Source organism: Thermobia domestica, chromosome 15 (genome assembly GCF_964235325.1).
Source record: "Thermobia domestica chromosome 15, izTheDome1.hap1.1, whole genome shotgun sequence".
Lineage (NCBI taxonomy): Eukaryota > Metazoa > Arthropoda > Insecta > Zygentoma > Lepismatidae > Thermobia > Thermobia domestica.
The window spans coordinates 15,705,737-15,773,438 of record NC_137468.1 but is presented as its reverse complement, the minus strand read 5'-3'; the positions used below and the strand labels follow the sequence as shown (position 1 = coordinate 15,773,438).

General features: G+C 35.3%; 1 protein-coding gene across 1 annotated transcript; it reads right to left on the bottom strand.

Moving 5' to 3' along the window:
• Positions 1–18,016: 18,016 nt before the first annotated feature.
• Positions 18,017–62,160, bottom strand: LOC145672085 (facilitated trehalose transporter Tret1-like). Its single transcript, XM_081741335.1, has 4 exons — positions 61,934–62,160; positions 27,665–27,755; positions 22,571–22,706; positions 18,017–20,600 (listed from the first exon to the last, which is right to left on the bottom strand). Exons 1-4 carry the CDS (start codon positions 61,963–61,965, stop codon positions 19,324–19,326), a joined length of 1,536 nt encoding a protein of 511 aa, XP_081597461.1. The 5' UTR covers positions 61,966–62,160; the 3' UTR covers positions 18,017–19,323.
• Between the last annotated feature and the right edge of the window lie 5,542 nt (positions 62,161–67,702).

Sequence of the window (67,702 nt, the reverse complement as noted above, 5' to 3'; positions counted from 1 at the left end):
TTGAAGTTATAGGTGCTCAAACTAGAGTAGGGGAGAGTTGTATAAAACGGGGACATGCTGTTTCTACATGATTGGGGCTGCTTACTACGGCAAGGCTATGTATTATTGTTCAAGTCCACAATTAAACCATTTTGAGCAGGAATATAAACATCACTGTACATTTAGTGTGGACGTGTATTGTTTTGAATTTTTTGCGAAATGTTTTTCGATGTGTCGCCAGCCTACTATTTGACTTACAGCCTGATTACAAGTAGAAATAAATTTGCTAAGTACACTAATGTATTCATTAGATTCATGCCATTGTTTCATGTTTCACATATTGGATTACCCAGGCACGTAGTCAAGGGGTGGGTCCGGGGGGTCCGGACGCCCCCCCCCCTTCGAGACCATAAATTTTAAAAAATTAAGGAAGGATGAAACAAAAGGAAACGAGAAAAACAAGAATCAGAGGAAGCTACAGCAAGCGTTTGGTTACTGTTTCTTATGGGGAGTTTTGTGTGCAGGAAACGAGGGGAGGGGGTCAAGGTAAAAATGGATGTAATTGTAACGAAGCATTCCGAATTCCATCAAGCTCCATGCTAATTTTATGGACTATCGAAAGAAATCTCGTTGCTATGCTTAACGACATTAAACGAAGATAAAAAGAAGACAGAAGACAAGAAGAAGCGAGCTCAAATGACTTCGGAAGATCTTTTTCAATACTGTTTTATATTCTTTTACTCAAGATTTCTTCATAGTTTGTTATTAAAATACTTACTAGCATATCCTCATATTTTTTTTTTTTGTCCTAACATACAATTATGGGTATGTTGCCAATAAAATAGCATATATTGATTGAGTCCCTGGTGTGAACAACAGATTTCATGTCACGACCCCCCCCCCCTCATTAGGAAATCCTGACTAAACGTACCAATATATGTTGCCGGTAAAATAGTTTAGAATAATCGAGCCCCCTGATGTGATAACCACAGTATTTCGTTACGGACCCCCCCCTATTACGAAATCCTGGCTACGTGCCTGGATTACCTAACCCATGAGCATAGGGAAGCCATGTTCTTCCATGTATGTCACATTCTGCTAAAACGGGGACTTAGAAGGTAGTACAAATTGGGGACGTCCCCATTTTAGACGACATGTAGCATCATTATAATTTATTTATAGTTCGCGTTTTACAGTCCACTCGAGGCTAAGATCGCAGCACATTATAGGCCAGAGTTGAGGCAATGCTAAGGAAACAATCTGGTTAAAATTGACAACGTATAACAGTGGAACATAAATCCATAAAACGTCTTTCTTAATTAATGTCTTGTTGTTAGATGTACCTGATTCTATAGTTTTAGCTGATGACAACAATCCTACCCAAGCCTAAAGCTATTGCTTTCTTATATTCATACATTTTAACACACATATTTCTTTGGTTACCACATGGTATATTCGTATATACCGTAAAAATCAGATATAGTATATACTATAAATCATATAGTAAGGGCTGTTCTACGGTATATGCCTTTAAAACGGATCTACAAAAATTAAATATAAAATGGAGACAAGTACTTCTGTTTTAAAATTGATCTGTATTTGTACATAAATGTGTATGATCAATGGCTGATGTCAGCGTTTGTTTCTTGTCTCGTCGTTGTAGATTCCAAGATGGGGCGGTATCAGAGGAAATCGGACAAATACAATTGCTCTGAAGCAAACATGGCTGGAACAGTCCAAGCTGTTCTGTAAGGTGAAATGGGTTACCAAGGAGCTTCTGCAACATTCAACGTCCCTCAGACGGGGTAGAAAGAAAAAGATAGAAGGCACGAGAGAAAGCCCTTCAAAGAGTTTTTTGATCTATTGGAATATCTTGATGAACAACATAATTTCTCTCCAAATGATGTTTATAATGACGAAACAGGCATAATGATAGTATCCAATAAGCCACCTAAATGCTTGCTCTTCGTGGGAAGAAACAAGTAGGTGCTTTAACGTCATCTGAAAGAGGGGTTTTAGTGACTGCAAAAATGTGTATGAATGCGGCTGGTAATTTTATATCCGCCATGCTTGTTTTCCCCAGGAAAAGGGAAAATCCTATGTTGATGGACGATGTTCCTGGGTTCATTTCCTGTGTATCACGAGAGTGGCTGGATAAATAAGAAAAGTTTTTTGGTGTGGTTTAACTTTTTTTTAGAATCCGCAAATCCTGCTTCCGAGAAACCTGTCCTACTTCTATTAGATGGTCACAATTCACATGTCAAGAACTTAGAACTGATCAATCTAGCAAAGAAAAGGAAAGGAATTTTGCTTTGCTTTCCACCACACACAACCCACAGGTTTCAACCTCTGGATATAAGTTTCATGGCACCTCTAAGTATTCTGAAAAGGTAAGGAAATGGTTGATTAACCATCCTGGCCGGATAGTAACAATTTATTAAGTAGGAAAACTCTTCAATGCAGCTTCAGTGCAAAAGGCAGTAAATGGCTTTAGGAAAACTGAAATATGCACCTTAAACAGAGATGTATTCACTGATCACTTATTCGCTCCATCTGAGACTATCAAAAGATTATCCGGATCGACAACTACTGTTTAGTTTGCCCACTTGTATCCATAAACATCTGTACCAACTTGGGTCCTGCCACCAACTGCTGAATCATCTCAACACTCCACATCTGGGCTGCCACTTCTCCGATATAAAATGTTGAATCCCCTCAACCTTCAACATCTGAGATTTATTGAAGGGTTGGATGCCAGAATCAGGTAAGTCTACTCTTAGAATTTTTTCCGCAGCTACCTGTTTCTTGCTCTAACTTCAATATGAACTCTGTATGTAGATACCTCCTTTGCATTATAACACTGAATATAATCATCGGATCCACATGATTTTTGCACACAATGCAGAGTGATTTTTTCCTATAGGGACATGTGAAACTTTTCGCTACAAAATATGATTCTGGTTGTTGCATCCAACCCTTCAATTGGGACCCGGCGGAAAATTTTTGAGGTTTTCGCATTTCGACAAGGTTACTCATGCCTCTACCTAAAGAGCAGGATTAAGAAAAATAAAAATGATAAAAGAAAAGGTAAGGCTGTTGTTTTTAGTTCCTCACCATACGAAGCTAAATTAGAAGGAGAAAAAACGAGAGGAATAAAATAAGAAAACATCTACAAAAAGGTTGTTTAATAAGAGTACTCTTGAGGAGAGAAATATTGAAAGATCTACTAGTAAAGAACGAAACGTGAGCAAACGCATTCGAATGAAAAAAAAAAAGATATCTTGTCTGATAAAAGTTGTACTCTTAGAGATCCAAAGTAAAAAAAAAATCAAAATGGAAACAATACCATCTTCATCGTCGGAAGAGGAAGAGAATTCTTATCTTGGTTGTATTGTTTGCAACGAAATCTATAGTCATTCGAAAGAAAAAGGAGGATGGATTAGATGTTCTGGTTGCAATGGATGGGCACACGATGCCTGCTCTAATGCGGACAAAGAAGATGATACCTTTAGTTGTGACTTTTGCAGCATCTAATGTTTAAAATGTTGTTTATTACACAAAAGTGTTTTATTTCTAATTAGTTTTGATTATTTAGTACGAAAAACTCATTTTTATTTCTTTTTTGAATAATTGTAAACAAGATATTTGTAAACAAAATATGTGTATAAGATATAAAGAAGTTGCAAACAAGATTTCAAATATTTTAAGCAAGATATTTGTATGTTTTGAAAGTATTTTGGTAAGTTTTTTAAAGAAAATCCCGTTTTACCCCACTAGTAGTATAATACGGGGACTTTTGCTCTTTTTTTAGTTTCCCTTATTTTTTGTTAAAATAAAATTTCCTCTGATACAAAAGAGCTTGTTTTATGGTAACCAACATTCCACTGAAGGTTTTGATTTATTCTATATCTAACGATTTTATCATTCATAGTTTTAGTTTTATGCACCAAAATATATAAGGGTCCCCATTTTGTACAACTTTCTCCTGCACTTGGTTCAAATGACAATAAAATGTATAGGTGATTTCTCACAAATAGAAATAAGAAAGCGTAATGTTGTTATAGATAAGATTGAACTACCAGGAAGAACTTCAACAATATTTGCAAACACCAACTTGTTCCCCCAGCAAACATAATCGTCGCAATCTCCTCCCATCCCTACCAACACTAGTCAATTCTCGGCAAATAATTCCACTAATATCAGTAAGATTACCAATAAAATGGGAGAACTCTCTTTAGTAGTAGCACAGAATGCCATGAGGGGCTTTCAATTTAGAAGAAACAGGGACGGCCGGAATAATGAACAAAGAAGTGGGAATAGGGGGAAATTATTTAAAAAGGGGGACAAGTAATGATGATAATAATACTTCCAATTGAAATAACAATAGGAAAAGTTTAAAGGCGAAACGGTTATTGTGTGCCACGTGTTATCAGGAAGGACACAGAGCCAGCCAATGTTATCAAAATACTAAATCAGGAAACGAATAATCGGGTCCCAGAACAACACACCAATTCTGTGGGACATTAAACAAGAAGCAGAACAACAACCTAGTGGACAAGTTAACGCAAATTCCTAGGCAGACAACCAAGCAATCAATACATCATCATCTGTTAAAGAAAAGGATGCTCTTTAAACTCAATTTATTCACTAGCGACATGTACCAAATAACCAGCAGGATTGCTCTAATTTAAACACTAAAGAAAGTATACTACTTTTTAGTGTCCGAGTGGACACAGACATCTTGTCAGTAATACTGGATAACCGATCTTCACTCTCCTTATGGCCAAAGAAAAACCTGGCCAAATTTTAAGCTCATACTATTCTCAACTAACATTAGAAAGATTTCAAATACAGTCGTTAAGCTAAGATATACAGCACTAATTAAATTCAATATTGGAAAAGCTATTTCTCCCCATTACTTCAGAATTTTTTCCAACAGAGGGCGGCAAGACAAAACAAAATCGTTGTCGCGGTTGAAATTCTCACCAAGTTTAATAATACCAGAATCACTAATAACATAGCCGTAGAAGCTATTGAGGAACTCCTTATAGAAGAAACTATATTACACTTTGGCAAATTATCTTATTTACATCTCTACAGAACGGAAAGATATATCCTATTCACAACGGAAAGAGACTCCAAAATTTAGCAAAGTTCAATAACTATGAATTCAAGTTGTGTCCAGATTATAATCAGAATAACATCGGAATTATGGAAGTTTTTAATAAAACTGTACAAAAGTCACTTAAATTCTTCGTTTAAGAAAAAGTCAATATAACCAAATCTTATACCGTACATAATCTTTGCTATAACTAGCACTATTCAGACAGGAACTAACGAATTTAGTTTTTCCTCACGTACGATTTTCGAACCTCAAATCCAAGCAGACTGAATTGAAGTCAACATCGCATCTCCAAATAGAAAGAGTTCTTTTAATTAAAATAAAAGAAAAAGTCAAGAAAAATATTTTTAAACTTGTGAATACCAGGAAGAAACTGGTAAATTACACTTACAAACTGACTACAATGCAAATGACAAAAGTTCTGATTTATTACCATTTCCGCAAGAGAGAACAGGCTCAATGCTGGACAAACAGCTACGAGGGTCCAGCTACCATTTGTAAGAAGTTAAACCCAAATTTTCATAGAGTTCGACTACCTGACTTTTTCAAAGAAACAACTCAAAACATGGGTAGGGAAGTGGCAGACGACGTTTTGAATAATCAGTTCTGCGGTGCATGTGATAGTGTCAGACCCGCAACTAAAGGGGGCTAGGGGGCCGAGCCCCCTAGACTTTTCGTGGCCCCTCCAGTCCTTAACACAAAATGCTATTATTAATACATAAAATCACAATTTAGTTATTTCTAAAAGAATCTTTAATGACTTGGCCCATCTAACATATTCATGGCCCCCCAAACTTCTGTGGCTGGTTGCGGTCCTGGATAGTGTGTTCTGAAAGTAAGATGTAGAAGAGGAAGTGGTGAAAGTGAACTTTTTTCATCGTTCACTTATTTTACGCATCTACATATACTAATGAAAACACTTACATCCATCTACAATTATTTTACACGCCTTTATTTAATTTCTTTTTCACTTTTACTAATTTTTACACCCTGACTAACTGGGTAACTGGTCCTCTTCTTCCCGTTGAAACTCCTTCACGATCTTAACTACAATTATACCTTATTTAGACTATTATTACACCCTATTGTGAGTATACATTTATTTCACTGACTTTGACAAACTGTTTTTTATGAACTTGAATTTGCCCAATGACAATTTTTATTCTAATACATTTTCTTAACTGTATATATCAGACAATTCGACTGGAAAGTCGGCCAACAAATGCAAATGGCGGGTTCCGCCATTTGTAAATTTCTTAACAATTTCAATACCAATAATACAATTTCTGAACAAGTAATTCAAAATATAAACATTTTTTTTTTTTTTAAAGCATGATTGGCTTATATAGCTGAAGCTCCATTAATGGTGAAGAAGACAAGAGAACTCAAAACATTTCAGTCGTGTACCCTTTTACGAACGTAGACGATTATAACAATAAAACAAACGGAAAAACGTAAACACATAACGTAAATAAAAGAAACACTCTCTCTAAAGATTGCACATTCAACTTTGAAACAACACGCGCCACATAGTCTTATCCTATAAATAGATAGCGACAGATCTTACTTCAATTATTAGCATGAACAAAGTCCATAACTCATAAGAAAAAAAATGAAAAAATATGAAGAAACGCATTTTTTTTCTCAAGGACCATATGTCGAAAAGAAAATAAATATTAACGTATATATAACATATCATTTAAAAAACTAAAATGGGTACTCCGCTTTTTCACGCTCATCATTACCGGTATCTGTTCTTCAAATTGGTTGCATAATTACAATTTCTTCAAGTAAACACTTGCAATCTCAGTAGTTTCCTTTATTTCCGCATTCAGTCAACCATCTACCAAGAAAGCAAAAAAACTTCTTCACTCCTTTGCAAGAACTTACTTGTTGTTAATGACATCATACTCTACAATTTATATATAAAATGTCCAGAAAATCAGGCCCATTAGCGTCCATATCATTAGCCAAACTTTCTTGCTTCCAGTGTGAACAGTCTAATAATATCAGTGACATTAACAATCTTCACAATAATTGTATTTTAAATTTTTCTGTACGTGCTGTATCGTCGACTATATTCGCGACGTCTAGTCTCAAAAATTGACATTTCCCAGCCAATTCCGTTAGATATTTTTCATATCAGTGTCACCACTGATGAACAAATACCACCAATAATACTTAGAAAGTCATTGTCAGTGGATTAGTGTATATGTATATAAATTATATTGTGCCAAAGCTTAAACAGCCTTTCCCTCAAGGGAAATCAAGTGTGCCACAGATCCTACCATGGCAAAAGGACTAACTATTTAATGTTTTCTCTCTTATAACTATTATTATAATAGTGTTAGTGTTCACCAGTGCTAATGTTTTAGTGTTTAGTGTGTCTTTAGTGCTTTCCGGAACTGATTGCACCTTACCAGTGCAATTCTACAAAAAATAACCTCCTGGACTACTTTCTTAAAACTGGCCTGGACTGTTATATTCTACACATGCTCCAGATTTGTAAATAAAACACGTTCTTCTTTACAACAACTACTACGAGCAGACGACAGAGATTATCATTATCATAACACGTTACCAAAGAGGAACACTAGTGTTGCCACTGTCCATGATGAGGATATAAAACAAACTGCAGGATCTCCATCGGCATCAGTTCCGGTTGATCAAATCCCCTCTCTTAACTTGCACGCAGTTCTGAGGGATCTAACCTAACCCAAGCCTCTTAGCTAACTTGGAGCTCTGAGGTTTTTTGTCCATCTAGCTTGCCAGGAGCTCTGTCGGACCTTAACCACTCACTTTACTTGCCTGGACCACTGGGAGATCCTAATCGCAGTCACTTAACTTGCCGGAGCTCACTGGTATTCTTTCCTTTGCTACCTGAGCCTAAGAACACCCATTCACCCAACAAAAATCTACATAGAGACAAGGGCGCCCATGTTGTGGTTTCCAAGGGGGGGGCAAATATATCGGTAAGCGAGGTTTCAAATATAGTTTCAAATTTTAATATAACTAATGTAAAAATTCTATTGGGCTTTTCGATATTCTCAAGTACGATTTTCTCTAAGCGGGGAGAGCGCCCCACCTTGCCTCCCTGATGGGCGCCCTTGCATAGAGAGTATTTTACTTGTTTTCGGACCTGTATTATAGTGAATTGTGTTATATTTGTATATAACAGAACTTTTATAACGAAGAGTTGTGGGAGAGCCAATTGCTCCACCTATTGCCTTAACAAAGTAATTTTAAAATATTATACATAACTAGTTGAGATGTAGAAATCGGTGTAAACTTCTCTTTAAACAATTATCTCTCCCTGTAGAGGCTAAAATGAATTAAATCATATAAATTAAGTAGTTAATCAATTACTTATTTTAAGTTTAAAATTTGTCCTTTTTTAGAAAAAAATGAAGGGTGAAAAGAATGAAGATTTTAATGTAGCTTATTTTTTTAATGTAGGCTAATTTCGTGGAACTAATTTGTTGAAAGATTGTCTTGCTAATAAATTCAAGTTTCATAGTTTATTGAGAAGCGTATCAGAGATTGTGTTATTGTGTGCTAGACAGGGCCTAAAATTCAACGAAATCACAGCTCCACACTGGTAAAAATTTTATATAGTATAGAAAAACTAGTTTAGTCAGCATTTGTTTAGACATATAATCAATGTTCTGTCCAGTACATCATGTTTACCTGCGACCAATAATAATAATAATAATAATAATTATTATTATTATTATTATTATTATTATTATTATTATTATTATTATTATTATTATTATTATTATTATTATTATTATTATTATTATTAAGGAAAATTTTGGCATCCAGAGCAAACAAAATTAAAAGCACATTAGGATACATATTTAATTGTACTGTATTAAACCATAAAATACAAGAAACAAACCGGTAAGAAAAAGTCACACTGGAAGAAAACTAACAAAGTTAATTATGGAATCCAGGACTTCGTAGCGTACTACAGTAAAATCTCTTTTCTCACTGACATATTTGTTATGGGATTTATTGCGACGTGTGTTACGATGAAGTTGAATACCATGTAATGAGTACTATATTTCTCCGTTGACGTTCTCTTGCACACGTTCGTTTAAAAACTTTTTTTCCCACTCGCCTAACAGAGGTCTCTCTTTCATACTCTCCAATTGTGCTATAGTTCTATTTTTATTTGTTTTCTGTTCAAAAGAAACATTTCATCACTCTCGAACTTCAGCTGGCAGTTCTTGAAAACATATAGAGCGTCTGTCACAAGACACAGAAGATAAAGGCGATCTACTTTTATCCATTTACGCAGATGACCATTGGCTTCATTACATACATGGCTTTCCGTTTTCAAGTAAAGGCAGCTTGGATACCAATTTTTTAGGAGAGTAGTGAGCATACTGAATAAAAATTTTGTCCACCTGACGTCAAAATATTCTGGGTAGTGCAAAACTTCTAAGTTATTTTCTGAAGCTACCATCGTTAAACTTTTCGTTCGCTGCTCTGAAAAGTGATAGAAAGCACACAGTCCAGATGCTGCTCATATGAGAGATGAAACTTCTTGGACATTCTTGGTGACATCTTTCCATGCTAAATTAATGTGATGGGCAGCACACCAAATTTTCAACAGAAGTAACGTTTCACCTGAAGCAACTCTTTCATCAGTTAACAATTTCCACATTCCTTTGTGTTCTCCTGTATTCATGTTTTCACTATCAGTAACTATCGAAGTCACTCTGGGAAACATTACTCTTTCTACTGATTTTCGTAACGCTGTGCTTCGGCTAAATTTTTGGCGGTTATTGGTGTATGTTATCTCTGATAGTACATATTTCTATAACAGGTTCAAAGAATCGTGTAATTTTTATCTACAAAACAACACATTTCATTATATCGGAAAAGTGTAATGTCCTATTGAAACAACAGATAAACGTGCAGTTAGTTGCATATTTTAAAACTATATGAATGCAACCGAAAACGTTTGAAAACTAAATATAATTAAAAAGTTCCTTCACCTCAAAATTGGCAATGGTTTTCTCTGCCATCTAGGAGACACCTATACGAATTAACTCTGGCTTATTGTCATATACTGGCAGTTATATGGAATTAAGTAACCCATTGCATAATGAATGTATTGAATCAGTAACACATAGTTTGACACACTAAACGCGTTTAAATGCATAATCCGAGAAAAGTAAGGTACTCACATTAACACCACTCCACACTTTAAGAATTACAGTTCCACACTCCCTTCCTACAGTTCCACAAAGTGTGGAGTACTCCACTCCATTTTAGGCCCTGTATGGAACCCGGAGGTTCAACGCCGCGTTCAGAAAAGCTGTCCACTGACTTCTATCCTTAGCTAACTGCATCCAGTTTCTACTTTGTATTCCTATCCCTGCGAGATCCCTCTTCTTCGTAAAAAAAGAAGATCCTATATGCAAACACCATAAAATATCCCATAAACCCCATATTATTTGCATTAATGTTTTTTTAATCTCATGTTTCCTACACCGAAACCATACCAAATTTTTAAAAAATCAGTCTGATCGGAAAAAATTGTGCGTTAAAGGGTCAAATTTAACCCAGCGCAGCGGGTAATTGATGCTAGTACAAAATAAAAGTTACGATCCACCGCTCTAAACTTGCTCGTTCCAATTTCTTCAACTCAATCATGATATGCTTCAATTATTAATAAAACATTTTCTCCCTTATCTTTCTATTCAAGCAGGAAGTGGTTGAAATAAACTATTTTTTTTATTTTCAATCTTTATCGCCATACATCAAAAAAGGTAAAGGGATACTAGATAATGGCTTAGTGGTGTGAATTTAGCATCTCAGGAACAGGTTCTATCTTTGATCTTATTATTCTATTGCATCCAGTACTTATAAATAGACTATTTCAAGTCTAAGTGCTGAATTCACATAGATTCCAAGTATTAGTTTCAAACTATCAAACGACATTCACTTGTTTATATCAGTGGCGTAGAGAAGGGGGGGCTGCCCCCCTCCAAAGGGTTCCTACAATGTACTTTGGTGTTTAATTTTTTCTCAGTACAAACAGCAATTAGACTGTCAACTATTCTATTTCAAAATTAAATGTGTCACTAAACAGTTTGTAGACAAGCTAAGTTTACCAACGTCGTGTCGTCTTTATTTTTTAGAAATGTTTGCATTTTGTGGTGTGTGGAAACCGAGTTCTCTAGGAATTCCTGCTGTTCATAGGTAAGAAAGGAAAGAGTGTGGTCCTATATGCATAAGTGACCTTGAAGTTGTTCTACTGTTTGGCATAGCAATGACCACATTTTCATGTATCTTCTTTGACCCAAAGCCTTTGGAGCCTGAGCCAGGCAATACTGAAAAGATTGGTTCCTTTCTGGTCATAACAGGTTTCGAAAAAAAATTACTTTACCTTAGTTGAAGGATTAAAGTTGAAGGGGAAGTCGAAGAGGGAATGGACATATCTGGCCTCAAGAAACATTGACCTCGACAAAAATAACAAAACACGTGACTTGTCATCGCTTATTTTCACTCATCGCCGTTCCTAATAGGATTAACTACAACAGGAAACCTCCCGCACTTGGCATCAAAGATAGTGGCAATCAATGGATTTCGATAAATTCTCAGAGCAGCTACTTTCCTTAGATCGTATTTCCATTTTACATGAATCTTGTAGCTGTCATAAAAAGATCTTGCAACCCGATCTTTCTATTTACTGTTTACACATTACAAGTTCCTGAAAGCAAGAAAGCTACCTCCACCCATGCAACACTGCACTCTAGTGGACAAATAGTGAACCTCCTCATTAAAAACTTGTATTTTGGCGCGCTTCCCCTCCCTATCCAAAAGATTCTGTTGTTTCGGAAGAGGCGAAACTTTTTTTATGTCAGCGGGAGGGCGATAGGAGGTAGCAAGCAAGACGACCCAGAAAGTTGCATATGGTTCAACTCCTTATGGAAAAAATGTCGTACGTCCCTTTCAATCGACTGTGTTTACATGGAAAAATATTATAGGGTTTCAAGTTTTTTATGACAGCTACAAGATTCGTGTAAAATGGAAACGCGGTCTTACCTACAAGGAAGAAACGAAAGAAAGAAAGCAAGAGTGAAAATAAATATTTTTCCTTTGTTGTTTTGGTTTTATTCAGATGAAAAATATTTGAGGAAGAGTTATTAACAGGAGAGGGTGGAAAACAATAGTAAAGACTTGTGACTATCTCTCAGCAATCTCCGATGTTTGATCAATTAGAGCAGTTCAGAAGATTTGCCTGAGTTAGACGTATTTGGGGTGTCGAAATAAGAATTTACTTTGCAATTGCAAAATGTCGCAAAACGTTTTACGAAAATGGTTAACCCTTTTAGGATTTCCACTTTTTGAGGTAAATTTTAGACTTTCACTCAAACAGCTACTGCTTCCTTACTACTTGTTGTAGGTTCATGGTTCATACCTCTATTTTTTTTCAGAATAGAACATACTTTCCGACAGTATCACTCGCTTGTCCGTATTGTACACCAGAAATGGGAAAATCGGGGGGAAACCAGGACATTTTTCGAAAAAAAAAAAAAGTTTTTCGAAATTTTTGCGCTCCTTCCGACCACGTAGAGACCTGAGTTTTTTAATTTTTTTTTTCAAGCTACGTTGTTTTGTACATAATACGTATGCAAAATCAATCTTGTATCTTGAAAACTGAGATTGTGGGAAAGTTTTGAAAGTCTGAAGGTGATCCATTTTTTCATGTATATATATATATATATATATATATATATATATATATATATATATATATATATATATATATATATATATATACTGTGTCATTACTAAACCAAGAGTCATGATTCAAACGTCATTTTCTTTAGTATAACGAGCCCTTTCTAACGGTACACTTATGTCCGTATCATACACCTGAACCAGAAAATTCGAGAAAAGGAATTATAAAATGAATTTCTAAAGACCTCTCTTCTTTGAAAACCTGTTGAATACTATATTATGCCAACGTAAGTAGTCATCTGGAATACTGTATTAGTGTTTGGAATAAAAGTGCCCAGTATTTTCAAGAAGACATTGAAGTAGTTCAGAACTTGTTTATCTCATGGTTACAATGGAAATTTAAATTCCTACTCAATGAAATTAGGCACCTTATTGGTTTACTTAAATTATCTGAACGAAGAACTAATATTAAACTAGTTCGTAATATTTTGATGGGCCAATTACCATCAAGAGAGGCTGTTAATCCTTGTGTTCCTAACATGACATTAAAAAAAAAAAATCAAAAATTTTCAAATATAACCCTATTCTTAGAGACGTTCCAATGTACAAATATTTGTCAAATGCCAACAATTATATACATATTATTGACATTTTTACTCCTGCTTTTCCTTCTGTTCGGAGGAAGTTTATACAACTTATTTATCATGAATTTTATTCTTCTTTGCATGTTTTGGTTTGTATTAGTTCCTATGTATCTTATTTTACTGTTGTCCGTGCATACTTATTATTATGGCTGTATTTTTTATAATCTGATTAATTTTATGATTTTATTTATGTTCTGTATGGTTTTATTTAATGTATGTTTTTATGTTACTTTATGCAAGTTGTTTTTTTGTATTGTTTATCCTTATACTATTCTCTGGAAATTGTAATTGGACTGTGTCTTAATTTCCTGATATCATTTAAAAAATTATTAGAGATTTGCATATTCTTTTCTCTTATTAAGTTTTCTACAACGTGCGTTCCTAAGGAAGGTTGCGCTCCTACGTTCGGGGCTAATGAGCTCAGCGGTAAATCCAACCCTACTTACGAGGGCCGTGGTGGCTCAGTGGTAGAGCGTTCACTTCTAGTGCATGGAGTCCGTGATTCGATCCCAGCTCGCGCCAAGTGAACTTTGTGGTGGACAAATACAATGTCCATGGATTTTCCCGGGGTTCTTCCGTTTCCTCCCACACTTTCATTCCACGCTTTCATTCATTCTAATTATCATCTCCTTTAGATTAGCCGGTACAACCGTGGGACAAAGATTTCATTTCATTTCCGACCTTACTTACGATCAAATTATAAGCAATTTTGAGTCAGGTAGACATGTTGAAATAATGAATACTGATCTTCATTCTGTAACTCCATCATGGTCAAACTGTTCCTAAATAGTGTATGCGAAACAGAAAATAAATACTCACAAAAGAAACAGCGATTTAAACACTCACAAAAGAAACAGCGATTTAAACATACACGTTTTATTTCTAAGTTATAGCAATGAATATCACACTTTTTAAAATATTTTTGTGCATGAACTGTCTACTACATAAATACAATCATACAAAAATAAGTCTTCTTTGATAAAAGAAAAAAACTATAAAAACTAGCTAATCCTAAGATATTTAGACAAATAATCTAGTAACATCACACAAACAAATTTTTTGTAATTAATAAAAAATGACATTTTTAGTGTATTTGGAAAACAATATTATTAGATTTACTTGTAATAAATTGCACACATATTTATAAACTTGTCTACGAGACACTTTTTTCTTTGTCAAATATATGATTTTTGAACATTCAACTTAGTAAGATAAATAATACGAATTACAATTCCTGATAACTATGCGGAATAAAAAGATTACAGAACAGGAATTTGTGTTTCTAGATTGCTACATATAGAATTAAACCACACTACAGTATTCCCTCAAATTAGCAAGTATGTTTTCCCCTCAAATTAGCAAGCATGTTTCATTATTCTAAGACAGTATATCGGTGTATTGCCACCTCAATCAAAGCTCAAAGGCACATAAATGACTGTTGTAGCTTACTACGTTTAACGCTAGGTGTTGATATCATGTATGAACAGAAACGTGGAAACACTCTTGCAATAAATATATCTTTTGACTTCAATCGTTATCAAATACATCAATATCAAACCATTTTAAAAAAAAGCATGGCTTTATGTAAAGTGGATTACAGGTAAATTTGATAATATTTTTTTCTGTTCACGAAAGAACATTATTTGGTCATTTCTTTCTGGGATGTAAAGTCATGAGTAAAGAAATTGCTGGAGTCATTATCAATGAAAATCTCAAGCCAATGCATTGAAGTAATATTAAGATCTACCAACACATAATCAGTTTGCCAATTTCTCAGTATTTATTACTTAGCTTAAATATTTCTTCATTAACAGTTCTATAAAATTATAAACAGTTGTTAAAGTGCACTGATATTTTCATTACGATTAACAAGAACAAGCAGTGAGGATATATTAACTTCTTTATCGAGAAGCTAAATTGTATTTAATAATATGTTAAGAGTTGGTGAAACCGACAATTAGACTTTAAAAAGATATAATGAAGAAATAAGTAACATCTACACGAAACTGCTAAGTACACAGAAATACCTACAGTTCTATATTTAGTTAGTAAAGTATCTTTTCTGTCTTATTAATACTTTCATTAGTGTTTTATTATATAATAACTCTCTCTACCATCAGCAAGTGCTTTACACAGACGATCATGACTTCATGAGAATCTATTTTTTCCTATATTTATTATATTGTTTGATTTTGATTGATTTTTATTATATTGTGTGAATAGTGTAACACTTTAGAGCACATATCTTCAAAGTGCCTTCAAATGTGTGCAATAAATTACAAAGAAATATCACTACGTATAAACACACATAATTATAAATATAAGTATTTGCATTGATACCAAACCTGACGTTCCATGAACGTATTCAAGGAATCTAAGCCAACTTTATGATCACACATTATTTCTTAGAAGAAACTTGCAAAATATCACTGTGGAAGAGATGGAATAAACAATATGTAAATTCTTCCACTACATGTTATATTCGTAAGCAATTCAAAATGTTTTGTATATCAGAACGGGATATTACAGTAATAGTATTAAAACTCAGTAAAGCTAAAATAAAATAATTACACTAAATATATAAGAAACTATAAATAATAAGATTATGTACAGTGAGCTATTTATACGTTATGATGAATACCATATACTGCTTTTCAATATTAAGTTCAAGTGGACTTACTTCACGTGCAAAGAGTACTGTGTTCTAAAATACGTAATATTGTTCTAGCATATAGTTCAGGACTCTTTTGCCCTTGGACACTTGGCTGGAAATCATTTGCTTCATTCAAATGTCTAATCAAATATAATTTTTGTTAAGTATATTTTTCATGTGTTATTTATGTCAAGTATTAGGTTTTGTTCCACTATTTGTATCAGATATATACACCTTCGCTATTCTATTCTCTCGTCAAACATTTGTAAAAGTTAATCCTTAATATATCTAGGTTCTACATCAGGTTTTCATAATCAGTGGACATAGAAATCAATTATAAGATTAAACACTAAATATTATATATATATACAATGTATGTATGTATTTATTTATTTATTAAGTATTCTAAAAATGGCGCCCATGGACCACAGGAGCACTATTCTACAGGTCAAAATTAAACAAAAATGTTATATGATTATAATCACCCCCCCCCCCCCCCGGAGCCTCCTTCAGCCGCTATGGGGAATAAAATTTTCACAATGTGGCAACGTCGCAGATTAAGTTGAAGCCATTAGCATAACTCTACGAATACATGAAGCAGTTACATCGATTGCTACACTAATAAGTGATGTTAGTGTTACTATCGACTTTAACTATCATCTGAAACGAATCGATGTAACTATTGAATAGATTCGTTTGCAATGTTGCCACATAGTGCAAATCGTCTCCAGACGAGAACCCGAAAGGTACAAATATATATATCTTTTGCTTTATTTTGACCTGCAGAATAGTGCTCTGTGGTTTCCATTTTTTGAACACCCCATATATAATTTATTTATTTATTTATTTATTTATTTATTTATTTATTTATTTATTTATTAGGTATGGTCTTTCATCTAACAATACCATGTCAGATCTTTAGAGTATAGTGCATAATTAGTAATCGAATAATTCAATATTTGACATTCGGTTGTTTTGAGGTTTGAAAAACTCTTATCAAGGCTATGTGAAATATGGACGTAAAATTTAACGTGGGACCCAAACTATATGGCCTTTCACTGAGTTTCCCGCTTCACAGTTGGAGATGATAATTACTTACAAAATTTAAATACGTCTGTGGGGCTATACCAAATTACACTTATAGCTATCAAATACAAATTTTTAGAACTATGTTATACTCTTATTTCAATACTAGTTTCAGACGTTTAATGTTTCAGAAATACAGGTTGGCTTGGGTTAACCGAATGATTACCAAACTTAAAATTTGTGAGTACGTTTCCAGATTTGACAAACTGCACGATGACCATTATACTAGGTGTCGTCTAAAATATAAGAGCATAAATGACAGTAAAGATAAAACAAACAAATAAATAAATAAATAAATAAATAAATAAAATGGTTACAGTTTAATGAGGACGTCACAAGCCAAGCTATTGGTCTCCGTCACGAAGCATAATAGATGTTCTATGCTACTATTACGCTTATCAATTTTACAACACAGTTTTTCCACAATATAAATTTCCTTCACTACTTGTTTATGGATACACAAAATATTACATATTCCAAATTACAAATGAAAGTTCATCATACACTAAAACCTATGAAGTTGACCACTTCTGTAACTGACCTACTTGCTTAATTTGGTCTGTTAAGGTTGATCAATTGAATAAATTAAATATTATTACTCTATAAAACTAGAAGCGGTCAGTTCAAGCCAAGTTTTAATTTATAGTAACAGAAACTGTTAGAATTTGTCACTGGTCAAAATATGGAATAAAAGCATATTGTTTGAATTTTAATTTTCGTTAAAAAATATGTTACCTAAGATCTCTACTTTCCACATAGATTTTGTAAAATTATACATTTCCAGAAAATAAAACAGCATAAATATTAAAAGAAACTTATGAAATTACCAAGAAATAAAAATTTAGAGCTACGAAAAGCATTGTATACAACTCTTTTAATTTAGCTTTATTTCATTTTTGTTTTATCAATTCATATTTTAGTTAATAACCTTTGTAAAATAAATTTGAGTTAGCATTGTAATCAGAAAAAAAAACACTTAATTTTAGTTTTAACAACCTGTATTTTTAGGTTAACTTTAGAAATCAAGTTTCTAAGAATTATTAGTTCGCAGATAAAATAAGTACAATGTATCTTGAATTAATACTAAGGAAGCCATATGATTTTATATAAAAGAAACAACACAAGATTAATATACAAGGTGAACTGGAAGTAGGTGGACAGTAAGTGAAAAAAAAATATATATTAGGGTTATACTATAACAATAACGTTCATGTAGCTTCGATGTTTGTGTTACATTAATTTTTTTTATAATTACATTTATTTAAATTTAATCTGTCTTTTTCAGATATTTCAGGAAACCTATAATAATATATATCAGTGTTATTTACTGTCCACACACTGTTGGTTCACTGTGTATTATAGTGCCTTCCTATGGTGGTTCCTGACATATATTCAATTTGAATGAAAAAGGAAAGAAAAAATTTCCCGATTTTTTTTTAAATATGTATATAGTTTACTAAATCTTCGTGAATTTGATCTTAATGTAATTATAAAATAGACAAATTGAAGCAAAAAAGAAAAAAAAATACCTAATTTTCACAGTATAACAATTCTTCTTAGTAGACAATTCGTAATGTCTCACTGAGTGAAATTACACCGAATTACCTACTTTGTTTGACTTGCAGACTTTATATACTGTACACTTCAAGTCAACTGATTCCTTAAACGATACTATTCCATATAAAACAGATTTTTTTTCCATTTAGTAGAAACCTAAAAAATGTTTTAAAATCTATTCTATAATACAAGTCTAGATTTGATAATTGCAATAGCCTGGTAATCTTTCAAAACATTCAACTATTCACTGGAGCATATTAATTATGTAATCATCTAGACCAACATTTAGATTTGTCAGATAAGGATTATGTATATAAATCTTTCCTGATCCTTAGTAAAATAAAAAGGTCATGAATATTAAAAATTTCTGTCGTTTACATCTAATGTTTCGGAATCCTTATGGGTATGCATGGCAAGTTAACGTATAAACAGAGCTCACTGCTTGAGTTCAGTAAGTATCTGTATTAAGTAATGCACTTTGAACTATAAACACACACAATCATTCAACGCAGAAAATAAGGGGGGGAGGAGGGGAGGAAGAAAACCAGCTACTCAATACACTATACTGGAAGACTTCATTATTATACAGGTACTTGCTTTTTCTCACAGCCATCAGATTTTGAATATTCATTAGAACCAAGTTTCTCAATTCTGCCCGAGAAATAATCCTCAATCTCTTGCAAAGTCCTACCTTTTGTTTCGGGAAGATAACCATAAAGCAATATCGTCCCAATAAGAGAAATACAACCATAAAGCCAAAAGGTTCCGTAGTCATTCATGGCTTTAAGTAGATAAGGATATGTTTTAACAACGGTGAAAACGAACAAGTGAGCAAAACATACTGTAATACCTCCCATGATTCCACGCACTTGTGTTGGATAGACTTCACCAATCATAACCCATGGCACCACCAAGAAGCCAATAGTACATACAATGATATAGAACAGGATACAAGCTAAAGGTATCCATCTTGCTTTCAGTGGTTCACCATTTGCAATCCACACTTGACTCAAATACATGTATGTGCCTAGTCCTAACATTCCAATGGCACATCCTGTTCCAGATACTACGGTTAACACTCTGCGACCGCACTTTCTCATAAGAACACACGCGACCAAAGTTAACGCTAAACGAACAGTACCCAAGGTTATTGTAGCCGTGTACTTGTTGACATCCGTGCCAGAAGCTTGGAAAATATCAACAGCATAAAACGTTATAGGATTTACTCCTGAGAACTGGTATATAAGAAAGTAGAAAAGCATTAGAATAAATGGTTTTATGGCATTTGGTTTCAATAGTGTTTTTAGCAACTCCTTTCCACTTAGTTTCGCTACCACATTTTTCTGGGTGAATTGTGCGAGATCTTCAAGTTCCTGTTCGATGTTACATGAATTTCCACGCAATCTAGATAGCGATTTCTTAGCGTCTTCTCTGCGATTTTTAGACAGAAGCCAATTTGGTGTTTCGGGCATTGGTAGCATTAACAGAAATGCCAACAACGGCACGCAGGCATTTATTCCACAGAGTATGTTCCATTTGAAGACAGTTCCCAGGACATACTCCAGAAATATTCCAAAAGAAACTCCAACAGATGCAAGTGCTGCCAGCATTCCTCTTAAGTGTGGTTGCGTCACTTCGCCTGTATACACTCTGCTTGGAGCTGTAACCAGGCCTGAACCAAAGCCTACGAGAAGACGACCGCAATATATCATTCCTAAATTAGTGGCTGAAGCAATTAACAACCAGCCGACAATCACTGGTATTTCCAGAAGAATCAGAGTACTTCGACGGCCAATAGAATCCATAATAAATCCACTCATCAGACATCCAACAGGCGTGGTGATAGACGACAAGCTTGCTGGAAGTACAACAAATGCAATACTGTAGTACAGAAAAAGAACTTTCGCAACGTCAAACTGCAATTAATTTAAAGTGAGTCAAGTTATCAAACGCTAGACGCTATAACAGAAGTAAAGAATTAAACTTGTTATTACAACGCACCGGCCCTAAACAATATGTTGCCCGTGCCATGGCATCATTTACCAACCCCCTTTTTCAAGAAAGAAAAAAAAAACCTTAAAAGCCACGATTTTAAGTATGCTACTCCATCATGAACAACTGAGGGGAGGGAAAGTGCACTCACACTCAGAAAGGCCTAAACACTACAAATACAATCGCGTGTGTCTTTTTAATCATAATCTACAGTATTATGTTAGTAAAAGATAAGGTAAACACACCTACAGAGGAAAGATGATAATCCTTTTTATAGAATTCAATATCTAGCTTCAATCTCAATATATCAGTTTGCAATTCCAGTGCAACTACCTCTTATCTTTATTTCTTGATTTTCGTTCTACATTCGTTAAAACATTAAAACTTCCATCTTCAGTGATAAGGAACTTGTTTGTGGCAAAGACAAGACTAGTCTTCATACAAAAACCGTGATAACTAACTAAATGGAACAGGTGTTCGCTACTATTCGAGAATTGAGTTCTTGTATTTGACAACAATCAAGCAATTCATACTGGAATTTATTTGGTCATTTGCTTTAGCATTGTCCATGTGACAAACTAATACGACTTGAACATGATTTATGAATATAGCATTCAAATAGAAGATCCGATTAGTAAATTTAATTACCATCGTCAAAAGCCCTGTTTCCAACAAGAAATATTTATTTTAAATAATACAGTTATGACAGATTTTGTCGTCCCTCTAAACTTGGCGCCCCGTGCAAGTGCACGTGTTGCACATACGGTAGAGCCGGCCCTGATCTCAACACTGAATCAACTCTAGAAAATCTTAAGCTTTTATCGAAAATCGTGACTCGAAAATAGGAAATCAACTTCTAAACCACGCGCACCGATATGTTGAATATCAGAATACACAGAATCTCAAATTGATCATTATATGAACTGAAAATACATCAAGTCATGCTCAAGAAATACATTTTATTTATTTATTTTTCTTTACTATTTAACTTCTCGAGTTACTAATTATTTAATCTACTGACAAAGAAAAAGACAAGCAATTGAAATTCACTGAATAAAATTTATAAGTCAAAAACATAAAAAAAACTTACTAATAAAAAATATAAACCTACATTTGCATAAATAATATAAATTTGTCATTGAGTACTAAAATCCACAAGCAGAGCACAGTGAGCGAAAGAAAGAGTTGAATTGGTGGAAGCGGTGTCTATATTATGTCATTATTGCCAGATCTAAAATATACATCAAAAGGTAGGTTAACCAGATCTTATCAATGTTGCCAAAATCCAAATTTAGTACTCATTTCTCACGTTATCTTTATTTGGTGTTATGTATTCCTTCTTCATACCATATTTCTTTTCATCCATTTCTATCTTTGTTACCTTACTTATTGAAGTTCGAAACTAGCTTGTTGTTCCGATACGTTTTTCCCTGAGAAGATGTATTCGTAAGTAGTAAATTTTCTGTTAATCTGTATCACTCTCATGCGCCTATATAATTTTAATTTCCTTTAAATTTCAGTTTATTTTAAAGGAAAAGAAAGATGTACTTTCCATATAAATCAATGAAAAAAGAAAAGAATATGTGATAGAGATACTCAACACGTTATTTCTTATTAAAAAAAAAAAAAAACAACTTAAAAACCACATCAAACCGTGATATTTTCTCTCTCCGTCATCTAATGTAATCACACCCAATCACAAGGACATATATATACTGAACTTCGTACATTTTTGTCCAGAATTGTATTCACAATTAACATAATATTTTTACCTGTTATTAAAATACATTGGTCACGTTGCGTTTTAATGACTTAATTCAATTCTGAACTTCTTACCTATCCAGGAAGCTGCATCTTCGTCCATTGTGATGGTGCTGTTTGCTTCACGTAACTGGGGAATTGCCACAGCAGAAAATCCAAAGGCCATTCCAGTGTTAATAGTGCCTATGTTGGCAATTAAGGCCACCATCACCTACAAAAGAAGCACCGAATATAAATAATATTTCTTCAAACAATTTTTCTTCACTGACAGATTTAAAAAGAGCAAAAAAATTCGCACTATTTTTGATATTACTAAAAAGTAAAATAAAAAATATAAAAAAAATCTTTGAAAATACAGGGTGGCTACAAAGTTCCGTTACTCCTGAAAATAAGTAACGTAAACCACTAAACGTACGTGAATAACTCCACAGAAAGAACTGATTGACACGAACAACAATGCTTTCGAGAAGTTTTATTGTAATAGGAAACATTAAGTGTTGAAGCATAATGAAAAAAAAAAGTAGAAAAGGAAACAGAGATTTTGATTCTGATTAGAGTTGGAAACATTGATGAACATTGCTGCTATAGTTTATAGTGCTGCCATCTACGAACTTACGTTTGAGAAATTGACCTATCGAACCTTGCAGTTATACAAGGTAATTTACCCAGTCAACATGTAATTTATTCTGTTAACATGTAACATTTTTGACAGTGAAATTGTTTCGAAATTGTGTCGAAAAAATGAAAAGTTAAAGAGAAAAGTGTATTAAAGGTTTGTATAAGGAACCGGGAGCATTGTGAGTGCGTGATTAATATTCACTAATTCTAAATTTCAAAACCCTTTTTTTATTTGTAGATTTTTGGAGAACGTTAAGGTGAGTATTGATCGCCCACTTGGGAATGGCCCCGACTCCTATTAGACTTAAAGTGCATGTAATTATTAGTGTTAGATTTGGTAAAATATTTCGAAGTGATATTTTGAAACTAAACGTAACATCAAAGTTTAATCAAAATTATTTGAAATTTAATGAGTTGTGAGATACAAGCTAATTTTCGCCTTCCGACATTTAACTGTGATTGCGGAGCAATTTCACAGAGGAATCGGTTTGTTAGTGGTTATATATTTATATATCTTGTCCGTTGAATTATTTGTTCTAATAAATTATATATCTCAGTTGAAACTGATTCCTTCTAATTTAAAACTATTAAATAACCCTTTCACCAAGTCTCGCTTTCCGTAACCACTCGGAAAATGCAGAGTACTTGTCGTTGCTTTGACATGATTGCTGCAGTGTCCAAAGGATCAGTCTGTCGACCGTTATTCTCATGGCAAAGGATAACACGCCATCAGGTTCTGTGCGACATTTTGAGCAACATTGCACGTGTAATTTTATCTACGTGCTCCAGTAGATATAAATTTTTCTATTAGCTATGTAACAACTAATGTGTGTGTAAATTTAAGGTTAGTGCACTAACTTAATTACTAAAAACTTGTAAATTATGTTTTAAGGGATTCTTTCCAGGGATATCATCTTAAATAGGAACTATCATATTCAACAGTTCAGTGGAAAAGATTCCTAAAAACATATTTAACAGACTTTTACTAATTTAAGTTAGTGCACTAATCTTAAATCTGCGAAATGTTACATAACTAATAAACAGAGTAATTTATATCCACTGGGGGAGACATAAAACTAGTAGCATTGATAATATTCATATTGTGCAATATTCATTGTTTTACCATCTGTGTGATCCTGACGAAAAAGTGCCCAAGTGATTCATTTGAAATATTCGAAAGAAATATAAATTATATATTGGAAGGAACATTATTTAAATTAGTAGTTACATACAGATACAGAACTTAAATTAAGAAGCGGAAAGGGGGCCTTTGCAAGTAATTTAAAGGAACGTTTACAGTCTTCCGCCAAATATTCCAACTACATGCTACCATCCTCAAATATTTATATACACAAAAGTAAGTATTTTATACTCGTAATATTTTTAACAGCATTATACACCTATCAGATGTAGTTAATTTTGTTTGCAATTGATGCTTATTTTATTTGTGCTCCATCCTTCCAACGATTCTGGCCTGTAAGCAGACACTTTCAAATTTATATTTGGTCGATTCCCTCTCCCCCTCTCCTTATCGCCATGTACTGTCTCCAGTCACATTAGAGTTTAATCCTTGTAGAGAGATGGCAGAAGTAATACTTTTAGACAAAGGTGTTAAACTTCGTATATATATACTTTAGGCTTTCAGACAAAGGTCAAACAAACAAATATGGAAGACTACTCTTTGTATAAAATTCTCGCTAGAGCACAATTCTTCCAAAATATAATGCCGTATGTCAACTGTGGATAACAAATTGCATGATATACAATTTCAAAGCAATTTCATTTTGACAAACTTTGTTCATAATAAAATAAAATATAAAAAATAAATAAATATGGTCTCTCTCTCTCTCTCTCTCTCTCTCTCTCTCTCTCTTTCTCTCTCCCCGTGTATTTACACTTATGCCTATCAACAACTTGACCTCTTGACTATAGGAAGTCAGAATGCCTTATACTTCGTATCATATCTAAGGAATATTAAGAGCTATTAATAAATAATTCGGCGAGCTGTCGCGATGAAGAATCATTAAATGAAATGAAATCTTACATCGCACGGTTTTGTCGTGTATACTAATGGAGACGATGATGATGAGAAATGAATGAAATGGTGGAATTAAGAAATTGGTACGAAAGAGAAGATACCCGACAGCACACGGTGTTTGTCCACCGCAAAGCTCACTTTGTGCGAGCTGGGATCGAACCAAGGACCCTATGTACCAGATGTGAACGCTCTACCACTGAGCCACCGAGGGCCCGATGAAGAGTAATATGGAACACTTACCTAAGCCATTCTTTTAATCGATAATAAAATTCTACTGTTATTACTGTATGATGGAAAAAAAATCTAAAAATTAAAAAACATAAAAAATTAAAAAGGACAGAGATGACGAATATACAAATCGATAGATTTCAATGTGTTGAAAAAAAATGATACGAGGAAATTCTCATGCTTAATTTACGAGAAAATTATTATTTTCCAAATCTTAAAAGTTTACACTGCACAATAACCATGCCATACTGAAGTAGTACATACCCTCATCAAACTTTACATTATGGCACTAGCAGAAGGACAGGACACAATATGGTTAATGAGAAATAGCCCGAAGCCATTATTAATTTTTGTTTAATTATATCATATAATACCACGATAAGACACACACATACATCGAGAGCTAAACAAATTTCGTTCGCTGTCAATAATTGAGAGTTCTTGTTCTGTTGGGACAGATTTATTTACTGTATACGTAAATAATAAAATTCTGTTTGTATCTATTGTTCTATTTTCTTTTAATGCTGACACGCACAGCATTAACGATGAGATTTACTACTTTTTAGATTTACTACTTTTCCATTTAATATCTCTACCAGATAAGGACTAGATTTCTGGACTTTCAGGTTGGGAGGGGGGAGAGTAACATGTTGGCTCAATAGTACCTCTGGTCCGTGAGGTACTTGGTGCCATCCCCAGCCAAGTAAGTTTGTGGAGAACAACATCGTGTCCGTGGATTTTCTCGAGGCAATCCAATTACCTTCTACATTCTCATTCCACCAATTCTTCCATCATCATTCACTTGCATTACTCATCGTATCTCTTAGTCTAAAGGGTATAATGGCGGGATGTTAAGATTTCATTTCATTTCTGGGCTTTCGGCATCTATGGTCACGTTAGCCCGCTTGTATGAGAGATTATGTCCCGCGGTAATAACACTGCCCGGGGAATTGGACAGGAAGAAAGGATTAAAGTCAGGAGAGAAGCGACCTGGGACCATTGTTCAAGGCACCATCCCAGCATATATCTGGTTTGAATGAAAAAAACCTCACTTATGATGACTGATCTGGAAAATTTTCTACACTTTTTCGACCGAATGTCGCTACCGGGAACCGCTGACACCAAAGGTGAGAGCATTAGCGACTTCACGCAACGTGGAGCCACCGTCTACCAGATAATTCTACAATGTAATAAAATTTAAAATGTGGATTTTCTTAGGGCAATTAAAGTACTTATTTCAATAAAAAAATATAATAAAAAAAAATGTTGTCCAGAGCTGAAATATAATATCTTCTTAGAACACATTCAAAGAAAATCAACATTTGTTTAATTTTATTTCATCTACAGGTAAGGATAAAAGGCTTTTACAAAGGAACTAGTTCTGACGTTAATCGGAAATCCCTTAGTTTTCATTTTATTTAGCACCCACGTGTCTCGTGCTCGTAGTTTGATGAAGCATCAACGAAAGCATTTACCAATCATTTTTTTTATTAGTTTGTTTCTCTGAATGATACTAAGTTAGTATTTTCTTTATTATATCAGACTTCCAAACTATGCTACATAACTATCGGAGACTTTTATAGAAAGGCCATGTCTGTCGATAAGTATTAAGAGCAAAACAGTAGTAATATATAGCAAGAAGCAGTATTTTGGAATCGATTCAGCCTGGTAAGAATGTTTAATCTCTTCTCTGAATCACTACTAAAGCCAGAAGTGATAGAAATCTGCTATTGCCGGTTTCAATATTAATTTTTATAGGCAAAACCGGTAAGAATTGGCTTTTTGATATGGGTTCAGTATCTCAATACTGAGTTTCATCTCGACTGACGCGTGTTCAAACCGGAAGTGTTGAAAATCTACAATTTAAAATTTCAATGCTAATCGCCAAAGGGGAAAGATAAATGATAATCGACAGAGAGAAAGCCCTCTACATTTTGTCGACGAGCACTTTGAGGCTTGAAAGCTAGAAATTCGTTATTTATCGCTTGGTTTCTAAACATTGTGTTCCTGAACAATCAAGTAAATACCCCCTTAGTTTTTTTTTTTTTCAAGAACTTTGTATACTGTACACATGCTTACGCTTGGAGTACTTTGCTCTAGTCACTATTGCCAGATTCTCAGCATGTTTTTAACCCAATCCACTGACTAAAATAATTTTGTATTTACTTTAAGTCTTAAATAAAAAGGTTAATCATGATTGAAATAATACTAAAATTTATCAAATACTTCAAGTACTTAAAAATTCGTATAAAAACCAGAAAGAAGCTTAAAATTTGTTTCATTACCTGCTTAAGAGAGCTACCCCTTTTAGGGCGGTTAGTGCCATTATGTGCATCACTGGGTTTACTGGAAGTTCCGTTAACAGTAAGCTGGAAACTATTGAAAGAAATAAGAATAATGAGTAATAAACAATAACAATAATAATAATAATAATAATAATAATAATAATAATAATAATAATAATAATAATAATAATAATAATAATAATAATAATAATAATAATAATGTTAATAAAAACATTTCAAAAATTCAATTCGTTTTCTAATTCCGAGAAGTTGTAACCTGCTGAAAAGTATTGTTAGTATAAAGTAATGCTTTATAGAAGCAAAGTAAATAAACAAAGTAAATCAAAATTGATTTTTAAAAAGTTTCCACATATACACCATTTTGAGTAATATGGAATAAAAATTGTAAAATTTAATATATCTCCGGAAATTTTTGAGATCTCAAATTGCTGGAAAGCATTATGATCATTATTATGTCTATTTAGAACTATCTACGTAATTGGATGTCGAGATAAAATTATTTTCTTTTTAAAAAAAAAAAATAGTCAAATTTTCAAATCCCTGCAACTTCGTTTCTACTTATGTGAAACAAGTCAAATCATGATTCTAGTTCTCAATACTAAGGCATAGTACTTTGGATATGCATTACCTTATCCGTCTCACTTGTCTTATTCCTTACCGTGCATCACCTAAGCAAAAGGAATCCTGAACTTAAGGATAACTTCATAACTTAAGGATATTAAGGTCTTCCATAACTTAAGGATATTTATTGATTATACAATTTGACAATTTCCAAATATATATATATAGTATTTTCCATCAGAATAATTACTAATAGACCAGTGATACAAGAAGTTATTTACTTGGATCTTTTTCTCTAACCAAAACTATACAATTTTGGCCTGATGTTCCGTTGGCCTGGTGCAGACAAAATTCTTTAATATAGTCTTATACAATTAAAAAGTCCTTTTTTCAGTATATGTAATCTAATGAAACGTATATTTATTTTCCTTTTTTTTAAATACTTTTAAATCAATGACTTGAGGATAGAAAATCGCTTGCATATTTAAAGAATCATTCACATTTTTGGTAATTATAATCAATGAATGCCTGATAAAGGCAATGATACGTTGCCAAAACTAAAACATAGATCAGTAATAAGTGTGTGCTGTGGTCAGATTTTTTAATGCTTTATTAAGTTGTACGCAGTTGCAAAAAGTTGGAATGAACAGCATTTAGGAAAATAAATAATTGCAGCTTGTCAAAAGGCAATGGGATGTAAATCGAAATTAAAAGAAGTAAATGTCCATAAATTGAGTACTGAAAGATCTACGAAATGAAAAGTATATATGTCATACGTCTATTGATTAAAGAAAAATACCACAAACAGTGGTGTTGGCAACAATGTCATTTCTAGTGTTGAGCAATAGTATTTTTAAAAAAATATTTTTTTTTTTTACTTTTTTCTTTTCAGAAACATTTTTTTTATGTTGGTCAGATGCTTGATCTCTGAATAATATATTGTTTTTCTGGTTAATTTTGAATCTTTTAGTACTAATATGTATTTTATCTGATGTTCATAGAAAGTACAGTCCTCTGCAAGATAGGATGATCATTAAACTCGCTGAATAAAGCAATATTTATTTTAAATAATAAATGTTCAACAGTTTCTTCAACTAACTAAACATATTGGCTTCATCAGGCACTATAACAAACAAGAGGGTGTTTCGTATAAGCACAGACGGATCCCTAGAAGATCCTAGAAGTTCTGAACGCTGATTGGCTGGTCAGAACGGCTCCATCTTTCCTAAGGACCACAACAGTAAGGAGCAGGACGAAGATAAGAAAGAAGATGGAGGGGAAGAAAAGAAGCAATGGAGGGGAATAAAAATTATGGGGAGGAGACATTGAGATAATTAAGAGAGCTCTAAAGAAAATAGAGAACGTTTCGACATACAGGAAACGGAGTAAAGGCTATTGGACGTGTTACGCATGAGTGGAAAGAAGACAGAAGTGAAAGATGAAAGCTGAGAGGAGCTGGTGCAAAGAAGAAAAGTGGTTTACAAGGTAAAGTGTAGTGAATGTAAACGGGGAAACAAACTTTGTGAAACGGGGAAAAACTAAAAGAAAGGTTAAAACAATACAAAGGCTACTTAAGATTGGAAAGAGAAAAGTGCCATTTTTAAGCACGTAAGGGACACAGGACATAATATTAATTGGTGCAAGGTTTAAGTGTTAGGACTGGAACAAAGGACGTTAATAAGAAAATGGAAGGAGGCCAGATTTATTGAAAAAGAACGAAGCTGTGTTATGAATTAGAATGCAGGACTTAAAATTGACAAACAGTTGGGCATATTATTGGAAAAATTTAATTTGTATCATATTTTTCTGCCGCACCAGAGAAGGAAAGAGATTTATGGTGCTTAGTTTCACTTTTGGCAACTTCTATTATGATTGGTTGAGTCCGTTCTGCCCACCCAATCAGCATTCTAGGATCTAGGATCCTTTTAGGATCCTTTTATATTTATACACAACTCCCTCTTGCTTGTTATACTGTCTGATGAATTCAATATGTTCAGTTAGATCGCGAATCTGTTACACATTTATTATTTCAAACAAACGTTTCTTTGCTCAGGGACTTACATTTCTAGATTAAGTTGTTTAACATAGCAAAGCTAGTATGAACCAGTTAGTAATTAGATTGATCCTATGGATACAGATAAACATATAAACAAAATATGCCTGCAAAACCATCAACTATGATATCAATGTTATTTGTCTGGCACCACTGTATTTTATCAACGACAGATTATCTACCAGCTCCTTTCCCTCTCCATGTGCTTTACCGAGAGTGAGAGCACCAAACTATGAAATCACAGAGCATTAAGTTGAAAGACTGCTCACACACTCATTTTTTAAAATTTATAATTAAAATCCACAATAATATAGTGGATTTATAGTAATGTAGCGTAATATAGTGTTCTTAACAGCGATGCAAATTCTATTTTAGCGCATTTTATGCAAAATATAATTCAATATTTAAAAAAATCAGTTATATGCGTTTCCATGTGAGTTCTAAGTTCATTCATCTTTTGCATAATTAATATCAATTATATTTAGAGTTCATTTCCGCTTCTAAAAATAGTACGTTGATGGATAATTAACAATTAAAACTATTTTCATGACTTCGTAAACATGTGTTAAAAATAATGAAGCAGCCTTTGTTTGACTACTTTTGGAGTTCCGCATCCAGATTTGTTTTTGCCAAGAGTTTTCAATCCAAACACACACGCAGAGAGTTGCTCTTTCAGAAACCAGATCATTGCTATCCACATGTGCTGTACTTAGACACATCAAAATAACAAGACATTCACTTGTGTTATTTGCCAAAGGGTTACCGAGAACAAGCTTGATGACTTGCCCAGGTAACTTTCCATTCCTCATTCACTTTGGCTTCTCTCCCAGTCTCTCCTTACTTATATGAAGATAAAGATGTAAAACAAGTGTTTGCCTTGTACTTATTCCTTGGTGTTCGAAGCAATTCCACATGTTTCCAGTCTCTACTTCTTCTAACTGCCCTAATAACTATGATCTATTCTAATCTAACTTTTCTATGTGTGCCTAGCTATTCTTGGAAACCGGAAGCTTTAAAGAAAATTCTATTTTAATAGTTAAAAATATTGCTTTTAGCATGTAGCGTTTTCTTTTACTCCTTCAAGTTAAACATCAATATGTCAGTTTTAAAACTTTTCTTCCTCGAAAAAGGAAAAGAAGTAAGTACGAGAAAAAAAAAAACTATCTGGGGAAGTAAGACAGATTTTAAATGTGGCTCAGTTTTTATTCGGAAATATTTCAAAAGCACAATATCAATTCAAGAGGAGAAAGAGCAGAGGTATTCACGAGAATGGCAAAATATATATAGGATATTTCAAAACAACACAGACAACGTTTGGGAGGGAATTCCTGACACCAAGATAAGACAAAAAGTATAGACTAACCCGGATGCAGAAATCAGTCATTTCGGAGTTATAGGGTGCTAAAAACATGAAAAAATGACCTTCACTAAATAAGGAATTTTAAATTAAGCTATTATCAACTTTTTTTTTTTTCATCATATAGGTCTCAGTGTGACCATCTATTGAAGCGAAAAGACGAAAATGGCCAAAACTTGATATATATTTTACCACCCTCTTATTGATTCATAAGGTTGAAAGTTGCTTGCCTGTACAAATTTACATATGTTTTGCCATTCTCATATAGATATAATGGCGGGAGGACTTCGACCACAGTTACTTCTTTGCTAAATACATAAATGTCTCTAAATTCGCATATCTATTTTTTTAAAATTCAATTTGAAACTAAATATTTTAATAATAACATCATATCATCGGAAGAGTGGTAATGAGAATACATTGTATCCCTGAAATCTTGATGATGGGTGCCACTTAATTCTGTATTTATATTAATTTATTCTTTTGACGAATTACTTATTCTCAGTTATAGTTAGTAAACTTGTAGTCAATCTCTTTAAAAAAATAACGATTAAATTAATCCAGTTAAAATTGTTAAATTTTAATTGAATCAATGAAATTTTTCAGGAGTTGATTTTCAGCTGATAGTAGTTTAAAATTTCTTAACAATTAAAAAATGAATTGTTAATTTTTTCTCAAAAATTGTGTGAAATTAATTTCTGAGTTTTCTTATGTTTGAATTTATTATTTGATCAGTTTTGTTGGAAAACGGTAACTTTTCATATTAGACTAATTTTCCCATGACCTTCCAATAAATTTTATTTTAACTTTCACAACTCGAGATTATTTCTCATTAAACAGCAGTGAGAATTAATTTAATTCAATTAATTTTGAAGTTAACTGTAATTTTAGCAGTTTTTTTTTTTTTTTTTTTTGTAAATTTTAAATTTAATTAATTGTATTTTCGTTCACTTGATGTACAATTTTAATCCGTTAAACTTTTAGCTAATTTTCCCAACTATGATGGTTAGTTAAACTTATCTATCCATGAAAGACCTTTAGAATAGTTTGAAATCAATACATTTTGAAAGCCAATAAATAATAGATTATTGTATAATTTAAGAATATTCGTCGAAGAGACCTGTTCGTTATTTTGCTAAACAAAACAAACAAGAATTTTGATCAAAAAATGCATAAAAAAGATTGTGATCTTGGCCAATAATTAGTTTTTGGACCAGGGGCCACAAAATTTTTGAACAGTCCCTAAATCGAGTTTTTTACGGAATCAGCACATCATACTGAGCATGAACGGAGTTAGGAATTGTCTCCTGGGGGGCAACCTTTTGTCTGCTGGGGGGGCACGGTAAATACAAATGAGAATTGAAGGGTCTTATAGGTGACATTTTTATTTTTTGTCAAAAAGTTGGGTGGCAATGCTCCCTATGCCCCCTCCCCCCCACAGCTCCGACTATGATACTGAGTTAAGTGATAGTTTGGGTTCGGTTACACTATATGTAGTTCTCCAGACAAACTGTACAAGAAAATTTTTTGACTGAAATATCTGATTGGTCTGAAATATCTGAAATTTTTTTATTGATTAGTCTTTTGATAATTAAATAAAAAGTTTTGCTCCAATAGCTTCATATACTGCACTTAAAGCAACACTTCTCTTAACTATCGATGATTTTTTAAGTATCTTGATTTGGGATTGTGTAAAAAAAAATTAAGATCTAACAAGAATAAAATCCAATCTTCACAAAACAGTGTATTACTAGAGGTTAAATTATTTGTGTGTTCCGTATGCATTCTAACTGATTGAGCAGTCTCCATTTTTCTCTTAATTTAATGTCCCATGACGTTAATATTATCCTCTGAGGCTAAAGGAGATTGTAATCATGATAATGAGGTATTTAGTGGAATAAAGAAAGTGGAAGGAAACTTGAGAATTTTAAGAAAACCCACATAGGCCTACATGGTGTTTGTCTACTACAAGAAATAATTGGTGCGAGTTAGAATCGAACCAGGGACCTCAACACCAGAGAAGAGCGTTTTATCACTGAGTCATCGCGGCTTGACCTCTCTATTTGAACTAATATAAGTTCATCAACGAAAATCATAGAAAATTGTATTTTAGAAAAACAAAATCAATATTACGCATGTGTTCAAGTGTTAATGTTTCAATCAATATAGTTTGGAGTATTAACAAGTTTTATATTCTAATTTAACACAAAGAACAACGCGAAACGCAAAGAGTGTCAAATTCCATATACTATGAGTACACTTTTAATTTCCTGTTCTGTTGTCATTAGGTTACTTATTTGAGGACAGAATGATGAGATAAATTTATGTTGTGTTTATTAATTTAGAAATGTCGTACTCTGATTTAAAATAAATTATTTACTTTGAGAATAGGTTAATACTTTATATTAGAGCTGGAAGTTTTTTTTAGTAGTAGTAGTAGTAGTAGTAGTAGTAGTAGTAGTAGTAGTAGTAGTAGTAGTAGTAGCTTTTACCATTTTTGTTGCAGCCAGCTTCAACTATCTTTGCTGGATTAAAACTCACTCTTAAATGGCTTGTAGCCGCCACTGAAGGACGGAATGTGATAATAGTTGCATAGAACAGACAATTCCAATAATATCCGATAACTTCCGAAAAGAAATTAAGAGAACCTAAATCGTATATACTTTTCTGTCTATCATGAGTCAAGAACTAAAATTAATGGTATGACATGAAGAGTGCTATAATTACGAACCAGATAAATGTCAAACGAGTATAAGCCTTTTTTCTTTTCTTTAACGTTTGGAATTTCTCTCCACTTCTAAAAAGAAAATAAAGACAGACCAAAACCAATCTATGATCTGGCTACATTTCACGTCCGAAAACTACAACAGTCATTAAAATTACGATCCCTCAAAATAAAATCATGCGCGTTTCCGCTGAAGGAACCAGAATACTTTGGCAATGGAGCTAAAGACGCAGAAAGAACGAAGGACAACCCAAGAGGAAGATTTAGTGAAAAACAAAGTCCTTGGTTGCTAGAAACAGTCAAAAATGTAGTTACATCTATAACAAGCGTTACATTAAAAGCATAGAACATTTTAATAATAAATATAATTTCCATTTTCAAAGAATGTTAACTTCTATTGGAGGGAAGAATTTGTAAGCATAGTGCCACAAAGGAAATACAAACAATCACTGATAAAGCTGCGATGGCTCAGTGGTAGAACGTTAACATTTGCTGCGTGGTTCTCTAGTTTCCTTCCACTTCCTTTATTCCATTATCTCATCCATTATTATTATTATTATTATAGCTTCCCTTAGCTTTTATGCATAATTATGGAACGTTAAACTAAATATTCAATTTCATTTCCTGAAATATTCACTCTCTATCATTTGGTAATATATTTTAGCTGTATCCAATGCATTACTATGTAGATTTATTTTTGTAATATTTGTACATGTGTTTTTAAAATTTCTTGTCAATAACACATTATTAGTTTATGTTATAAGGAAAATGTCCAGCTCCCCATACTCCAACCAATGCAAAATTCTTTGCGCGTTGAAGAATGTTCCTATGTATATAGGGTGTTTCAAAAACAACACCGACGTTTGGGAGGTGATTTCTGACATCAAGGTAAAACAAAAAGTATAGACCAACCTGGGTGCAGAAATCGGTCATTTCGGAGTTATAAACCGTCGAAAACATGAAAAATGAAATTTAAAAAAGGTCCATAGCTCCAATACTATGGGACCTACCTTAGTCGGGTCAAGACTTCACTTAGGAACTAATATGTACCCTATTCATACATCCATGTTTCAGAATCCTGCGGTACTTCCGCAACGATTTTTCTAGAGGTAGTTGGTGAGTACTTCAAATTATATGTCCGTAACCAAATTCCCTTTATAAAATTTTTTGCGTGAGTACCTTAGGATTCCGAAACATGTATTTTTGGATAATGGTATGACATGAGTATTTTTGCACATATTAGTTCCTAAGTGAAGTCTTGACCTGACTACGGTAGGTCCCCATAGTATTGGAGCTATGGACCTTTAAAGTTAATTTTTTAGTTTTCGGCAGCCTATAACTCCGAAATGACCGATTTCTGAACCCAGTTGGTCTACACTGTCTTTATCTTGGTGATAGGAATCATGTCCGAAACGTTGTCGCTATTGTTTTGAAACATCCTGTATAGGTCTGCAACAAACCTTTGAGTTATTATGAATGGTATGCTAAATGATTATTTTAGAAGGGTAAGAACACTAAAAGAGTTACACATAACCCTATATAATTTAAACCTACGTAGAGTATGTGCAAACATGGGTAGCATTAGTAATTAGATTAACTGTTGTGAACACTTTTGTGTTGTTAGTTCTTATTAAAATGGTCTTCCATATTATGGTAGGCATAAAGCCAACAGACTGTTTGCCAATCTTACACAAGAGATTTAGTGTTTGCTCAAAAGCTTTTTGCTCAGTTTCAGATGAAGGCATTGAAGTATGTACATGACAATTATGGCATATGATTGTACGTCGATCACAATCTCATAAGTTCTACATTTCATACACAGTATAAAAAGCTATTTATAAATTAGCAATTAACTACGCATATTACTCATGCAATTATTATTTATTGATACATAGCTACGATAGGTAAGGATACGGATATAGCATAGGTAAGAACATACACAATTAAGATTTATTCATGACCAAGTAGGTAGCGTGCGTGCTTTCCACGCTCATGGTCTCAGAGGTTCGATTCTGTTTCTGATTTGTCTCGGAAACAAACCCAAATAATGTTTCGAATATCACTTTAAGAAGTAGGTCCCGTCTCATGTAGCCAGCCATTAAACAGGCAGTAAATTCGCATCAACCAGCGTTCAAATACGAGGCACAGTTTTTCACAGAGAGACATACATCTATTTACTCAGTAGAAATCTTGGATGATATGGTAATCATATACCATACCGCCGACTACGTGGGTGCTCTGAGGCTCAAGCATCCATTGGAGTTATTTAAATGGGTGCTGAGCACCCATTGGAGTTATTTAAATGGGTGCTGAGCACCCATTGAATTTTTGAGCTCTAATTAACTTGAAATTACACTTTCATGCTGTGAACAATAAAAAGAAACTATAGTGCATGTGATCCCAGGTTAAATTTTAGATAGGGATGCATATGTGTTGAATAATAATTGATCAATACCTATTTTAGATTCTTGAGGTTTATGGCATATCTAAGCTCGAGCGATATAACATTACAACGATAATAATGTGTGAGTATAATTTTGTACAATTATTTCTTTAAAGATCTTGGTGTTTGTTGTTAATCTATATTTTTAAACATGTAAAATATTTTATGTAAATTGCAGTACAGTTGAATTATTTTCTATTTTCATTCTAATTATCCTCAAAATGTGCTAAAGGTTTGACTGTAATCATTATTATTTTAATAAATTTATGACTCCTTATTTTGGCCAATATTGCTAAACACTTTGAAATTCACAAACAAAATCTTAATGTTGAGGAATTTTGTTTAATAGGCCTATGAAGTTTAGGAAATCGTGCTAAAATAAATTAGAATAAGATTTTTAAACAATGCCTTTGCAATTTAAAAACAACTTCACGATTCATTTTATTTCAGCTGGTCTTGATAGTATTTCTCGCCTCTGATAATCTTTTACAAAACATAAACGTTAAAATCTACGTAAGTAAATCAAGAAAGGAAATGTGTTGCCCAAATTAAACGTCTATACTTAACTTTAAGAATTTTTTAAACAATATAATTTTAAACGTTTTATGTACTGTTTGCAACTCTTCGCGAAACAAGAAAGTAATCTCGAGTGAGCTTAAGAATTGTGTTTCTGAAATGAATTCCAATCTAAAAATAACTTGTGCTAAATGTATTGGATCAACAAGTATTCCGTATGTTAAGCATTATCGCATTATACGCAACCTAGTATATTTTTTTGGTGCTTATTTCAGTAGTTTCATGTGCAAAAACAAACAAACCCATTGAACAGCAGGAAAGTTTCCAAGGAAACTGTCCAACATATCTGAACTCAAAGAGATGGCTGCTCTGTCAGGTTCCGCCATTGTTTACTCTTTCAGTACCAAGAGCAGCAGATGCCACCTCGCAAGTAAACAAGTTTAAAAACAATTAGAATTGAGATTTTATCACAATCTAATTAAATAGAACAAGTTTGAAAGCTGCCAAATTAACTATGCACAAATAATTAATATTTTTAAAAACTGGATTATGGTTATGCTCCAATTATGTGCTTGAATATTCGTTTCTCTTCCAGAAGCTTTAAATGGAATTTAGCAACCATAGTAATATATTCTTCGTTTTTATGAAACCATTTTATTTCATGTCATTTAACATCTACAGGGTTATTTTATTGTCGCGGATATAAATACATTTAGACTACATAAAATGTTTTAATTCTATCAAATTATAGGGACTTATGCAGAGTGGTTCTGTCATGTGATTAGTGCCATACTAGAGTTCGACTAATATAGGTTTTCTGCAGCAGTCAGGCCTTTAGTATGACGCTTATCATACGTCAAAACTACTCTGCATAAGACCCATATTGTTCTAACCTTTGGGATTATCTGCTTATAGCAGTAGATATGTTCTTAGTAAATACACTGTTTACCAATTATATTCTGACTCATTCTTAAGGTGGATCACTATGTGTTCTCGGTGCTATGCTAAACACTGCTTGAGTAGTGCGGCGTTGCCAGGTAGTGTCGAATGTTTACTGATGCCAGATAATAAAGGAAGTAATCATGTAATTCTGCTTGGATACTTACTAGAGAACTTAGTTTTTGATCCTTACTGCAATTCAGTTTCTCAAACTGCAACGCTAGAATCCAGGAATTTTCTTATTGTGACTACTACAGTAAACGTACAAATTTGGCAACAACGCATTATGAAGTTCTGCGCAAGTTTCGTCTAAAAATCTATTTCCTTAAATGTAAATTAATATTTAAATAAAATTTGAAACATAACACGAAAAACGGTCAAACAATATATCTATTTCGTAATAAGATCGATATTTTAAAATACTTTACACATACAAATAAACATTTCGTAAAACTGAGCACTTCTAGTAAGACCTTACAACAAGTGCCATCTTGTGTGCTCATTGTAAAACAAATCAAATATTTTCTTTTATTTGTTACATTTTTCGATATCAGCAGACACAACCAAATGAGCCAGTATCTTGTGCTCTAGCTGAAACATTACTCTATCTTATAGTACAATATTTATAATAGATAACGTTTTATTGCGCAGTAGTTAAGGCAATGAGCTAAAATATGTACTGACTTCCGGGTGGTGATCCACCATAAGGATCGGTAAATTATGAAGGCTATCTTTGAAACATCCAGTAAGCCACCAGAAGAGATCCAAATGTGATTTCGAAACGGGGTAAGACAAAGCCGTTCATTGGACATCGCACATCAGACCGTCATTCAATCATTATTGAGTAGCAAGCGTGAAAACATAACGTAATAGAAGCGCCAACCAAGTGTGAAATACGAGATGTAGTTCAGTGTTCGTAGTTTGAGGGAAAGTTTGTAGGTAAATTCGTACGAAAGAAGGGAAAAAGGGTAATTTTTGATAAAGCGCATGAATCCAGGAAACTGATACTAAAATATACTTCCACAAAAACCTTTCATTATGATACTAACGAGAGGACAGTACACATTATGATTAAGTAATAACCTAAAATTATCATTAACATTGTGATATTAAATATCTTTCAATTTAAGCTTTCAGAATTGTACACTTTCTTATTGTATTTTACTAAATTTACAGACCTCACAATAATTGAAGAAAATTGACAAAATTCTTTATGCACAATAGCTGCATAGGAGATTGAGAAAACGCAGACAATGAATGAGCACGTACAATTAGGTTAACCTAACAATTCTGACCTAAATATTTAACTCTTCTTTGAAACTAATCTTATCCTTGAAACAGTTTTCTCAGAATTGAACTTGCTAGCACTAAAGACAAACAAATCCGGAACAGATGGAGATAGCTTACGCCAGATGAATTACGATTTCTCGAAGAACTTAAAAAGGGCTGCCTCCATCTATATATTTCACATGATTCTGATGTCCACTCACCGATTTTACGGTGCTTGTTGCGCAATACTCCTTCTTGAACAAAAAGCCACAATTTTTATTGTGTGCCATATGCAAATGTATGGATTGGATAAATCTCAAAACTCTCTCATTAATAAACAGAACTCGTTGTTTGTGCAGATAAAGCCAGATCGTTTTTGAGAGGATGCCAGAAAAGAAATTGCGAACCACGAGACTTATTTGTTTGTACCTTGCGCTATTTGGTGTCTAGGCTTTGTTTCGTTCGTTCAGTAAACAGTATGTTTACGGAACATTTTTTTGTGTTCCCTAATGTTGTTCCATGAATTCGCATGTGTTGCTAGCCTGTCTGAGTAGAAACTATGGCACCTGTAGCTGTTGACTGAACTTAAAGGGTAGTTTGGCGATTGGTTCTCAACGAATAGATCCGTCCGTACAGTAAACAAAATAGCAACCTTGATTTATTTTCGGTCAACCAAAGCGAGCCGATTTGAATTAGGTTTTTCAGTTCCTGTTCCTAAGATAAGGTTTGTTTACATCACATATTACGCTGCAATTTTAACACCACAGAACCATTTCTCTATGTCTGCATATACTTTATTCCGAAGAACTGCTTTCCGTCAATATATATTTGATTTTCAATACTTCGGATCAAATTATGAAAATTGTTTACAATTCATCATATCGCACCCAAGGGCGCAGATTTCTCTGTAAATTTGGAGGGGCACATTCAGATGCAGACGGCATATATATGAGGATTTTAAGACAAATTGCATTCAAATTATGCCAAATATTGGATATTCACAAATACAATGAGGGGCCCACATGAGCTTTGGGGGACCCCCCCCCCAGGATCGGCGCCCTTGATCACACCAGAACTGTAAATGTAAATATCCATACTGCAATAAACACCTATCAGAGTGAAATAAATTATCCTAGAATCAAGTTACCCAAATTAAAAATAATTGTTCCTCAGCACTACTAACTGTAACACGCAAACACTTGTGCCATCTTGTTCATAAGTCACTATTTCTTCACCCGTACTCCGATCAACATTTTGCTAATATTCACTAATTCTTTCAAGAAACGCAAGTTGATCCTGAATATTATGCTTCTAAACCTGTGGTTCTCAACCTAATTCGTATCACGACCCCCATTTTATTACATCCTTTTGCCAGTGAGTCCCTTATAGCCTAATTTCTGCTTTGTAATAAACTTGTGTAGGATTTTTAATATATCTATTTCAGAGATCTCACGATATCTATCTAAGGGAAGTTCCTCTAAGAGCGCGCGGCCTCTAAGAGTACGCTCAACAATTTGCCAGATCTGGCAACGCTATACGATGTTTGTTTGTATTCCTGCAGAAGCGTCGTTCTATGAAAGGTGGTTGCACGCAAGTTGTTTGCTGCCAGCATCTGTGCCCCACGTTTTATTAGTAAGTAAATATTTTTGACACTTCCAGTGTAATAATTGAGTTCCCACCAATTAGTGTGTGTAGTTGAATACAGATATATTCTGTTTCTAAACTTAGTATCAAATGTTAGGTGTCACAATCAAGTTTGGGCATAAGCCAGATAATACCATCATATCTGGAAATTACTGCACACTTGCGATAGATTTGTAAAATGAGTGCGATTCCTCTAAGAGTACGCAATTTCTTTCCTTCAAGAGTACGCGCGCACTCTTGGGGACCGGTGATGCCGTACTTTTGGAGGACTGTGTAGACAATTGAATTTGACTATCAGAGAAGAACACCTTGTCAAATTCTGTTCCAATTCTGACACTGCGGGGTTACTTTGAGGCAAAATGAATAGGTTTCTCTAATATAAACAATAGCAGTGTGCATCGCTGTTGATTCGCATAGCCCGAGAAAGTAGGTTGGCCTAGGTATGATGTGAATCGCTGGCGATTTATATGGCTCACTGAAGTAATACTAATGTGAAATCACCAATGATTTACATTATAGCAATGTGAAATTACGCTATTCCTGAAGTGAATGAAGTAGGACAAAATCTCAGAAAAGTGGGTATGATTACTTTCAGGATCAGAAAATGACAAATTTGAACCTACTGCATGCGAACTAACCTCGGAAAAGAGTCAACTAACATACTGCAATGATTTTTTAATGGTTTTTGTTTAGCTACAGTTTCTTTTTTTTTATTTTTTTTTCCAGAAACTGTCCCAGCGTCCGTGCGACAGATAAAGCCAACATTCAGCCCTCTGCAAGAACAAGAATTGGCTTAGTACGTAAGGGACCTTGATTCTATGCTTTACGGTATCACATGCCAACAATCGATGGACTTTGCGTTCGACTATGCAGAGAGAAATCAGATCAACATAACTTCAAGAGAGAGAAGAAGAAAGCCGGAAAGTATTGGATATATGCATTTTGCAAAAGGAATAATAACATTACGCTCACCGGAGAAATGCAGCCTTAGAAAAATAATTGACTTCAACAAAACTCAATACACGATATTCTTCAGCAACTTTCAGACAGTGTTACAAGACAAACAATTTCTCTCTCATAGAATGTTTAATATGGATGAAAATGGAATTTTAACTTTCCCAAATAAAATTTCAAAAGTACTTTCGCCAATCGGTAAAAGGCATGTGGGTAAATTTGTCTAGTTAGTGGTGACAGACGATTACTGTTCTCTGTTACATGTCTCCAACTGGGATTTACGTGTCTCCAGCCATCATATTTCTCAGAAATGGAATGAAAACAGTGTTGTATGAAGATGGACCTGAAGGAACTTTACCTCTGGTCTCAGATTTTGGATACATAACCAGCGAACGTTTTTCGGATTGGTTGAAACATTTTTCTCACCTCGTGAAACCAACTCAGAATGATGAAGTGTTGCTCGTTCTTGATAACCACACCACACACTGCACTTTGGAAGCAGTGCTGTATTGTAGGGATAATTGCATTACCTTTCTTTCTCTTCCTCCGCATGCAAGCCACATGGTACAGCCCCTGAAGACTGCCTTTGCAGCTGAATGTGGCAAATGGATGGTCAACAACCATTGATCACCCGTGGGAAGAATAACACAAAGGGACATTTCCGGCATCATCCACATTGCATACGAAGGGATTGCAACAATTGAGAAAGCTAGGAGTTCGTGCAGGCTACAGGGATCCACACTTTCAATCCTGATGTCTTGAGCGAAGTAGACTTCCAACTTTCGGCACTGATCGATGAACAACTGTGCTCTGCTGACAGCGAAGAGAATGGTGCAACAACATCAGATGTTCGAAATGAACCAGTAGCAGTACATCGTCAGCATGTCTGTCTCTTCCTAAACACTCAGGTGTACAGAGCAGGAAAGAAGTCTGATATTATGACATTTCCACCGTTTAAAAACAAACTTGAAGCATCCACAGAAGCAACTTGCAAGAGGAATAGGCCTAACGATTAAGTTGATGCCAAGACTGAGGGAAGATATCGTGTTTCTTCAGACCAACCACGATCTTTATCCAAGAATTACTTCTGCTCTGGATGTGATGAGCAGTACACGCAACCCATCATCGAGGTTTAGGTGCAGTGTCATGCCTGCAAGAAGTGGTGGCATGAGGCCTGTTCAAATTATGAGGGCCTCGGGGTTTTTAAGAGTGACAGCTGCTAATGGTCATATAAATGTCAGATTTTAGATGCATAATTTTATGGTAATGTTCTATTTGTTTTATTTGCGCATGTAAGTTTCTGTTTAGTTTAAGAGCAGTGTCAATTATACTTTGGTATAATTTGGCAGTTTTCAATTTTCTTTTGTAATTGTAATTGTAATTGCAGTTTTCAATTTTATTTTGTAATCTAGGCCTAGGTTAATTGTAGGCTATCTTTTGGTTTCCCTCATTATCAAGAATTTGAATAATGTTGATGTTACACTTATATTTGTAACATAATTTATATCAATTTCGTATTTCTGTCATAATTTTCTTTGAATTGTGTAATATCATCTTCGTTTGCTGCCTTGTAATAGTATTATTCCCACATAGCAAATGCGTACTCTTGGAGGACAGATTGCGTACTCTTAGAGGCATAGTCCTTCAAGAGTGCGCAAATGCATTGTTTTATAACAATGCGTCTATTGTTGTAACTATTGCGCCACTGTCTTTATATTTGCCTCCAATTTTGACCTTAAGGAATGAATAAAGATTTGTGATAGAAATTATCACTCTGGGTGGTTTCCCTTTTCTTCGTTACGTGTTTAAAGACTAAGTGCGTACTCTTTGGGGAACTTCCCTTATTAAAATACAATTAAAATGAGAAAGCTAATGAGATACCTGAGCATGGTATGATTTCACTAGTACGGTAATGTTCGGTTCAATCTTCGTGACGCACATTATCAAATCATTTAAAATACTCTAACTTTTTTTCTAACAACTGTCCAAACTTTTTAACCAAAATTAGAATTTACTTTATTTTTTTTTTACCATATGACTCAAAATTAAGGAAGTTATGAAGTTTTAAATTTTTTTCAAACGTCCTTCATTTTGAAACAGTAGAACGAATCGGAATCGATATTTGTAATATGGGTGAACTGACTAAATTTGGTTTTAATCTATTCGCTTTTAGGGGAAGTTACTGTACTCACTATACACAAGAAATATATTCTACTATTGTAGAAATAAGGGAAGTTCCCCAAAGAGTACGCACTTAGTCTTTAAACACGTAACGAAGAAAAGGGAAACCACCCAGAGTGATAATTTCTATCACAAATCTTTATTCATTCCTTAAGGTCAAAATTGGAGGCAAATATAAAGACAGTGGCGCAATAGTTACAACAATAGACGCATTGTTATAAAACAATGCATTTGCGCACTCTTGAAGGACTATGCCTCTAAGAGTACGCAATCTGTCCTCCAAGAGTACGCATTTGCTATGTGGGAATAATACTATTACAAGGCAGCAAACGAAGATGATATTACACAATTCAAAGAAAATTATGACAGAAATACGAAATTGATATAAATTATGTTACAAATATAAGTGTAACATCAACATTATTCAAATTCTTGATAATGAGGGAAACCAAAAGATAGCCTACAATTAACCTAGGCCTAGATTACAAAATAAAATTGAAAACTGCAATTACAATTACAATTACAAAAGAAAATTGAAAACTGCCAAATTATACCAAAGTATAATTGACACTGCTCTTAAACTAAACAGAAACTTACATGCGCAAATAAAACAAATAGAACATTACCATAAAATTATGCATCTAAAATCTGACATTTATATGACCATTAGCAGCTGTCACTCTTAAAAACCCCGAGGCCCTCATAATTTGAACAGGCCTCATGCCACCACTTCTTGCAGGCATGACACTGCACCTAAACCTCGATGATGGGTTGCGTGTACTGCTCATCACATCCAGAGCAGAAGTAATTCTTGGATAAAGATCGTGGTTGGTCTGAAGAAACACGATATCTTCCCTCAGTCTTGGCATCAACTTAATCGTTAGGCCTATTCCTCTTGCAAGTTGCTTCTGTGGATGCTTCAAGTTTGTTTTTAAACGGTGGAAATGTCATAATATCAGACTTCTTTCCTGCTCTGTACACCTGAGTGTTTAGGAAGAGACAGACATGCTGACGATGTACTGCTACTGGTTCATTTCGAACATCTGATGTTGTTGCACCATTCTCTTCGCTGTCAGCAGAGCACAGTTGTTCATCGATCAGTGCCGAAAGTTGGAAGTCTACTTCGCTCAAGACATCAGGATTGAAAGTGTGGATCCCTGTAGCCTGCACGAACTCCTAGCTTTCTCAATTGTTGCAATCCCTTCGTATGCAATGTGGATGATGCCGGAAATGTCCCTTTGTGTTATTCTTCCCACGGGTGATCAATGGTTGTTGACCATCCATTTGCCACATTCAGCTGCAAAGGCAGTCTTCAGGGGCTGTACCATGTGGCTTGCATGCGGAGGAAGAGAAAGAAAGGTAATGCAATTATCCCTACAATACAGCACTGCTTCCAAAGTGCAGTGTGTGGTGTGGTTATCAAGAACGAGCAACACTTCATCATTCTGAGTTGGTTTCACGAGGTGAGAAAAATGTTTCAACCAATCCGAAAAACGTTCGCTGGTTATGTATCCAAAATCTGAGACCAGAGGTAAAGTTCCTTCAGGTCCATCTTCATACAACACTGTTTTCATTCCATTTCTGAGAAATATGATGGCTGGAGACACGTAAATCCCAGTTGGAGACATGTAACAGAGAACAGTAATCGTCTGTCACCACTAACTAGACAAATTTACCCACATGCCTTTTACCGATTGGCGAAAGTACTTTTGAAATTTTATTTGGGAAAGTTAAAATTCCATTTTCATCCATATTAAACATTCTATGAGAGAGAAATTGTTTGTCTTGTAACACTGTCTGAAAGTTGCTGAAGAATATCGTGTATTGAGTTTTGTTGAAGTCAATTATTTTTCTAAGGCTGCATTTCTCCGGTGAGCGTAATGTTATTATTCCTTTTGCAAAATGCATATATCCAATACTTTCCGGCTTTCTTCTTCTCTCTCTTGAAGTTATGTTGATCTGATTTCTCTCTGCATAGTCGAACGCAAAGTCCATCGATTGTTGGCATGTGATACCGTAAAGCATAGAATCAAGGTCCCTTACGTACTAAGCCAATTCTTGTTCTTGCAGAGGGCTGAATGTTGGCTTTATCTGTCGCACGGACGCTGGGACAGTTTCTGGAAAAAAAAATAAAAAAAAAGAAACTGTAGCTAAACAAAAACCATTAAAAAATCATTGCAGTATGTTAGTTGACTCTTTTCCGAGGTTAGTTCGCATGCAGTAGGTTCAAATTTGTCATTTTCTGATCCTGAAAGTAATCATACCCACTTTTCTGAGATTTTGTCCTACTTCATTCACTTCAGGAATAGCGTAATTTCACATTGCTATAATGTAAATCATTGGTGATTTCACATTAGTATTACTTCAGTGAGCCATATAAATCGCCAGCGATTCACATCATACCTAGGCCAACCTACTTTCTCGGGCTATGCGAATCAACAGCGATGCACACTGCTATTGTTTATATTAGAGAAACCTATTCATTTTGCCTCAAAGTAACCCCGCAGTGTCAGAATTGGAACAGAATTTGACAAGGTGTTCTTCTCTGATAGTCAAATTCAATTGTCTACACAGTCCTCCAAAAGTACGGCATCACCGGTCCCCAAGAGTGCGCGCGTACTCTTGAAGGAAAGAAATTGCGTACTCTTAGAGGAATCGCACTCATTTTACAAATCTATCGCAAGTGTGCAGTAATTTCCAGATATGATGGTATTATCTGGCTTATGCCCAAACTTGATTGTGACACCTAACATTTGATACTAAGTTTAGAAACAGAATATATCTGTATTCAACTACACACACTAATTGGTGGGAACTCAATTATTACACTGGAAGTGTCAAAAATATTTACTTACTAATAAAACGTGGGGCACAGATGCTGGCAGCAAACAACTTGCGTGCAACCACCTTTCATAGAACGACGCTTCTGCAGGAATACAAACAAACATCGTATAGCGTTGCCAGATCTGGCAAATTGTTGAGCGTACTCTTAGAGGCCGCGCGCTCTTAGAGGAACTTCCCTTATGTAGATTTTGTTGCATTTGTATTTTTCTGGTATTTCAATATGCAGTTCTCATTAGTTTCATATCGTACCTCTTATTTAAATTGATTTTTAAACAACTCTGCACCTGTTGAAAATGTATAGTAGAACTTTTTTTGTTGTTGTTCTTAATAGTGTTTAAAAATATAAAAAAAAGCCTATCAAAACAAAATTCAAAACAATATTTAAATTAGTGGTGGGTCAAAAACCGTTTTCTCGGTTTTCGGTTTTTCACCGAAACCGGTTTCGGTTTTCTTCAAAACCGGTTCGGTTTTCACCGAAACCGGTTTTCTCTAAAACCGGTTTGGTTTTTCAGCTGATCCGGTTTCGGTTTTCTTCAAAACCGATTCCGGTTTTCCAAAATTTGTTCTATTTCTGACCAGAATGGTGTTTCGTTGTTTGGAAACCGAATCCATTTCCACAGAAATAATTTTGTGTTTTCGAAAAGTTTTCACCGGAACTAGTTTCGGTGAAAAACCGAAATGTGAAATGGTTTCGGTTTTTATAAAAACCGGTTTTGCCCATCCCTAATTTAAATATATATTCCGGTGTTAGATTCTAATTATATTTATCTCTTCCGCTTATCTTCGCGACTCCCCAGGTTGAGAAATCCTGTTCTAAACTATGCTATGCGTAAATATGGGAAATCTTGCAGAACGAGAAAGAGAGAACGATATAGCGTCTATTTTCTGGATTCATTGTTCCAAGAGTAACTTTCATCTTCGACCACATCCCTCTGTAAGAGAGATTACAATAGAACCTTCAGTTTCAATATTAAATCCGTCATAATATGAAATAAAACTAACTTTGTTTTGATATTATCGAGTTTTGAATATTATTTAAATCTAACAGTGTCATTTGAAGTAATTTACTTGAAGCAGTTTGAGAGGTACAGTGTATTAAAAGAACAATCTAAAAATGAAGTCTTATAGTTTATAAGGTGAAAGTAACTAAACTTCACGGACAGATGTATAAAGTGTCAGGATTTCAGCTCTGCATGCCCAAAAGGCTAATCTACATTCTGAGTGTCAACCAATAGATAGTGCCATACACTTTGCAGCAATGGATTTTCATCGTCCAAAAGTACAACAAAATGCAATAGTAATTCTATCATGGCACTGACTATGTAGTGTGTTTATTCCTGTTTCACACTGCATTGCTTGCAGGATGCTCAGAGAACTGTTGTATACCCTGTCGTTGAATTTGTAGTATTGTTGAACAATGAAAATCAGTCGCTCCAAAATGTATAGTTTCATTTATTGATTGACTTGAGAATGCTGGATTATTCTCTTAGCATGCAGAGCTGAAATTATGAAACTTTGTCCAACTGTCCGTGAAGTTTAGTGCTTTTACCTGCAAAGAGAAGAGAAATATAAGATTTTACTTTTGGATAGTCCTTTTTTTAACACCCTGTATGTTAAAAGGTTAAACGATAGAAGCCCAAGATGGATTCTTGAGGGATTCCACAAGTTTACAATACATTTTCTGTATACAACTGATAATACTCTTAACACACCCCGCCATATTTTTTGAAGAAACTTCAATTAGATATAGGAAACATTTCCTGAGGGGCGAGTGCATTGTAAACTTATTTAGGTTTGATAAAACGAAAAAATAAATTGAATGCTTTGTTACGTATGACCAAAGACACATTTATAAACTTATTGTAATTTTGTAAGGGGGTTTGTTAGATCAGCATTTATCGGATTTTAAATTCTATTATAGATCCATTGTCAATTGCTAATAAGACCGAATTGATGAGGCATTTCTCTTAAATTTGAGTTACTACTTTATAACTGTTACTTTGACGAATTAAAGGGAAACTGTAGTTTTATGATTCGTTTCAAATGAGCATATATTGTATTCGATAGCGCTCTTACTTGACAAAACCATGATAGGATAAGATTTGAAGAAGTTTAGGAGCAAATAGACAAAACATACTTAACCTGTCTCTCGAAGGTATTTCTTCGGAAAGCTCTGAAACAATGTGTTCGTAAGGCAACAGCTGAAGGTACGCTGGCAAATTGTCATAGAAAATACAAATTATTAACTTGGCTCGGCTCAGAGAGTCAAGTGTATTTTTTTTTTTTTCCTGCTAAATATGCGAGTGTGGCTTCTCTTCATGACAGTCGCTTATGTGCGTATTATTCTGTAAGATCTACTTCGAAGGAAAAGCTCAGGTCTCCCATTAGGAACTTCAAGATCTAAGCAAAACTCAAGACAAGAAACCATTAGAATCAGATTTAACAAAACAAAATAGTCATTTTGTAACTCAAGGTCCAGATCTGATCCAAGAGGAAAAGCTGTATCTAATGAATCGATAAATTATCCTGGAGATTCCAGTAATTCTAGATCAAGATGTCCTTATGGAGATTCCAGCAACTCTAGATCGAGATTCGTAGTCAAATCAAGCTCAAGGACCAGTAATAGCTCTTTCATCAATTGTGGATCTTCTCGAAGTTCAGGTGTAAATTTACCTCAATATCCAACTATCCCGAGGATGCAAAAACCTCATCTAGGTCCAAGTGGAGGTCTATGTCCACTTCCAAGTCGAACAATAACTTCAAGAGATCGGAGAGATCCGTCAGACTTTGATCATAGCTATGATAAATAGATCAAAATCTGACGGGTTTATGAGCTCAAGGTCTTTGGATTTTCGACGATTCAGGATAGTCGCAGATGTGATGGTCAACATCTGCATACTTCTGTAACTGTCACCGGCACTCAATGCCAAGAAACACTAAAAGAATGTCTATGAGATGCAAGTTAGGGAGTCACTTGTTGAAAGATGAATCTTTACTAAATTTAAACAATTATTATCTTCTCTTACTTTGTTAAACTGAATTAATAAAAGCATCTTGACTGCTGCCGACAATGATTTATTTGTGATATCACTTGTCTCAAAATGTCAATTTAAAGAGGTTCTACGTAGATCAGAGTCAATGCTGTATTTTAAATTGTTTGGTTGGCTGAGTTCGAGTTGAGCGTCCCGTTCAGCAGTGAGGCTATATGCGACTTGAACCGACAGCTTAACGTGGGATCCGGATCACATGATATCCCGCCAGGAATCGAACCTGAGTCTCCCACGACGAAGACGCGTATACTAATCATATACCTTCGAAGGGAAATGAAATGAAATCTTTGAGTTTTACGTCCCACGGTTATGCCGGTTAGGCTAAAGGAGACGGTGATGATGAGTAATGAATGAAATTGTGGAATGAAGAAAGTGGGAGGAAACGGGAGAACTCCGAGAAAACTCACGCACACGGTGTTTGTCCACCACAAAGTTCACTTGGCGGGGACTGGGATCGAATCCGGGACCCCAAGCACCAGAGGTGAACGCTCTACCACTGAGCCACCGCGGCAGAATTTAGGTTCGGGTGGCGATAGACAATCATCTCAAGGTTGTCACGTTTTTCTAGAATTAGGAATTACACTTCTGGGCTTTGGGCGTCTATGGACATTTTAGTCGTTACGTATGAGGAATGACATTCCTCGGAGATCATATTGCCAACTTCCCTGTGTCAGAGTCTAAATTCGGGGATGATGACACAGGAAGTTACCTTCCATTCACCATCTAGAATGAACGAGAAATAAGCTAACTTACTTAAATCATTTAGGAGGTAAAATACTTGAAATAACAAATCAGATTTAAAATGAATTATGCTCATGTATTTTCATTTATGTCGGAACATTCAAATGTGTGAAAGGCGTGTGTGTAGAACGGCTAAGTTAATCCTGCCAGATCATGAAAGGTCTTACTTCGAAATTTTAAGGAAAACGTCGTCCCTGAGGAATGGCAGGCCAAAAAGGTCATTGGTTACTTAACATTGGAAATATTTCCCGTCTGATGAGTGAATTTGCTTTGTTTTTCTAGATCTTCCAAAAGGACTAGAGATAATATTGAATACAGGGATAAAAGCGAGGGGAAATGAGGAGGGACGCCGTCCCCCACTTTCTAAAAAATTACAATGGAGAAAGATAGGCACGGGGGACGGTGTAACGTCATTCGTTCCCCTACCTTTTCAGATCCATTTTTATCCCTGAATAAATGTTACGCCAAAGCGAATTAATTTATTTCTTTACCTTCGGACTTCGAAACTAACTCAGAATATTACAGAACAGATGTTGATAAAAGTTGGGTTAACATAAGTTGCAAAAATAACTTTCCAAACAAATCGGGGAAACTGGACAGTTGACATTTTACTTCACAAGAAATTAAATTCCCCCCCCCCCCAAAAAAAGTGAGTTTATAATATCATCACCGTAATTCATAGAGGAAGAACATCATATTTTTAGATATGCTTTTAAATGCGTTCTTGTCGTCAAGTTGAAAATAATGTAGGAGAAAGAACAACCTTCGCCAGTTGCAAATAATACGTTATACAGCTTGAGAGATATATTTATAACTTGGAAGTAACCTATGGTAATAAAGATTGGTCTGTGTAAGGTATGAAGTGGGATCAAGTGAAATGTTTTGAAGTGAAGCAGAAAATATAAGAGATGCACACATTCCGCACGCTAGTTCCTTGTGATGGTAGCCTTCAACATCACGTGAATTTTTGGCAAGTTTCCTGTTCCACTGCGGAAAAACACCTTTATTTTTAGCCCTTGGGGACAGCAGAATCTCTCTCCAGAAGTTTCATGTTATTCGAAGAAAGAAAAAAAAAATTACAAGCATTTATTATTTATAAAAAAGGTTATAAATAGCAAATTAGTCCTAGCAACTAATGACAAAGTTAGATTTTAATGGCTACGAACCAATTCGTTACATTGGAATTTGATTTGTTACATTTTGTTTCAAGTACCACATGATTGTTCGACCACACATTATGAGGATCGTTGTGAAAGAGTGTTGCGTATTGTTTACCACTCAAAAATACTAACGTCCATATTCACAGTAACATACAACAGGAAAGCCGCTATTGGGAGCTAAGGACCAAAACCTTCCAAACCTCAGCCCCTCTATATTCTATCTCCTAATTTGAGCTAAGATATATAGCCCTAAGTACTAAATATACATAATGTATATATATAGAGAGAGATGATTGTATAAATACATGTTATTGAGTAGTACCCAAAATTTTACTCTTTTAGCCCCTCTAACTAGCTCTATCGTCTTGCAGTTTTTTACACTAAAGTGAAGTGATTTGCTGTTTTTTCCCGCTAACTCGTGTAATAAATTACCATTAACGTATAGTTTTATATTCATTTTTACTTAATGACATAATTATCCATTTAATTAATAATATATAATGATTCATTTAACTAATAATTCGTTTCATGAACATTTTCATTTCTTTGTACCATAGTGAACATATTCATTATACAGGGTGTTTCAAAACACCGACGTTTGGGAGGTTATTCCTGACACCAAGGTAAGAAATAAAACATTGACCAACCTGGGTGCACAAATGCTTCCTTTTGAAGTTATAGGCTGCCGAAAACATGAAAAAATGAATTTTAAAAGGTCCATAGCTCCAATACTATGTGACCAACCGAAGTCAGGTCAAGACTTCACTTAGGAACTAATATGTACATTATCCAAAAATTATAACATGCTATTTATAACATGTTTCAGAATCCTATGGTACTAACACAATTTTTATAGAAGTTTGAAGTACTCACCAACTACCGCTATAAAAATTGTTGCGGAAGTACCGCAGGATTCTGGTAACAGAAATTTGGATAGGGCACATACTAGTTCCTAAGTGACTTCTTGACCCGACTACGATAGGTCCTATAGTTTTGGAGTTACGGACCCTTAAAGTTATTTTTTTCATGTTTTCGGTAGCCTACTGTATAACTTCGAAAGGAATCATTTGTTCACCCAGGTTGGTCTATACTTTTTGTCTTATCTTGGTGTCAAAAATCACCTCTTAAACGTTGTCGGTGTTGCCTTGAAACACTCTGTATATTAATATTTTAGATAAAGATATATATATCGAGGTGCATATAATCTAAAGTTTTCAATCTCTCCGTCGCAATTGGTTGTCATTTGTGTTAAGTAAACTTGTACAGTATTTGGTAAGTTTTGGATTTTGAAAATTCAATTTTATGCATGCAGTAATAAGCATTGATATAGCAGAGGTCGGTACGGGGCAGAATTTTTAGCCCAGGCCGGCCCGTGAACTTATAATGTGAGGGCCGACCCGAGTCCGAAATAGGTTTCAGCATTTAGGTCCGAGCCCGGCCCGAGCTCTGCGATAATCAAATGAGCCCGAAATAAGTCCGAATTACAGAAACTTAATAATTAACGTAAAATTGTATTTTTATTTATAGCAATTAGACGTTTAATTTTGCAGTTGTGCTTTAAAAGTTCTCCAGAAAGAATGGTCCAATAAATATTGTTTTACAGAATATTTACAGTTAGGCCTGAAAAGGCCCGAGATATATGGTTGTATATTTAAAAATTTACGAACCGAGTCCGGGCCTGACCTGAAGTGATATATGCCTTACAGACCCGAGTTCGGCCTGCGGGATCGGCCGGAGCCTGTGCAGACTTCTATCATATGGTAATAGACAAATAATATTTAGTGATTCATTATATAGCTTCTGAAGTGAACAGTGCCGTGGAAAATCAGCGCCCGGGGCGAGAATATACGACGGCGCCCCCATACATATATTCCAAGCAATTTTACCTATCTTTTTTCCTTTTTTCTTCCGATTTTTTCGCCCCTTACTTCGGCGCCCGGGGCCGTCGCCCTGCTCGCACCCCCTCCCACGGCACGGCCCTGGAAGTGAATACGTTAACTAATTTGAGGATTTTATTGTACATATAAAATTTTGTAGTAATTTAATCCTATTTTATACCTCAAAATCCATAATTTAAGCGGTGGTAGATGGTTACGGAGAGTCTCCCCCGACCTAAACTTGAAATTAATGCTTCATGGTTATCTCCTCCTTGGCCACAAATAAAATAACTAGAACTACTCATTTCTATTTGTTACCTGGTATTACTATTTTCCAATTATATCCACAGGAAATTATGAAATTTGCCTATTTTTAAACACTTTATACTTGGAGTCAAATCAATACAATTATTTAGTTTATTTATTTCGCTTCGTAAAAGAATTCTTTTAGTTTTTAGATCATAAGATGCGGAAAAAATAAATATCACCACCACAGAATCTATCCGTCTTTTTCAGTCTTCCTTTTTTTTTAACCTTTTACTTCCATCTTCCCTACTCTCTTGAAAACATAACCATCATTTTTTCTTATAATAAGATCATACCACTGTAATCTCTCTTATACTTTCTGTAATATCTGTCGCATTGCCTCTTATACTTCCATTTTTGATCTTACCTAACCAGATAATGAGGAACGTGGTGGCGCAGTGGTAGAGCGTTCACCTTGGGGAGTGAAGTCCTTCGATCCCAGCTCGCGCCAAGTAGACTGTGGTGGACAAACACAGTGTGCGTGGATTTTCTCGGATTGAGATTAGAAATTAGATTCTGGGCTTTCAACATCTATGACCAAGTTAGCTCATCATGTATAAGAGATTACGTTTCTTGGCGATCACATTGTCCTGGAAATTAAAGGGGGGGGGGATGGAATGGGGAGAGAAGGAAGCGGTCTGGGATCATTATGTGAGGTACTGTACCATCCCAGCATTTGGCTGATGTGAATGAAGAAAAGCCAGGAAAACCTCATTCAGAATGGCTGGCCTGAAAATTCTTTGACACTTTTCGACCGAGTGTTCCTCCGCGAATCGAACCCGGGACCGCTTGCACCAAAGGCGATTATTTTATACGGAGGCATGATGAAACATACTTGGATCCAACCCGCCATTTGGCCTTAACTGGAGTAAGTAATAACCAGTATAATAAAGTATTGTGAATATTAGATATTAAAAAAAAAGAAAGAAAGAAAGAAAGAAAGAAAGAAAAGAAAGAGAGAGAGACTGAGACAGAGAGAAATACTAAGTATTTCTGCTAAAAGCTGAGTTCCGGCAAATATCCGGAATGATCTAATGGAGGAATTTAGTTTTAGATATTGACCGCTTGTTTAATTTTAACTGATAAATTTTATTTTTGTTTCGTACATGAGTAGTATCTGGTTGAATGAAGCAGAGGGTCGAAGACTGATAAGTTAATGCGTCAATGGAATGTCATTAGTAACTCTGGAACGCTGAATTTTATTTCAGTAAGAGCAGCGTTGCAAGCTTTTGTATTTTCTAAAGAAAATTAAGATTACCACCTAGGTATTCCCACCGACTTTGTATTCAAGAGATTCAGATTAGCTACATTAGGGTTGTTTATAGCACAGATTATCAAAATGGCAGCCACAGATCTTGTTCCACTGTTGCCGCACGATAGCTAGAGAGAGAAAAAAGTAGTGTGATTGGCCATTTAATTCACCATTCAGAACGGACCAACACCCTGATCCTGATGAAAAACGTTTGAAGCGGACGTGAAAAGACCAAAAGCGGAGTATATGTACCATGGGCGCCATTTGGGGAGAGAGCAATTTTCCCTGCTGAGTTTTGAGATTTTTAGATCAATAGTATAGTAATTAATGAAAAACTAGCTCGTCTCTTATCGGTGGAAACGCCTCCACCCCCCGCGAAATCAAGGCCTGAAATTACGTTCTTTATCTTGATATAGTCACTTAACATTATGAGAAATGCAATAAAGAAAACATCACGTTCAATCCGGAATCAGAGAGGTCCACAGAATCAAAGAATCGTACTTTAACTTTACAGCATTCATTAAAATTATCAGCACTAACAAACAGTTAGTACAGTAGTCCAGTTGATTAGTTTTTATTTTCCTTCAACCAATAAACATGTAATTCTGAAAACTAGTATTACGTGATTGAAAATCTGCATAGCGCTCCTGGCTGTGCATTATGATATAGAACCTCCATCTAGAAAGTTCGGTGAATGTATCTATATTTCGAATTGATTGCTGTCTTACCTAAAGCAGCAGTTACTGTCCTTTGAAGTAATCACCGCTGATGGGAATGCACTTCTGGAAACGGCTGTACAAGTCTTGGAAACTCCTGGCGTACTCGTCTTTAGGGATGGCCTTCACGTGGGTCGTAACATTATGTTGATGTCCGGAAACCTCTGGCTGTTCAGGGGTGATTTCAATTTGGGGAACAAGGAAAAGTTTGGGGAATATGGGGGATGATTGCGTGATAACTCACCTGATGACCAGGAAGTGCTGCACCAGAAAAACAGTGTGGCATTATCGTGGAGCAGGGTTCAATCGCCTTGCTTGGTGTACTGGGATCTGTACCCTCTTATCCGATGCAGCAGACGTTTCAGTATTTCTACGTACGTAGTGATGTTTAACATTGTTGTCCTCAGGGAAGAATTCTTTATGGATGAGATCCTCAAGAGTCTAAGAACACCACGAGCGTTGTCTTGATGTAGGATCTCTCGCTTCGCACCTTATTGCATTTTGGCGACTCTGGACCCCGCCACTCCATACTTTGACGCTTGCCTTCGGGATCGTACGTTAAGCACCAGATCTCGTCGCCCATGACGATGTTTTTCAGGAAATTTGGGTCTCGATCCGCCATATCGATGATGTTTCCACAGGGTATAGCCGAAGTTGCATTTTCTCCGGCGTCAAAGTGCGGGGCACTAGTCGGGAGCAAACTTGCGTTTATCCAAATCCTGGGTCACTATGAGGTGGACCGTCTCATGACTAATTTTCACTCCTCCGCTATTCGCATTGTCACACGACGATCCTGGGCAACAAATCCTTCACTTTCTATAGTTATCCGAGTTACGTGCAGTTGCAGGCCGGCTAGTTCGAAGGGCGTCTTCCACGGTTTCCCACCCTACGCGTAAACGTTTAAAGCACTCAAACATACTTCAAGGTAATAACACGTTCTTCGTCAACTGTTGTCAGCATTTCACGACTCTCTTTCACCGATTCTCTAAGTTTGAAACAGAACATCATAGTCATTCGCTGCTCCATTTTGGTATTCATTTTTGATTTCAATCGCGCGCACTACACCTTCACTCTACAACGTGCGGTTTACACGCGATACGCACACTCGCAGCGCCGCCGCTCGGGAACTTGTTGAGACATATTTTGACGTGTCTTGCGCGCAATGCGGCGGTGGCGCAGTCTTACGACCGTAAGCAGTATGGCTCATTCACCGAACTTTCTGGACAAGTTGTAGATGAGATAAAATTTTCGAAGTGTTATTCGGTATTCAGTTGAGTATGAGTGGTCAGCGCATTGGTCACCTTTGCAGCTATTGCTGATTTTCTAGAGCAAAAGTTCGTTACGCATTAACTAAACTAGCCCTTCAGCTATTTCTCGTTGGGCCAATGCCGAATATACCACATGGCCTACAACAGGCCCGTACATCTCGAGTATCCTGTGAAGATTCAACCTCCCTGAAATTTCTAATGGTTTGTCGGTATGTATTTATGAATGAATGAATGTAAAGAACTTAAATTAATTACTCCCTAACAATATCTCATTTCCGAACCCTGTCCCAGAGTTCTGGCTACTGACCTAGCCCACAACAGTTATCCGAGGTGCATATAGGTCGTTTATTTTGAGGGCCGGGGCAATTTTTTATTTGAAATGACATAATCGTATTTTAAGTAATAGCATCGTGACTTTTTTAAAAATGGAAGCTAACTTTAATAAATTTTAGTCTACAAACTAAAATTAACTTAGTTTTCTCAGAACCAACATTTTTTGAGGGAGAAGTAATTTGGGAGATTACGGCAAAGTTCTTGCCGGAGATAAGTACCGTTGGTAGTTATAGGCCAAAGAGTGTGATTAAAATTTTTAGGAGAGGAGGCAAATTTAAACCCAATAGCAATTACATAGTATCAAAAGCGTACGTCTGAATGTTTGTCGTCTCTTGAAGGGGGACGGGATTTAAATCAGAGGAATGGAGAAAATTTAAAAGTAAGAGATTCTCTAGGGAAGCATGTTATGATTCATAGGGGGAGAGGAAGGAATGAATTATGTGCTCAATCCGAGGAAAGGCACAACAACGACCTTCTAACCATTAGACTACACTGTAACTTTAATAATACATAAACGGTGCTCGAGAAGCCACCTTAGGAGAACTATGATCAGTGAACCTCTGCCTCTGATTACGTTTTCCACGTTCGCCAGTAGATTCGATATTTTCTGTGATACAATGGAATATGCTTAAGCCTAATCTTACTCTAAATTGTATTAAAATATATCATAAGATTTTCCACTTAGAGTACTTACTTAGGTGCGTAAAGAGAATTAACGACTTGTAGTGAACAGCATATATAATGGTGATTGTGAATTTTCTCATGGTTCTTCTATTTTCTTAAAAAAAAAGTCTTTTTCTTTAATTACTTTTCTGATTTTGCACCCTTTACACTGCAGGACACGTCTAGGGAATGTTAAAGGATTGTCATTAACGCAAAATTCTTGGTAAATAGCTAACCAGTAGCGGGTCTTGAGGGAAATTACATTGAAGTTATATAAGATAACTTAAAACTAAGAAAAAGAAACTTACTTAATTTGTATAGGAATTAAGAATATTAGGTAAATTATCTTCCTTTAATTTCAAGCGGTAAAACTTTATTTTTTTTACCAATGTGACTTCCCCCAAGAGCCGCCACTGCTGCTAACAAAGCGTGTCTGATACAATGTCTAAAAAGTTTCGATAAAAGTATCTGTTCGCAAATCTAGGTCTTGGATAATGAATAAAAATCAAACGATATATCGGTTTGCGTATTATTTAGTTTCTCCCTCAGTTCACTTGTTAGTGACTATCTCACATAGTAGTGATTACAGTTTTTTACTTGTAACTGTGACGAGCATAAATACAGTGTTGCGTGAAATATACAATGCATAAAAGAAGAACCAACTTCTGTTAGGTGGCAACTAAAAAGCACGAATACCATCTATCCGAGTGAAGGAAGAGCATAGCAGGTGGACCTGAGCGGCAGCGAGGCAGTGCGTCCATAGGGATCAGGCGCGTCAGCGATGGTGCGTGTACGTATAAACGAGGTCGCGTATTACGGCTCACTACAAGTCAGTACAAATTCCGGAGCCGTCGATGGATTTCGCGATACTTAATGCCAACCATCAGTTTAATATCCCACATTATGGGCCCCTATGCTTTACGAGTGCTTGAAATAACGTAATACCTTTAAAATCTATACAGATTTTTATAAAAGTGAATGTAAAGAATTTTGATAGCTAAATCCTCCCATAGACCACTGCAGAAATTCTGATGATTTTTGGAACATGAATGGACCTTGATCTAAGTTTTTAACACATTTTCGGCAAGGAGGAAGAAGGGGCTCTATCTAAAACGATCGTTATTTGTGCCACAATTCATAGTTTCCAGGATTGCTGAAAGGAATAGTGACACTTCCGATGCCGTTTACGTTTAAAGTAATTCACCCACGCGTATCCTAAAGGGTATGAGTATAGGGAAGTTCAAATATCGTTCCATAAATCAAATCTCCCCGTGCGAAGAACTAACATTTCAGCTAGTAAATCAACAAACATTGTTTACACAAAGGAAAAAAAAACAACAATTTGATATAGTTTAAAATGTAGACATTTCATTCAGTTTATGTTATTTTCGAAAATAAACATACTGCAAGCTGCAGCAGTATCGCCGGTTTCAATACAACTTCGGAAAGGAGCCTGTTAGGTATGTGTGGTTCATTGTCCGATATAGTCTAACAAAATAACAAAATAATTAATTTCACTTTTATTCACGTTTATTAATCACCTGCCTATTTTCGCTTAAACTAAACTAAAATTTTATTTCATTTGGATGCCATTTAGAATCTCCCCCAAATTCATCGACAGCTCCGGAGCGGATACTGTGACATACAGCGAGCCGTTGTAAACTAACTCGTTTATGCTTATATCCACCGTCATTGACGCGCCACTTCCCTAGGGATGCACCCCCTCTTCCGCTCTAGCACAAGTTGATTCGTGTTTTATGCACTGCAGTTTTTATACCATATGCCCATACTCATGACTACATCACAGTTACAAATAACGAACCGTACTCACTACCAAGTGACTTGGGGAAACTAAATTATACTTTAAATAATAATAATAATAATAATAATAATAATAATAATAATAATAATAATAATAATAATAATAATAATAAGGATTTTAATACAAAGTTGTTTTTTTTTTTCGAAATTGTAATTAAGAATGTTCTTACGTCGCTCTTAAAATTATACAATTTAAGAGGATTTGTATATTGTAAAACAAGTTTAAATTCCGGAACTCAATCAAACTTTGGGGGGGGACACTGTCCCCCTCAAACCCCGTGAGTAGCATTGACACTAGTTTATGAAACCTCTAAGTTAACATTACTTATACATTGTAGGCATAGACGGATCCAGGAGAGACGAAGGTGGCATAGGCACCAGTGCTGCGAAAGGCCTGATGAGAGAAAACTTTTCACTGCCTTCTTCCCCCAGGAGACTGTTCTGTATCCTCCCCTGACAGCAGGCTAAAGGCAAAATGAAATATTTTAGTTTAACGTCCCAGGTTTATCCAATTTTAAGCCAAGAGAGACGTACAATTAAAACAAGTGAATTATAATGGAAGAATTTGTGGAATGAAAATGTAGAAGTACCCTGAGAATATTGTCTACCGCAAACTAACTTGGCCCGGGATCGAACAAGAGAATTCACGCACCAGAAGTAAGCGCTCTACCACTGAACCACCGTGCCCCCCTGCAGGCTAAACGAAATTGATAAGTTTATAGAATGATCAGTGGTGTATTTAGGAGGGGGTTCCGGGCTTAAGCGCCCCCCTCCCCGAAATTTTACTTACTATAGTAAAATATATGAAATATCTTGTTGAATTTTCACATTTTCAGGCAAAGTCCCCCTTCCGAAACAAAATCATAAATACGCCACTGAGAATGACAATGGAATAAATTTTAAATTAAAAATTGCGAGAAAACGAGGAAATTCCGCAAAACCCTACGAATATGATGATGTCCCCCATATCAGTGGCGGATCTAGAAGGTAAAAACTGGGGGGCCTAACTAGAACCCAACCTATGATAGTTTTTTTTTTATGATAGGTATACACGAGTTTACTGTAACCTTTCAAAAATATATAAATCATAGCTTAACTTTTTGTTACCCGAAAAACTGAGGGCCTAGCCCCCCGCCCTAGATCCGCCACTGCCCCACATCATCTGCCTAGGACCGAACCACGGACCCTTCAAAACCGAAAGGACACTGTACCGCTGAGCCACATTTTCCCTATAAATGGCACTAAGCCCTAATAGTGTTACAAATGCTCAAATTATATTGTTAGCAGAACTAAACATTTGTGAACAAGTTGGATTGGAATTGAGACAAGCGTCCTGTTCAGCAGTAAGACTATATGAGACGTGTAATTATATCTTAACGTGGGATCCGAACCACAAATTCCCGCAGCGAAAAGTCATGAAAAGAAACAAACATAGAACAACAGAACATTAGAGCGGAACAAAAACGTATCAAAGACTTCAAAAAGTTTTTCCGTCATTCTTATTAAATTGTTATTAGACTAAATTGCAAATCGTCTAAACTTAAATTTTATGTAATGACTATTATGTACACTTACCTTGTTGTTCCATTACACTTGGATGTTTCCATTGTTCTATCAATAGGTATTTGCACAAGGAGCCATACGACTTATAATCTTGCCGGTACCCCATCAGCTGCACGAATCAGCTGGTAGAGTGTCCAGCAAACTCGAGTTCTTCACTTGCGCCTTGCGCGGCGATTTCGGAAGTTAAAAACGGGAGTAAATCTAGGAAGGTGTTTCGTCATTCTCACGTTTATCCCATTAAGCAGGGCGAGCCAAAACAAAAATACGTGGAAAATGATTGGAAAGGCGTTTCGTTAATCACTATATTTTCGTTCCTATCTTCTCAGAGATTAGCATTTGAAAAACAAAAGTGATACCAAATTGTTTTTTTTCTGAAAACATGATTTTTTGTTAAAGAAAATCGTGTGATGGCTACTATTCAAGCCAAGAAGCGCTTTGACAGTTTTAAATTCTCCTCTCAACAGCTTGACTATATTTATCCCTATAAGATGAAACGCTTTTTGGTTTGCTTGACCGTGAAAGCACTTCGTCTTGTTCAACTATTTCTCCGCGCTTTTCTTCCCTCAACGAAGCGAGTCGTCAACAGGAAGAATAAGTTTTGGCAATTTAAAACAAACTAACAGTGCTCAAAAATTACTTTTTTCTTTTTAATTTGATAAATTAAACGGTTTATTGCCAGTTAATCATCTGTTTGAGCATGAAGACTAGCAGGACCGCAACCAGAGGGGGGCCTGCCCCCCTAAACTTTTCATGGCCCCTCAGACCTCAATGCAAAATGCACAATTTAGATATTTGTAAGAGAATTTTTTAATGACTTGCCCCCCTAACATATTCATGCCCCCCCCAAAGCTTTCAAAGGTTTCGGGCCTGAAGACTAGTATGAGACGTGAATCTACAGCTTAAGGTAAATCGGAACCATATGAACACCGGGCCCGCGGTGGCTTAGTGGTAGAGCGTTCAAGTCTGGTGCATGGGGTCCTTGATTCGATCCTAGTTTGCACCAAGCGAACTTTGTGGTGGACAAACACCATATACGTGGGTTTTCTCAGAGTTCTCCTGTTTCCTCCCACTTTCTTCATTCCACTGTTTTCATTCATTTCTTATCATCACTGCCTGCTTTAGCCCAGCCAGCATTACAGTGTGACGTAAAACTTAGAGATTTCATTTCATTTTTTCCATATGAACACCCACGGAGAATCGAACACCGGTCTCCTACGTCGAGCGCGTAGGTATACTGACTACAAACCACGGGGAAGGTAAAATATTTCTAATTAATATAAATACCCATTCTTAACACAGGAAGAACAAGATTTATGGAAAATGTTTACCGTACAAAGTACAAGCCTAAGTTTTCTTTCTCAAGATAGCTAGTTGATGACAGTTTGATTTCGAGGGATCAATGTGGAGTTTAGCGTTCCATTTCACCTACGACACTATCTAAGATGTAGACCTACATCTGAACTAGAATCCGAACCACATGAGCTCACACAGGGAATCGAATCCGGGTTCTTTCGCTTCAAACCGAAGGAAGAACCAATACTTCTGCTAGTTAAAGATATATAACTCCTTTGTTACCAGATGCCTATCCACCGGCTACGGACCTCTCTCTCTCTCTCAAAAAAAAAAAAAAAAAAAAAAAAAAAACTTCGTACTTTGACATACATTTGTTCACTTTCTTAATAAAACTATACATGTTTATTACAGAAATAATGCCCCTGGCTAAATGACGCCCCTGGTTATGGCTTTTTTGAGAATTTTCCTTTTTAACTGGGGTTCGGCACTCTGAAAAGGACGTTGTCTGATGCTTGTTATCACACCACGGGAAAACGGCTGAACAGTTTGAGATGGATTTTAGAACATACTACCTATCTCAAGCTGGACTCTCTAGCTGGACCTTTTATCTTGTCTCTATGAGTAAAAAGCATATCCTAAATGCGTAAAGGGAACTTAAAATTTATGCCAAATATAATCTTACAGGTTTCTATCACTATACTTACATTCAAATGCGTATCCTAAGACCGGAAGTTCAAATACAGGGCTTGGCAAAAAGACCTCCCGGATTTGGAGAGGGCGATGTGTGAGTTGTGGTGGGGATATGGCGGCGGAGGGGGTATCCATTGATAAAGGTATATGTGTCATTTTTAATAGTAGTGGCAATGGTGTGGTGTAGTGAGCACCGTACGTTTGTTGTGTAGGAGTATATTTTTATAAGGGTAGTTCTGTGATTATTACCCAGCGGGCATTTCGCATTCGGTTCGGACTTGGCCGACATGATTTTGTTCAGGATAGAAAAACCATTCAAGTGTGAGTATCAAACTTCAGAGCAACAGGTTCTGCACTGAGAAAAAAATCGCCTGGCTGACCTCAGACCGTAACAACGCTGGAAAATATGGCGCGTATGTCTGTATGTCTGTCGCAGAGGTCAATCACATCAACCACTCTGACACTCAGTCAGAAAGGTGTAACAGCCTTTTCAGGCCAGCCATACTGAGGTCTTTCCAAGGTTTTTCTCATTCACACCAGGCAAATCCTGGAAATGCACCTACTATAAAGATTCCAGGCTACTTCCTGGTAAGCAAACAAATCTACGGTAAGTCTAACAGTAAGTTTGCCCTCAATTTCTCTTTACGGACTGAACCCTGGAAATTTTTTCTATGTATGACTTTGCCAAGTTTAAATTTAACCATACTTAACGGGTGTGTCAATTAAAAGGAATTTTAAAGCTATCATTATATTATGCATTTTTGGCAAGTCTGAGACAAGCTTGCAATTCAGGAATTAGTAAGTGCTGTTACCTTGGAGAGGTCAGCAAGCATGCAAATCCAAGCTTGTGCAAACATACCGACTTAGCTTTGAAGTCTTGAGTAAGGCTATTACAAGTCTGGAATGCTATTAGGATTCCTTCTTCTTCATTCTTTCCGTCCTTACCCACTTCCCTTGGTAATATGATCGCCGAGGAACATTGAGACGTCCTAAAATGTCCGTATATGGCAAAAGCCCACTACTATAATTCCTAATCATAACCAAATACAATTTGAGTATTAAATATTACCCCGTCCAGCTTACCTTTCCCATTCGCGTAATGGCTAGCACATAAGGCTTTGGTGGTCCGGTGTTCGATTCCCAGTGGGAGAGCATTGAATGCATTAAAATGGTTTGCATTCCACCTTCAGCTTTAAGTCCACGTCTTATAGGGCTGATTCACCACGTGCATCATATGTGCAACACGTGAATTTGCACTGGGCGGCAAAATCTGCATTAATTATATCATTTAAAATAAATATTTCTTGTTGGAAACAGACTTCATGATGATGGTAGTTCAATTTACTAAGCTAACCTTCTATTTGAATACTACATTCATAAATTATGTTTAGGTCGCATTAGTTTAATGTCATATGGACAGCGCTAAAGCAAATGGTCTAACAAATCCCAACAAGAATTGCTTTGATTATTGTCAAATACAGGAACAGTAGCGAACACCTGTTCCATTGAGTTAGTTATCACGGCTTTAATATGAAAGCTAGTCGTGTCTTTGTCAGAAACAAGTTCCTTATCATTGAAGGTAGAAATAAGTTTTTTTTTTAATTACCAAGTGTAGAAGGGAAATCAACAAATAAAGATAAAAGAGCTAGTTCCACTAGAATTGCAAACTGATATATTGAGATTGAAGCTCGATATTCAATCCTATAAAAAGGATAACCATCTTTCCTTTGCATGTGTGTTTGCTTTATCTTTCACTAACATAATATGATAAAGAAAAAAAGGCACAAGATTTGAAGTGTTTAGATCTTTCTGAGTGCAAGTGCAATTTCCCTCCCCTTTGTTGTTAATGATGTTGCATACTTAAAACCGTGGCTTTTAAAATTTGCTCTTTCTGGAGAAAGGGGGCGACAAATGGCCTAGGGCCGGCCCTGCTCATATACCCACGATACTAAAAAGGGACGCTAAATTTCAACAACAACAACAAAAAGTTCATTTTGAAAAATAAATGCTTTTCTGTACAAATGAATGGGTTGGAAAGCCACAGAGTATTCAGTGATATGGATGAGCCGTTATTGTGGAACGGCTTAGTAAAATTTTCGTTTCATTATAAATGTTTGCCAACAGCATCCAGCAACTAGCCGTATTTATCCATCCAACACACAGTATGCTTTAACAACCTTCACATATTCCCATCACACAATATAATTTAAAACATCAAAAATAGTTTTTCTTTTTTTTTTAACATTCAGAAAAAACGTGACACTCGATATGTTTCTACGCGTTTGAATAACAAGTCAATTATAATGTCTCTGTATTGCTTTATTGCTGCTCTTGACTCAGACGTAGAATATGACTCATTAATCCTTTGTGGATAAAAGATTACAATGTTCGTGCAGTATATAATGCGTTCTGTTTTTAATTATGGGAAGTTCAGTCTTTATTTAGATTGTGGTAACTAGAGAAAGGAAAAATGCGTAAACTTTTTCTTTTTGCATAAAATTTACTTGAAGAAGCTCAACAACGTTCATAGTAGGTAATTGTACAAGTCGCTCTATTACATCATAAATATTCATGATTTATTCTTCAATTTCTTTTCGTGTTTCTAAAATAAAATCACGTTTATCGCAACGTGATTCAAAATAATACAATTACAGTAGACTTCCGACTATCCGACCTCCGTACTATGAGTCTCAGCACCAAAAACGAAAGAAAAAATCTCCGCAATAAAATGAGGAGCAAGTTTTTGAACGATCCCTTCGTTCCACGGTGGCTCAGTGGTAGAGAGTTCACCTTCGGTGCCTGGGGTCCCTGGTTCGATCCCAGCTCGCGTCGTGTTGACTTTGTGGTGGATAAACATCGTGCTCATGGGTTTTCTCGGGGTTCTCCCGTTTCCTTCCACTTTCTTCATTTCATTCATTTCTCATCATCACAGTCTCCTTTAGCCTAACCGGCATAAGCGTGGGACGTAAAACTTAAAGATTTCATTTCATTGTTTTGAAGAAAAGTGGTTTATTTCGATAAATACAAGGATATATTTGCGAAATAAAATTGATGAATGTGGTTTGCTTATCGTTTGTTTCAAAGGAAAAAAATATCGAAAAACAAAAAGATATATTTACAGGATATGTATTTAGCAGACAACTTCACACTGCTCATTTTACTTTTAAATTTAGATTCAAAACTCAAGCCGATCATTTTTTTCGTTTCTTATTGATCGGATTGAAAACAAAATAGTTTGTTTCGAAAAAATATTAAGTCATGTACAAAATAAAATTGGGTGGGTCAACTTCCCACTGGTTTTTCAAATTTCAAATTTCGATTCAAAGCCAATCTCTATCATTTATGTTTCGTTCGTTATTGATTGTTTTAAAGAAAAATCGAAAAGCGTTAAAGATATTTTGATGATAAAGTTGATAATAATCTAAAACAGAAAACGGTTAAAAATAAGAATAGGAACACCGTCAGTAGCGTACACAGATTTGTTAAGGGAGGGCTCAGGGTCAAGGGCGCCCATCAGGGGGGCAAGGTGGGGCGCTTGCCCCCCCTAAGAAGAAATTTTACTTAGGAATATCGAAAACCCAATAGAATTTTTACATTAGTTACAGCAAGATTTGAAACTATATTTGAAACGTCGCTTATACTTGCCCCTTCCCCCTTGGAAAGCACAACATGGGCGCCCTTGCGCCGGGTCCCAAATTCATATAATTTAAAGTGTTTGTATAAAAGAAAATCTGAGACCGAGTTTCGAGCCCTCGGTCTTTAAGTTTCACAAGTTCTTTACGAAGACTAAGCGCCTCA

Bases quoted from the DNA above. Each gene is read 5' to 3' on its own strand.
- LOC145672085 (XM_081741335.1), bottom strand. From the start codon at position 61,965: ATGGAAACATCCAAGTGTAATGGAACAACAAG. The intron at 27,756-61,933 runs GTAAGTGTACAT...TTCTTTCAATAG, and splicing joins AAGTGTAATGGAACAACAAG to TTTCCAGCTTACTGTTAACG. The intron at 20,601-22,570 runs GTAAGAAGTTCA...TTGTACTTCCAG, and splicing joins AGATGCAGCTTCCTGGATAG to CAAGCTTGTCGTCTATCACC.